The sequence below is a fragment of the Xyrauchen texanus genome, chromosome 2 (genome assembly GCF_025860055.1).
Source record: "Xyrauchen texanus isolate HMW12.3.18 chromosome 2, RBS_HiC_50CHRs, whole genome shotgun sequence".
Lineage (NCBI taxonomy): Eukaryota > Metazoa > Chordata > Actinopteri > Cypriniformes > Catostomidae > Xyrauchen > Xyrauchen texanus.
Window position 1 is genome coordinate 31,905,431 of NC_068277.1, and position 72,089 is coordinate 31,977,519.

The following is a 72,089-nucleotide window of genomic DNA, read 5'->3' on the forward strand; positions in this document are numbered from 1 at the left end:
GGAAATATCTTAATATACAGAATGCAGAAAAATACAAATATACAACAAATAATAATTAGTAGGAAGGTCCTTGAAATGAATGGATCAGATGTGCCAATAAAAAAAAAAAAAGGAAAATGCATTAATTGCGTTCATTGTTTTAACTCATTAAACCATCAAAAATTACACAAATTAAAGCTTACATTTCCTAGCCCTAGTGCACAATAATGTCACAAAAAAAAGCATTGTATTATGTGAAAGTAAAGTGCATTCATCTTGCTGTCAGTTCTTGAAATGAAAACTAATACACATCTGAGAGTATGAATGCCGTGAAAGTGTAGAGTATTTACCAACTAAGTCAAAGACAACAAGGGGGATTACAGCTGATAATGCATGCCACACACATACACACACATATACAAACATCACAATCTGCTCCTGTTTACGCAGATAGGCACAATGTGAGAACATATTGTCGTTGTTCTTTATTTACCTTTGTGAAATGTGTTTTAGTGGGGTCAGCTCAACCATAGTAGAAGATCAGGGATAGAGGCAAAGAATCTGAGCCCTTCACAGCCTCTGCCATCACCTCAAGCGATAGAAAATAAAGAGAGAGGCATTGTTTAAAATCTCTTCAGATTAGAAACAAAAGGCTCATGGTATCAAGAGGTATAAATTACCAGCCCCATCTGTTTTCACTCACTCAATGTCATTTTCATCATCACTCTAATTATTCTCATTATGACTATTTATTTAGAGTTTCTCATGGCAGCATCATTCACAATGTATCACAAGAGCACAACCACTGCAGCCTAGTCAATCCTGATATTAAATCAATTAGTATATACATACAGTACATATACTGTACTACAGCCTGGTTACTGTGTGCAAGAGCAAACTGTAAATGCAAATAATGATAAGAATATGCTCTTCATGAATATAAAACATTCCAGTTTCAAAATTTTTAAGGCAGTTCTGAGGCAGTGAGTTGACAGCCACTCTCAGTGCCACCAGTAACCGCAGGAAATCATTAGCATTAAGAGCTAATTTCACCCCTGCTCCGTTTGATTAAGGAGCTAAAGGAGAACTTCATAATCATGTTAAATTAAAGGTCCTTTAGATTTAATCTCACCCTTTCCAATCTCTTAATTACTTATTTGTCCCAATTATTTGCTTTGCTGAGCCCATTAAAGGCCCTTTTCACCTCAGAATTAGCTAGTAGCAGCTGTAATCATGCCAGTGTGAAGCCCTCTTCATTAGTGCGCACATACTCACTCTTACACATGGATATATCAGGAAAACAAGTCAAAGGAAGCTCACACTCTTCCGATGAAAACCAATATTATAGTCACTCAGTCTCTTCAGGTGGTGTTTTAGAGGCAGAACCCAAATGTGCTGAGATCATATGTAGCTGTCACAACCTCCCACACAACAACCCTCATCACAGAGTATGAATAATCTTCCAATACTCATGTTCCTCTCTTTGTGTGATGTATCACTGCATATATAATGCAATTTATGTGCAAATAAAATATTTTCTCAAATAGTCATCTTACCAGCATGCTGCACATCTTTCATATCTGCTGTGAATCATGCTGAAAATGCCTTCTACGCTCTCTGCCCAAAACAGGATATTGACAATTAAAACAGCACCAATACATCATAATTTCTCAACACCTTAAAATGTTGGTACATTTTTAACATTTATCATTGAAGATATCAACTACATGTGCTGAAATTATGTATCGTTGTTGACACTCATCAATGACAGTTTACGACCTATGGTGTTAAAAAACATAAAAAAGATGATATATGCCATAGAGCAGCAGCTCAAATTAGCTTCAAAAATTAGCAAAGAATAAGGTGAAACTTTCCCAGCTTTATCGGTCCTTCTGTGTGGAACAGCATGCACTTGGCTCCTGTGGATATAACATCTTTTGGTTAGATATGGACAAACAGCATTTTTAAAGACCCGTGAAATCAAAATCAAAGTTTAGTCCATATCTATTACCTTTGAGGTCATATGCTAGTGTACCTTTAAATGTTGACAAAAGTTGTTTTCAGAAGATATAAGCATTTAAAATCTGCAGTCTTGATCTTCCGGCTTCCAGAACATCTACTGTTTGACGTCATATAGAGGTTGAAAAACCTTGTCCAATCAAATGCTTTCAAGAACAAGAACACACCCTACCCCAAAATCTGTCCTGCGTGCCTTGCGGCAATGACCATGCCTTCACAGGGCACTTCAGAGGGAGCGCAATCCATGCTGTAGGATCATTCCAAACAGAATTTCCAATAAGAATCACTTAAAAAGTGAGTTTTGATTAACCGTTACCATCTTTCAGCCATCTGAAGCTCTTCTGAATGGAACGCACCAATGCAGGAGCCGGACGTGAAGAGGTTCCTTGGGACGTACAACTCAAGGATGTGTTCTATACTATTTATACTTCTTGTATTGTGATCCATTATTATTTTTATATATATTAACTTTAGCTGCTTTTCCACAGTACAGAACGTTTACAGTAGCATTTCCACTTTAGCACAATTTGGCACGTCATGATTTTAAACCGTTCTCAGCGTTCCCGGAGTTCTTTGCATGGTTTGCTAACAATACAGATTAAATGGCTTTAGAACGTAGCAACTCCCGATTGTCAATTTGACAATTCAAAGGTCATTTGTAGTGCTTTAATTTGTTTCTTGCTTACCAAGTTTGCTTATATTTGGCTGAAGCTTATAAAAGTTAATAAAAAATTGTGTATGTTTACTGTATCTTCATGATTTTATGATGATGGTTTAACTAGTAGCCTATTCATTTTTTAAGTAGTAAATTCAAGTAAACTACAAGTAAATTCTTAGCTCAATAAAACTTAAAATATATCAATATATTCTCCTCTACTATATTCATATAATACTTAAATAATATTTTGTCAATAAATCTTCATATATATATATATATATATATATATATATATATATATTATTATTATTATTATTATTATTATTATTACTTATTTTTAATTTTTCTGCATGTTCGTGTCTGGTGGTATACACAAGCCCTGAAGGTAAACCTCTTGCCTTTTTCTCTTTGTTGTCCTTTTTGCGACATGGGTGTCTTTTCTGTGTATAACCAGAATAAAACCAGGAAAATCCTTCATAGCGCACTCACTCCAATGTTTACCTCTCATGCCGTCGCCAACAGACGGATCTCACCTCACCACAGTGGAAAAAGAAAGTGTAACTAACCCAACTGGCTCGGAACATACGGTTTTGCGATGAGAACGGTTTGGCCCGATGGTGTAAAAGCGGCTTTATACTTTCTTGTTTCTCATTCATCTGCATTATACTTGCACAATGGCTCCAGACTTGTCGTAAACAAAGACCACAATGTGCTGTGTGAATTTGTGGGCTGGTTATAGATTAATATTGTTAGTTAGGTTACATACGGATTAATCCGGGTACACTTGAAAAAGGCGTATTTGTTACGCTCTCCATCCACACAGCCATTTTCAAGCATTTTGCAAAAGTATCTCATCCACACTGAAACGTATGGAAACTATTATATCCCCTTACTGTGCATATGAAAAATCGCCATTCCATGTACGAACTGAAAAACAATTGTCCTCGTGTTCCGTAGCCGGACAGCAATTCTGAGTAAACTTCCTTTTGCCTTTTAAAGGTTGTACAATGTAACATTTATCTTACACAACGCTATATCAAATTAAATAATAGACACAACAGTTCTACAAAATAGGCCGCCAAATAGATTTTTTTGGGTTGAATGGATCACATGACTGTGTAACGTCAACAAATATGTCATAATTTTCAGATCTCTCAGGTTTCCCTCTGCCAAGATGGCGTTTTCAAATTTATCCACTTGGGAGAGCGTTTTCGCTGTCAAAAAACCATCTCATTGTGGACGGAAGGTTAAAACATAGAGAAAAATATGAAAATATGTTCAAAAAACGCATTAATGTGGAGCCTTAGATCATCGCTCAGTTCTCAAGTCTTTGGAAAAGCAGGCCAGTATTGTGTTTGCTTCTCAAGTTTCCCCAGTTGGCAGCTCTGAAATGAGCAGCATGGTGGAAAGGTTTGTGTGTAGCTGTAAACTAAAGCCTATTGCTTATTTTAAAAAATGGGACGAGTTGTTTGACATGTCCACCCCCACTTCCTGTTTCAGTATGAAATACATCAAAACACCAAATCAAACTAAGCTCATCAAGGCACTTCACGGGGACTTTGGATGGTTTGTTGGCACCAGGGCTGGACTGGTAATCTGGTATACCGGGAATTTTCCCGCACTTTAGGGTCGATCAGGGGCGGAATGGCCAACGGGAGAACCGAGCTGGCCGGTGGTTCTGCCGCGTAACGTGCCGAATGGGCCATGATAAGCAACATTATGCCGCTGCTTTATGCACAAAACAGCGATATGCAGAAAAGGACAGCGAACACCATTTCGCTGCCGATTTTTCTTCCCAGTCCAGCCCTGGTTGGCACTGTTGCTTTAATACCTTAGCAAAAATATTGAGATTCTAATGATCACTGCAGAAAGGTTTCCCTTAATCTTGTCTGCTTGTACAAGATGAGTTATACATTTCCACTCTCAATAGACTTAAAGGGTAACTAAACACCTGCTCAGAGTCTGACTCCACCCACTAGAAATATTTGAAAATGCTGGAAAAGTGGGCAGACCCCGGCGGGGATAGAGGGAACGAACCGAGTGCGGGGGGGAGGGGGGGGGCACCTGAGACTCGTAGTGATGGATTAATTGACAGCTGCTGTCAGACTCTATGTTATTATTATTCCTCAAACGGTCGCAAGACGACATGTACATGAATCTGGCATGGTGAGCTGGAACCTGCTTACGTCAGCTGTCACCGCTTACGTCACGAAGTACCGCAAACAGCCAATAGGAAAATTCAACTGCAGTAGCCACCGTTCAACCTGAAGAGGGCAGCACTCAGACGTTTTTACACCATATATTGTAGAATTAAAACACTTTATACACAAATGTCAAAAAAATTACTTGAATCAATGACCAGTACTAATAAAGCCCCATGCTTACAGATCATTAACTAAAAAAAGTTGGTTTAAAAGTAAACCATTTGTTATTTAATAATGTTTCTCTTAATATACTTTGTGTTCTCTACAGTCAGATATTTATTAAAAACAACAAAATAAACATTTAATTCTAATCACACGTAGTATGGATGCTGTAAAGAAGGCGATGGACCAAGCAAACACCTCTGTCAAAGTCCCTGCCACAGGTGCTAGATTCACAGTTTTAGCACTTACTACATATCTAAATAAATACTTGTAAATGGTACAAATTAAGAATGTAAACAACATACATGTAAGAATATATGGTACATGCAATTTCAATACATCATGTTTATTAATGTAATACATGGACTATATAAAAAAAGCTAAAATGTCACCAAAATTATGAAAAATGAATGGCAAAATACAATTTGTAAAATTGATACTGTATGTCTGTAATTTAACAAGTTAGAAGGTCCCCTGTATAATGAATAACAGCATTAGCTAAGCAGCACATATTTCATACTGTAAGCAAAATTTTAATTATAACTGAAATATACCCAAATTAATTGAAATTAATCAATTCGAATTACAAAATCGAACTGAATCATGATATTGTGATGTATCGCGATATATCGAATTATGATGTGTATCGCAATACATATTGTGTCCTGAGGTGGCTGGTCATATCCAGCCCTAGATGTAAATTTGTTTGGGTGCAGTCAGTCATAAAAACGTTGAAGAAAATACATATACAGTACACAGGTAATTGTGTAATTTATTATAATAAGATGCCATATATATTAACATGTTATGTCACATCTTTTCTCAGTAGAGGGTATATTGGTGACAAATCAGTAAAATGGCAAACCTTACTGAAAGAGAGCTTCACCTGCACTGCTGTGCCATCACGTCCTAACCAGACGCAACTTGACTCTATAAAGCGATAAACGGGTCTCTGGCTAATGTCAGTTTGTACTAACCATCAAGAAGTCGAACCCTACAAGCGATTTCTGGCCATCTGTTGGTTTCCGCAGCATCGCAGCAGGTAGCCCCGCCCACTGTTAAATCCCATTGGTCCAAATTCCATTCCTCACAACCAATCTGATTGGCAGGGATTTTTCCACATTGCACAGCAATATCGTATACAGTGTAGAAAGACAAATTGCTTGATGCTGGAATCGTATTGTGTCTTATCTGGTTAAGGAAACAGTGGGAGGCATTTTCATAATTAATCGCATACTAAATCCTCAAGGACATTCTTCTTAAAATACATGAAAAAATGTCCATGATTAAAAATGGATTTGCATTTGCAACAATGTCATAATTTTTTACTCTTGCCCAAGAGCATGTGTGTATTTAATAAAGTCTGTATAATAGACCTACTAAATCATTTATATAATAAATTATACATTTGTGGAATGGGAATGTATTCTTTTTCAATAATATTAAAGGTATTGCCACTCTTATGACTACAGACCTCTAAACACCAAAGGGTTGTACAAAATCCTTTGTTTAAAAACTGGGACAATAATGGTACTAAATCGGTCTGTGGATATTACAGCTAACAGCTGTGCAGCTAACATTTATGTGTTGTGGTTACAGCTTTTTAATAGATACCATCTGAGATCTATAATTCGGCTAAGTATTACTCAGACCGAGCACAGACACTACACTGTGAACTCGCTCGAGATAAAGCATTTTGATGTGGTGGGAATGTCATTTTTTAACTTTAATAATGGATTAACTTTCATGTTTAGCTTAGCTTCCAGCTGCATGCTGTCAGCAAGAAACTCCAAATGCACATGCATGAACGCTCACATTACACACCGAACCTCTTGGTGCCTAATCACAGGGATGAGTCTAATCTTCTCACACAAACTCCTGTAGATTGTGGATTTCACCTCCAGTTCAGTAGGAGTCCCCTTAAGAGCCGTAGGAAAGATTCCTGAGCATGCTCGTCATGCAGGAGGAGATACAGCAGCAGAGGATGAGTGATGTTACTGTTTCATCTGGCTCAGTAAGCCTGCACTAATTTGAGGCCTGAGTGGAGAGGGCACTTGTGTCCAGGCCTGATGAAAGCTCTTCAGAGGAGAGAAAAGAGTGGAGGATTGTATCAAATTGCTGGTTGCTCATAGAGAAACCCTTCTCTCTCTCTACCTCTTCAACAGTGCCACTCAACAGGATAGCCCTTTAATCTCCACCTATTCAGCTGCTCCCTATTAAGAGTGAAACTAGGAAAAAACAAAAATAAAAAAAAACACCTTGTCTACATACAGCTTTTTCACAACAGAAATGAAAGAGATGAGAGTAAGAGTGAAACAAGAGCATGAAGGAAAATCAGTATGTTGGGATTTTGAGTGCATCTCTCATTCACCCTCAGAAGCACTCTTTCTGTGAAGAACATCAAACGCAGGACTGCCAGCTAAGACAGGTAGAGAGACTACAAGAGGAAACAGAACAAGGAACAAAGGGAGAGAGAAGAAAAGTATGCAGTCACGTCACAAGTGCTAAAAGGCACTCTGTCAGTAGAGTTGAAAGTAGAGTATTCAGCAGAACTGAATTAGCTGTGGTATTGAATATCTAAAATGGGGGTCTAAAGGCCTCTGGATAATGCCGACACCCGATTCAGCACCGAGGCAGACAATAGAAATCTGGTAAGATTAGTCCAAATCAATTACTCTAGTTTCATTTGTCCATTTCCATAGCTGGTACATCAGTACTGCCTGTGTCCAGCAGAGCTGAATCATGAAATCTGCTGTTGATACACTTTAGCCCACAGCAAAACCATGTTCAGTCCAGCTTGGTTTAGTCAGTTAAATCAGCAGTAGGGGCTGTGCCCCTGCCAGAGTGAAAATGAGTTCAAAAGTTGCCTGTAGCACTAAGTGCCAAAATACGTGAGAGATTCAAAAGGAGTAGAAGTACTGACTTCTCTAAATTATTTCACTCATGAAAACATAAATAATCTGTCCCAACTTTTTTTTTTTTTTTTAAATCTACTTCTACTCTTTCCACCCCAAGTCTAGTTGCTATTAGTTTTGCCTTGCCAGACTTTTGACTTTATAAAATCTGGTGCAGTTTCCAGCTTGTGGCCAAAAACCACCCAATTAAGGCTCTGTAACGTTTACCCCTAAATAGTGGATTTTCGCTGGCAAAGAAGGTGGGGCCAGATTTGAAGCGAGTGTAAAACAAAAAAATATATTGTAACCTCTCCACACAGATGCCACCACCAAACCAAGCAACATGCTATTGGTCAATTATACAAATTCCCGTGTCAAAGTTCAACAAAACTGTATCTCACTCTAAATATGCGTAGCAAAACTCCTGATTGCATGGATTTCTAGTGAAATTACTAATTCGCTTGCAAAATTTCACTGTGCAATGGTAAATGTGACTAAAAAGGCATAAAATTTATAAAGGTCTATTGTCTGTGATATTTCAATAACAAACCTGTATGGAAAAACGAATTAAAACAATTGTACAGCAGTGTACGTTCGCAACCATTTGTACAGAAAACACTTAATTCACAGACATACACTCATTAAGCACTTTATTATGAACACCTGTACACCTGCTTATTCATGCGATTATCTAATGCATAAAATCATTGAACTATCATAAAAATGTTATCTGTTATTTAGACCGTGGCATGATTGTTGGTGCCAGGTGGGCTGGTTTGTTTATTTCTGCAATTGCTGATCTCCTGGGATTTTCACACACACACAACAGATTCTAGTTTACGCAGAATGGTTTCAGTGAGCGTCGGTTATGCAGATGGAAACACCTTGTTGATGAGAGAATTTAACAGAGATGGTCAGACTGGTTCGAGCTAACAGAGAGGCTACGGTAACTCGGGAAACCACTCTGTAGTGAGCAGAATAGCATCTCAGAATGCACAAAACATTGAACCTTGAGGTGGATGGGCTACAACAGCAGAATTAATCGGGCACTTTGTTTGGACCATGTGTTCCTAATAAAGTGCTCATTGAGTAAATAGACTTTTTAATCCATTTTTGTACAAAATAAGTACAAATTATTTCACAGACCTAACTCAAAGTAAACTAGATATCTTTGAGCAGAATTGTATATTCATGTTTTCTATCAAGTGGCTCAAACTAAATTCTGAGTATCAAATATATCTAAAATGTGATGCCACTAAACTGAAGAACTAAAAACTTGTTATTCTTCAAAAGTGTTAATTTCTTCAACCTCATACACACAACTTTGTTTCCAGATGGACTGGTCTCCTCAATTCCTGGATGCTGTGAAGGGCAAAGCCAATCAGTTAATAACTGGCAAATTCTGCCAGCACTTGCCATTTTTCCTTGCAATTTGCATCAGACTGTGGGAAGGTTTTTTTTAAGCTTGGACTAGTTTCCTATCAATTCTTCTCACATATACTTGAAGCACACAATGAAAGGGGTGTAGCATAACACATATATATATATATATATATATATATATCCTTTTCTCCCAATTTGGAATGCCCAATTCCCACTACTTCCCTCGGTCCTTGTGGTGGCGTGGTTACTCACCTCAATCCGGGTGGTGGAGAACAAGTCTCAATTGTCTCCACTTCTGAGATTGTCAATCCATGCATTTTATCACATGGCTCGCTGTGCATGACACCGCAAAGACTCACATGTGGAGGCTCATGCTACTCTCCACGATCCACACACAACTTACCATGCACCCCATTGAGAGCGAAAACCCCTAATCGTGACCACAAGGAGGTTACTCCATGTGACCCTACCCTCCCTAGCAACCAGGCCAATTTGGATGCTTGAGAGACCTGGCTGGAGTCACTCAGCACACCCTGGTGACTTGTGACTCCAGGGGTGGTAGTCAGTGTCAGTACTCGCTGAGCTACCCAGGCCCCTCAGGATAACTCTTAAGATCAAAACTAATGATCATGTGAAACATTTACACAAGAGCTATTTGGTTTAAACTAATAGCCATGCCATCTGGAAATGAAAACTTGGGAAGCACAAGTTTAATTTCTCTAGGCTGGAATTAGTTAATCTATTATCATCTTCTAGAAGGGGTGACACAGCAGAACCATGTCTGTCTCTCTTTCACACACATACACACTACATGTCTTTCAGCAGCTTGACACAATGAGGGAACATCTACAAGACAGCTCCACTGTTAATGCTCACTAATCTCCATATTTAAAACACATGGAGTTAACAATGACAGACACACCCAACTGCATTATTGTCTAATTCAAATCCTGCAAACATCAACATAATTTCAAAAAGCATTCACTGACCAATTAAACAAACATTCAAATGACATTTTTCGACAAAAAAAAAAAAAAAAAAAGTTTATTGAGTTATTAACAACTGTACATGATCAGTGCTGACAGTTTGCTACATACTTTGGTGTGAAGTTGAGAAATTGAAAAAGGCAGGCTGTATTGAAGACAGCATTTACCAACATGAGTTCTGCTATGGCCCATGAAGCAGAGATATGCAGGGGCCAGTCCAGTTCACACAGTCCAGATTTACACACCATTAGATAGCCTGGAACGAGTTTAAAAAGCTGCTCTCTTCTTTCCTCGCTCTGAGCACTGTGCTTCCACATTACTAAAGTCAAAGTGCAAGCCATGAAAATATTAATCCGTACACTGGCTCAATTTGCACAGAAACAAACCTCCTTTCGACACTGATCCCTCACAAAAAAAGGTTTACATAAATCTGTGACAAGGCCCGAAAACAAGGCTACAGGCTCATTAAGGTGGGGCGCTCTACAGTAGAGTTAAGCTGTCAATCATCTGGGTGAGTCATATCCCATTTCAGTTGGCAAATTGCTCATTATGGCATACAATCCATGCCGAATCAGCATGTTACAATCACACTTTGTAATCTGAATTCCTCATTCCAACAAGACACCACACAAGGCCAAGGGCACAGACAAGTAGTACAGTTAGTTATTCTCCAAGTTTAATATCGCAGTCAATTTACAAACGAATCCTCACTCTCCTCTGGGATGTTTCTTGCATTTCACGAAAGGAGTTCTGACGTATTCTGACTTCCAGTTTGATCCCATTTCCAAAAAAGCACATATGCTCAAACAAAAATAATTACTAAACATGGAGAATGTCTCCTAAGATTATTCTGAAACAGGAAGGTTTTTTCACACAAGCAATTTCTGACTTTGAGTGAATGGCCGGCCCAGAGAGTGCGCTTACAAAATAAAAATTAAAAAGTGTCCTAATCTACATTCATCAAGCATTAAAGACATGAGGACAAAGAAACCCATCACAAGTATATCAGGACATGGAAATATATAGAATAATATATATTTATAAAATGTCTTCACTCCATATATACACTTTTTAACAAATAGTCCAGGGAGCAGGAGACTAAAATTGAAGCACTGCTTCAAATTACATCACAGATTGTTCACTTTTGTTAGAGGAGGGGGAAAAAAGAACAAAAATACCAGGGAGGAATAGGCACACACAATCCCACGAGCAGACCAAAAGCAAGGCATGACAATATTTACTATATTAGTTCCGGCAGGAAGTCCTTGAGACATTTGTTTAATGTTTCCAGTTGGATCTGTAGAGGACTGCTCGACTGCTGTAAGAGTCCAAGTGTGAGGGGAAAAAAACCCCATCTGGTTCCGATCTGAAGTGGACCAACCAATCCCTAAGCTGGGTTCCTACTATAGAGATCTTTTAGGAAAGTTGGAGGAGTGACCCCTTTAATCCATTTAAAATCAGGCCCAAAGAGAAATTCCATTCACAGGTTTCTCAATCTGGTGAAGCTACAGTTGAAGGTCTGTAAATTTAGTATATCACTTCATACACCGTGGCTTTTTTGTCTCCAGATCCTGTCACAATGTATTTATCATCCGCAGAGATGTCACAGCTCAGGACAGAGGATGACTCCTTTGACTGAGGAGGAAGTAATAGGAAAATTATCAGTTGACAAAGACAGACTCAATGAAACCATAACCTACCCACCAACTTGTCAACATTATTACTTTCTTAATATTAACTCTTAAACATTAAAGTCACTCTGAGAGTGGCAAATGGGTGATTTAGTAAATAAATAGACCATGACTGATGGGTAGTTTTTGTATGACTTATACTGTATTGAATAGGTAAGGGCTTGCTTCATGTAAAACTTACACTAAACGATTAACTTGCAAAGGTTTTCCCATCTATACCACAAAAAGACACTGTGTTCTAATAGCCCATTTTCAGCTCAGCTGCATATCCACAGCTAAATTAAAGCAATTACTCAAAGATCCTATTATGACAGCGCTAAAAGCCCCAATGAAAGCCTGAACAGAGAATCCAGTGTCACACATCCCTACAGTCATTTTGTCTGTGGCTTTTTCGAGTACCTCTCCAGCATGTTCTTAGCAAGGGGGAGGGAATGAGATATTGACCGACATACCTGGAAAATGCTGGCACCATAGGGAGTCCTCCAGGCATTCAAGAGATTGTCCTTCCCAGTGCTCACAAACCATTTACCTTTAGGAAATGGAACAAACACACATGCACTAATGGGTACAGAGTCAAGGTTGATCTAAATGACTTGACTCACAACAACCCAACTTATTTGGAAGTAGAGTGGGCCATAGAGTGGGGGGAGGGGGAGAGGGGGGTACAAAGTGCAACCTGGCCACACAAATGGAAAAACACTCTTGAATACTGAACCAAAAGTACTTTGTATAACTGAGATAAGCAGTTACAGAAACACTCAAACCAGCACGTCTGACACCAACGATCATACAGTCACAGTCAGAATCACTGAGATAAAAAATGTTCTCCCATTCTGATGGTTAATGTGAATATTAATGGTAGCTCCTGAGCCACACAACTGGCCGTTTAGATAATAGCATGATTAAGTAGGTGTTCAGGTATTCTTAAAAGGTGCTCAGTGAGTGTATATTGTACATCAAATTTAAAATCTCTTAATTCTCAGGTATGCACTATACATAGATAAGGTAAGTGTATTACCACAGTAGGCAAATTTGAGGGAGAGGACGCAGCTCTCATGCAGGTGCAGCTGGTACTTGTCAGGCTTGGTGTGATGAAGCACTTCCACATTACTGCTTTCCATTCCGACAGCCAGCCACTCGCCCGTCGGACAGTAGCCTAGAGAGAAGATCTACAGAGCAGAACAAATTCATCTCACAAGCTGATCTAAAGGGGACTTTTTAATAAAAGTCAAGTGCCTGCAGGGCTGGTAAAGAGCAGGCCCAGTGTATACATGTTTGAAGTTTACCTGTGAAGTGAAGTCATGCTGCTGGAGCTGTCGCCCTTCTCTCAGGTCCCAGGACCGTACAGTGTTGTCCAGACCACCAGTCCACAATTTGGTGCCATCATGTGAAATGTCTATACAGCTGGCCCCATCTGTATGTCCCTGAAATTGCCTACAGACACACATACTAATGGCTTTATATCACGCAAGCACACTGTAAACATCTCTTCACAAAGAGACACTATTCCATACAGAATCCCCTGGTCTGCTTGCTACCTGACAAGAGTTTGGTTATGGAGGTCCCAGACCGCAATATTTCCATCACTGCAGCAGGAGAAGCAGACCTTGGCATCAGGGCTGATTGCTAGTGCATAGCAGGCCGGGGCAGAAGAAGTGAGCTCGGCTTTGATACGAGGAGTCTGAGAGGCCAGATCCCATATGGTCAGAGTGCTGGCTTCTCCTCCAACGATCAGAGTACGACCATCCGGAAGAAGCTTACAGGAACGGATGTAGTTATCCCTGTTCTGAAGAGAAATAAAGCTTTTCCAGAAAAACGATTTTTGAAATACACAGAACAAAACATTGCATTTTATTATACAAGAATACTTGAATAACATTTATTTTATTGAAATTATTTATTTACAAGAGTTTACAATTTTACATGCCAGGTTTTCTCTAGCCCTCAACAATCAGACTGAAGAGGTGAACCTATCAAAATGGCAAGATTGAAACAGCCATTCAGCCCCCTGTTATTTGATCTGGCTCTCTTAATCCTGTCTAACCTGTGTTTTTGAAGGTTACACGAGGAGGAGAGGTGGCCGATAAGATGGCACAGAATAGTAAATGAGAGGGAAATGCTTTTAAGGGTTTTCAGTTGCAGCACCATGATGAAGCACATTTTCAAATTAGCAGGAGAATTCTAGATCTGTTCCTGAGGGAGATCAATAACTCCAGGCTTTCAGACAAATTAAATCACTTTATAAATGGACAAATAACAGCTCATCAAATAAACAGACATTTCTGCACTATGACAAAGTAACAGTGCTACACAGCGTGCTATGGGGGGGGCGGGGTAGTAACAGAGAGCCATAATACTTTCCCCCCACAATAACTAGACATACAGATTTACAATTTATTTAGTAAGGGATTCAAGGGAGGTTCAATGATTAAAAATAGAAATGTATAAAAAAAAACAAAAAAACAAGGGAGCTGATTTGTACTTTAGAATGGATCAGTCAAAAAACAATCAGGTAATTTGTGCTGACTGATTAGACAGCACCAATCTTTACCAGGCAGTCCAGCTGTGAGACTGGGCTCTTGCTGCCGGGCTGACTAATATCCCAGATCTTCACGCAGCCCTTGCCACCAGTGTAGACGTGCCGTGTGGGGTTGCTAATGGTTACGGCACACACCACTTCGCCGTGGCTGAGTGTGTTGATCTGACGGGCATGACGAGGTATTCCTGGTCCAATCAGAGCGTCTGGAGGGAAAGGTACTGGCTGCATCTGGCCATCAGCGCTAACGTGGAAGGAGTAGGCCCTATGCATCAGGACATGCAAAAAAATGAAAATATTACATAAAGGCTTTCATTTCATTTTAAGGGTCCTTTAAAAAAAAAAAAAAAAACTTTTGGATCTGGTAGCGGTGCGTCATCATGTTTCACATTTAAATTTACATGGGAAGCGATGGATTAATTTCTCCTATACTAGCTAAATAAAGTTTAATTGCAAAACTCACGGTTTTCCACCAGGTATAGAGGTCAGACTTGCTGGCAGACCCGGAGCACGCATATGGGGATGAGGATCAAAGCCCGCCTATAAAAAAAAATAAAAAATAGGAGTACATTTAAACATAAATCATTTAGCAGTGAAAAAAAACACATCAGCTGCAAACATTTTAAGGGCTTTCTAAACAGAAAACTGATCTGATATAGTCTAATGTGCTCTGTATAAGCTCAATTGTAATAGTCTTTAAAATTCTAGTTGAGAGCTTGTTCACTAGTGCTTTCTCTCCTCTAAAGCTTTTTTTTTTTTTTTTTAAAGAGACCCCCAGCCAACAGTGTTATTTCCCATTCCCAACACAGAGGTGCAGAACAAATGTAGAAAAAGGCAAAAAGTAATATTTAAAGTAATATTTAACCGGAACGCTATCACAACAGAGGATGCCTGCTAAGCTAGCCCCTGAGCTTCAAAGGAGAGCCATTTAGGGCCACACTGGATGATTAGAGGAACAGGGCAGGGGAGGAAGGAACAGAGAAGAGAGAGAACTGGAACAAGAAGAAAAACAAGCTTCTGAAAATGTCCATGTATAATTCTTAATGCAATTATGTGCTGCACCCTTTATGAATGTTTATGTAAACATGGAACATAATGACAAGGGAATAACCATAGGTGAGCGTCCATAGGCAGCAGCAGCAGCGACGCTCATCTGTGGGGAGATGTGTAGGCCGGGGTAAACTCCTGGACTGGTCAATGAGCCATTCATCTCTGGGTGGTGACCCATCATTGCGAATGGAGCCCCGTATTGTGCCGCAATCGACAATGGCGTACGCAGGGCAGGTGCTGCTGGGAAGATGGAGAGAAGATGTTAAAAAGCCACACCTATATGCGCACACACCGATAGTATGAGTAATCCTTTGTGATCTGAATTGGGTGTGAGTAGTAGTACATTTTATTTTATGCCATGTCAGCGATCAAAGCTATTTTCATGGCAAGAATTCAATTACAAAAAACAAATATCATATAAATACAATAAAAACAAAACAAATATAAATAGCAAGTCATATTATACAATATTTTTTTTAAGATTAATATATGATAAGAAATCCAAAACCTTTTCAGGCACAATCTCATTAAATAAGTCGCATTGGGTGTGACCGTGCACGTGTGTGAGCATTCTTACCCAGTGCCTCCATGCCAGGTGGCTTTCCAGGTATGGGCCTGAGCCCAGGGGTGTTGCTGGTTCCTGGGGTGGGAGCGTCATTGCGTGGGGTTGGGGTGTTGGATTTCAAACCTGGGGTTGAGGACTTGTCGTTCTGAAAGATGAAGGAACAGCGATGGAATTAATAGAGCTAAAGCTACATACCACAAATGCTCAAATCCAGAGAGCTCTCTCACAATAATCCAGTCAAACACTGACAGCTCATTATAGCTGAGGAGGATAAAGCTAAACATCAGACCGAACCCTTGCCAGACACCTCATCCTCGCACTGATCTTTAATCACTCCCTCTTTTCTCCTCTTCCCTTCTGAGGCTAGCTAAGCACATTGAGATATTAGCCAAGGCTAGCAGCTCAGCTGCCATTTGTCTGAAAGTAGCTGATGTGTTCATGTTACTCTTCAAACTGACATTTATTCCACAGCTTTTATAGATGAAGGGGCCTGTAAATGTGCAGGACTTTACACCACAAATACCCATCCAACTCAAGCAACACTTATCCTCCATTTCCCTGATACTTACATGTGGGTGGTCCTTCACTTTCGAAGAGGGGGTGCTCCCAGAGGAGGCCACAGAGGCTGGGCTGTTGGGAGCATCTTTCTTCAGTGCTCTAGCCTTATCAAGTCCATTCTCAGGGGGAGAGTGAGACGGGCTGCCCCTTGGGGTGGCTGGATCCTACAATGGCAAAGCGAAAAGTCAGTCACATTCGAAGTAAAAGTTATTCTCCAACCAAAAATGGGAAAATGGACATGTTAGTTTTTACCTCATTAGACACATCTACGACCAGATCATCACTTTTGTCACCATCACTATCCTGTAGCATAGTAATACAGTTGAGTGATTCAACAAAATGTGAGATTTTGAGGGGTGGGTGTTTCTACAGTAGCATAGATATAGCAGTGGAATATGGCAGACAGATGCTTACATATCTGCTCATGTTGTCTTTTTCCTCCACTCTGCGTTTCTTTGGGTCCAGACTGTATTCAGATGAACCTCTGTGTTTTTCACTGGCCCTCAGGCTGTCTGACGGTGATACAGAATTATTCTGCCACAACAGAAAGAAAAAGACAGTTGATCAGTGCACAATCACAGATAAAAAATCTGTGCACCTGCACAATACAATATGACAAAATAATGTTACATTTAAAAAATATGTAAATTTTCCAACTTGCATTTTATCAGTAATTCAGGATTTTCGCCACAAACTAGAAACACAAATAGAGAAAAACCCCAAATGCCATCTGGCATGCGTATAATAGGTTAATTACATTTTAAACAAACACTCCAGGTAAGATATTCTCCCCCGGTATAATGTAATAGTCAACTTTGGGTTCAGCTCATTAGTTGTAGACAATCAGCTATGCTCTGGATAAACAGGGCCTTCAGCAGCACAAACACAAATATCAAAAGGCAACAAGGGGCCACCGGTGGCTTTGATCAAACCCTGTGTGTAAATTCCTCCCTTGTACAAAGGTAAACGGAGTAGTGAGGGGGTTAAGCCCCAAGTCCTGTTAGATCACCCCAAACTCCCTGGCATAGAAGAGAGGGGAAACGCAGGCCTGCCAAACAAGCAAGCCCAGGTCCTGTGAAGCAAAGCAGGCAGGACAGCTGAGCAAACTAACCCTGAAGAGTGATGCCTGACCACACTACACTTCAAACAGTCTGGCCAAACTCCGCAGCCCTGGGCAACCTGCACGGAGCATTACACAACACAAATGCGCCAAACTGGACAGCAGGGTCAGGCGAAAACTGATCCCTGCCTCACGGAAAGGGAGAGAGAATAACACAGTGAAACGCAAACAGTAGACAAGAATAAATGGCCCCCTCGCCCCGAGAGTTAACCAGCCAGACGACAGCATGTTTTCCTACCCTCCCACACATGCCCCCCAACTAAAACACTGCAAACAGCCACCCTTTTCTCTACAACTAGTGGGCCTGAACAGAATCTGTGGAAATCTCAGGGAGAGAGAGTGTGTATGTGCATGTCACCCTTTCTCCTTGGCCCAAAGCAAAGACTGCTCACTGCCTTTATTGTACTTTGTTTTCACCGCAAAAAGAATAGGGAGTAGGGAAGAGGGAAAGGAGGGGTGTGTACTTGGATTGAGAAAGTGTATGTAGGTACAGTGGGAGAAAATCAAAGCAGCACTGAGAGGCACAGAATGATTGCGGAACAGACTAAGGTGTTCAGTCTTTCAGTCCAAATTTGATTTTTGTGCATACTCGATTGAAATCCAATCATATTTAGCAAGTCTGAACAGCAAAATATATAAATAAAAAAAACATTAAATATTATTAAATATTTTTTACAAATCAGTTGTAAGCTACAATCATATATGGTTTGAAATCCTATGCAAATCATATTTCAGGAGATCTGTTTCAGTCGGAACGCTCTGATCAGATCTCAAGTGTCACTTTTTAATGCTACGTAAAGACATGTTATGTGTCACATATTGTTGCAGGAAACATGCAATCAGTGGTGGAAGAAATAAGATGAGGTGGAGGAGTGTAGGCCTAGCAGAGAATATCTTGTGCATTCTGAAGTTCAACAGCCACATTGTTTCGTCAAAAGTGGCTACCACACGAGTCCACCAGTCACTGGTAGTCTGACTGGGCCACACACTGCTTTGAAATATGATACCAGCAGAGATGGCAGCATGAAATAAAGCACAAGTATAACCACCTCCTCCTCGGTCATGGTCTCACATGGAGTAGTCCGGTGCCGCAGCTACACATTGCCATGATATAAGCTAAAAGTTCCATGTTGTTTTGTGCATACTGACGCAACGTCATTGCTATAGCAACCAATGCAGATTTGCCAGAAGAAAAAAAGCCACGGGGAACACAAATCAAATCTAATCAGTTGCGATACCCAGTGCAGACAGTCAATTATGAAGATTGGATACACAAATATGAAATTGGACTGGAAGTCTGAACATTGCTAAAAAGACAGGAAAGGAGAGGAAGGAGTTGCTGCCATGTTCAGAATGGCAGTGGCTGAGTGGCGCTCCATGTTAGCACGGCTGGGAAGGAGGGCAGCAGATCTGGGCCAGAAAGTGTGGCACTGCCAGGGCATGATCTCAGTGCCAAGCCCACACTCTCACTCTGACTGACAAACCTCTATTCATGCAGAGACAGAAAGAGAGATGGATGAAAAAGAGGATGTGGCTTGGCCAAAGGAAATGATCTCCAGGCAGAAGGAACTCAAAAGGAAAGCCAGCAGCTTAAACCCCACTCACAAACACTCAGTGTTGCCTTTGTCAGTGCTAAGCAGTCCACTTCTTTTCAGCCTTATGCTACCAAAAGAAATAAATAGACCTAGACTGCTCTGTCAGTCTGACAGAGGACAAGCAAGTATGTACGTCTCAGCTGCTCTGCAGTGGGTTTAATAGGCTGACCTTTTAAGACAGGCTTAATGTGACTCAATAAGCAAAGTCAGCGCAGTGCTATCAGATGACCCGTGACAACAGGAAGTGCTGGCGGGCAAAGAGCAGGATGGCCGCTGCAACACAAAGCGCTAATCAGCAGCAGAGTCTGATTTCTGCAGGCATGACTGCACCCATTCACAATGCTTCCCTATTCACCACACACACACATTTCTGTATTTCCAGTTTAAGAGGCAAAATAGGGCAATCCAGCATTTGGGAGATAGGGAGACAGAAGCGTTAAATGGTTATATGAAAACCACAACATTATCAAGACAAGAGATATGCACAGAAGGACAGAGAGAGAGAGACAAACAGCCAAAGGAAAGGGTGATAGAGCAGTTAACAAAACAGAAGAAAAAGGCACAAGGAGCAACAGGAGGGGGGAATGAGATAAGGTTGAATGAGTACAGTTTTTCTGGGCCAGGAGCCTCCGACATAGAGTGGGTAAGGACAAATCCTTTAAGACAGAGAGTCAAATTCTTTTTTAATTGTGATGAAATTATAGTGCTGCTAATCCCTGGCCTGCGCCTTTGCACATTTTTTACCTGGATTAAAAGTAGGATTATACGGCAGGCTTCTCTTTTCATTATTTTATTTAAAAGGCTTAGCGTGCACTAATGCTGCTCTCCTCACACTGTTAACGTGCCACAGCGTTCCATCCTCATCAAACGTCAAGACATAAAAGTCAAAGTCAGACAGATTGAAAGAGTGAAAACCTGACAGAACTTACTGTGCTGGACTCCCGCTCTTTAGCCAATGGAGAACAATGAAGTTGATAAAAGAAAAAGAGAGAAAGAAAAACAAAGTCAGCATTTACATTTAGTTTCCTACCAAAGCATGCGCATTCTGTATGCTGTTATGATTACTTTGGTTTCATTGTATAGGCAGAGAATGTGTGTCTTACCTCTGTGTTCCAAGTCATGGTGGTTCTTCTCATCTTTGACTGGCAGGTGTGCCTGGCTGCCCAGAGCTCCAAGAGCCAGAAGGCCTGACCCTGCACCTGTGACTGGAGGGATGCCAGGGGGCTGAAGCCCTGAGGGGTGAGGTGGCAATTGGACTGGGGGTCCATGGGCAGCATGGGAAAGGTGCTGAGCCTGGAGCTGCTGCTGCTGTCAACACAAAATGTATATCAAGTGGGTTGGAGGGAAAAGGCATACAGACAGCAAATGCTGAATGACAACGACTGGTTAAGCCCCTCTCCAACAGGTTGCACAAAGAGGAAGGAACATTAGCACCTTAACACCGCCATTAGTGGCTGGATCAAAGCAGGACGCTCTTTGCAAGACACGTCTTCCCTGAGCTTAGCAGGAACAGCTCACTCTGACACATACTACACTCTTCTAAGCATATGCACTTCTCTTTAGAAACCACATAAGTATGGGTATTGATAAAGATTTTCCAATTTTATTCCAATTCAAAAGCTCTAGATCCTAAATAAATTTATATATTTCAGTTTTATTTTGCTTGCATAAAAAAATAATTATCATTTAATGCTGTTAATTACACCGGGGACCTTTTAACTAGGTACATTATGAAAACAATAATTTGAAAAATTATATTTTATCATTATTTATTTTATTTTTTAATTATAATTTACAAATCCATGTATTCCATTAACAAATTATATTTTAAATTATTGTATTTTCTTGAACTGTATATCCTCAAAACAGCCCATCTGGCACCAACAATCGTGCCAAGGTCCAAATCCCTGAGATTGCATTTTTTCCCCATTCTGATGGTTGATGTGAACATTAACTGAGGCTCCTGACCTGTATCTGCTTGATTTTATGCACTGCAGCCACACGATTGGCTGATTAGATAAAATCGCATTGATGATTGTTGGTGGGCTGGTTTGAGTATTTCTGTAACTGCTGATGTCCTGGCATTTTTATGCACAACAGTCTCAAGAATTTACTTTGAATGATGCCAAAAACAACAACATACAGTGATGGGCAGTTCTGCGGATCGAAATGCCTTGTTGATAAGAGAGGTCAACAGAATTGCCAGTCTGGTTTTGAACTGTCAAAGTCTAACTCTTATAACTGCTCTGTACAACTTTGGTGAGAAGAATAACATCTCATAATGCTATTCTGAGATGCGGGTTGGTGCCGTTTTGGCAGCACCAGGGGGACCTACACAACATTAGGCAGGTGGTTTTAATTTTGTGGCTGATCGGTGTGTGTGTGTAAACAGCGCCTGTTTATCTACGGCGAAAACGCAAACGCCGGTCTGTCTGGTCCACAAATCCATTCAACTTCTCGGAGTCAGCACGGTGAGTACCACTGGCTGGTGCAGGAGCTGCAGGCAGTACTTCAGGCTTGACAGGACCCAGTTTGATGAGCTGCTGCAGAGGCGGAGTCCCCTGATCTTTCCATTACAGCAGGAGCTGAGAGAGAGGGAAGGATCACGTGAGCTCTACCATCTTCTCTCCTATTGGCTGTCGCTCCCCTAAGTCGCTCTTCATTTGAATAAAGTTAAACTTTCAACTTTGTTGCGTCACTGGACACGCCCACATCTGGTTTCCAACGGCCAAGACAGCTCGTGTCGCCGGAAGTTGCTGTGCTCTCATTGAAAATGAATGGGATGGTGTCGCAATGCCGCTGGCAGTGTGTACACAGCTTAAGCGCTTAACATGCTTTGTGAATGCAACCTCTGCAGGTTCACTTTATAGCCTATATATGTGTATAGATGTTCACCTTGACCCTAAAATGTATTTACAGTGAGGAAAATAAGTATTTGAACACCCTGCTATTTTGCAAGTTCTCCCACTTGGAAATCATGGAGGGGTCTGAAATTGTCATCGTAGGTTCATGTCCACTGTGAGAGACATAATCTAAAAAAAAAAATCCAGAAATCACAATGTATGATTTTTTTAACTATTTATTTGTATGATACAGCTAGAATTCTGACCCTCAAAGACCTGTTAGTCTGCCTTTAAAATGTCCACCTCCACTCCATTTATTATCCTAAATTAGATGCACCTGTTTGAGGTCGTTAGCTGCATAAAGACACCTGTCCACCCCATACAATCAGTAAGAATCCAACTACTAACATGGCCAAGACCAAAGAGCTGTCCAAAGACACTAGAGACAAAATTGTACACCTCCACAAGGCTGGAAAGGGCTACGGGGAAATTGCCAAGCAGCTTGGTGAAAAAAGGTCCACTGTTGGAGTAATCATTAGAAAATGGAAGAAGCTAAACATGACCGTCAATCTCCCTCGGACTGGGGCTCCATGCAAGATCTCACCTCGTGGGGTCTCAATGATCCTAAGAAAGGTGAGAAATCAGCCCAGAACTACACGGGAGGAGCTGGTCAATGACCTGAAAAGAGCTGTGACCACCGTTTCCAAGGTTACTGTTGGTAATACACTAAGACGTCATGGTTTGAAATCATGCATGGCACGGAAGGTTCCCCTGCTTAAACCAGCACATGTCAAGGCCCGTCTTAAGTTTGCCAATGACCATTTGGATGATCCAGAGGAGTCATGGGAGAAAGTCATGTGGTCAGATGAGACCAAAATAGAACTTTTTGGTCATAATTCCACTAACCGTGTTTGGAGGAAGAAGAATGATGAGTACCATCCCAAGAACACCATCCCTACTGTGAAGCATGGGGGTGGTAGCATCATGCTTTAGGGGTGTTTTTCTGCACATGGGACAGGGCGACTGCACTGTATTAAGGAGAGGATGACCGGGGCCATGTATTGCGAGATTTTGGGGAACAACCTCCTTCCCTCAGTTACAGCATTGAAGATGGGTCGAGGCTGGGTCTTCCAACATGACAATGACCCGAAGCACACAGCCAGGATAACCAAGGAGTGGCTCTGTAAGAAGAATATCAAGGTTCTGGCGTGGCCTAGCCAGTCTCCAGACCTAAACCCAATAGAGAATCTTTGGAGGGAGCTCAAACTCCGTGTTTCTCAGCGACAGCCCAGAAACCTGACTGATCTAGAGAAGATCTGTGTGGAGGAGTGGGCCAAAATCCCTCCTGCAGTGTGTGCAAACCTGGTGAAAAACTACAGGAAACGTTTGACCTCTGTAATTGCAAACAAAGGCTACTGTACCAAATATTAACATTGATTTTCTCAGGTGTTCAAATACTTATTTGCAGCTGTATCATACAAATAAATAGTTAAAAAATCATACATTGTGATTTCTGGATTTTCTTTTTTAGATTATGTCTCTCACAGTGGACATGCACCTACGATGACAATTTCAGACCCCTCCATGATTTCTAAGTGGGAGAACTTGCAAAATAGCAGGGTGTTCAAATACTTATTTTATTCACTGTATATTTAAATTATTTTTATTATCATCATTATTATGTTTACATTTGTAATTGTCTTTATATCTTAAATTGTATTAGTAATTTTTTCACCTGTTGTAGACAGATACCAGCCTGACAGCAAATGTAAAGGTGGTTAATTTTTTTACCAACTCGTTGTTTTAATTGCTTTTTTGTTTCACTTGAAGTGCAATTTGAATTTAGAAATATCTCTGGTTAAAGTTTGTTTGAATAAATGAATTACATTTATAAAGCAAAATCAATGAAGCAAGAATATTCACAGATTCCTCAGCCGCGGGGTTGACGATGTAATCGGATATCGCAATATTTGTAAAAATATAAAGTGAACATATTTCTTGCATATTGCCCAGCCCTACTGGATAGTGAAATCTGAAAGTTTACCAGACAATGGCAAACATTTTTAGTTGCATATGCAAGTCAATTACTCACATTAAAGAGACTTGCAGAATTGAGTAAAAGATAGATCTTGGTATTTAAGAATCGATATAGAAATCGTTGAAAAAGTTTGCAATTAATTGGAAAACCAATATTTTTACCCAGACCTACTACTAGCTAACATGCATCTTTTCGCAATAAATCAGGAAATACAAAAAACCTTTATCATGTGAGTTTCAAACAAACTTGAGTCTCCAACCCATCTTGCAACTTAAACAAGAGGCAACAAACATGAAGGTGCATGACTTTCAGATATTATATTAATTCACCAAGTCAGTATATACACAGATTTATCTACAAACATTACAGAGGCAAGTTTGGTAGAATGCAGGTTAATACTAATGAATGACATTCACTAGCCACCTCATAGCTTAAAATACTTCTGAGTTTCCACACAGGTCTATGGTTTCCATCTCCATGACTATCCCACTCCTCTGATTGCCTCTTAACAACAGTCAATCATATGATCTCATCCATGTTCTCATTAATTTAATGGTCAGTAACGCATGGTGTCAAAGCAGTGGCCGTTTAAGACTGGAAGAAAAATTTGTGATGGAAGGAGAGATTAGGGAGGGTAATGAAGAGAGAAAGAGAAGGGTAAAAGGGCTGGGACGATGCGTCGACGCAATCGATGATCAAAATCAAAATATGCGCGTCGATTCGTCAGACCAAAACAAAGATGGCGGCGCCGGAGAGTAGAAGCAAAACGAATGGCTCCTCAGACTACCAGAAGTGCAAGGCGGCACGCACTCGTTCATCTAAAGTGTGGGAATTCTTTAATTTAAAAGGAAAAAATTATGTGATATGTCGTCTTTGCAAAATGGAGATGGCTTTCCATTCTAGCACCACGGCAATGCACCAGCACTAGGGCTGGGATGACGTTGACGCAAAAAATATGTCGACGCAATATATGCGCGTCGAATTGTCAGACCCAAAACAAAGATGGCGGCGCCGACGCCAACACGAGTGGCTCCTCAGACTATCAGAAGTGCAAGGCGGCATGCACTCGTTCCTCTAAAGTATGGGAATTATTTAATTTAAAAGGAAACAATTCCGTGATATGTCGTCTTTGCAAAATGGAGATGGCCTTCCATTCTAGCGCCACCCGGGAGCAGCCGCAGATGACAGAGCACCGTAAGTTTTTTTTCAACTCCCCACTTTGCACTCGATGTTGGAGTAGGCTATAATACGTTGTCGACACCTAAAGTTTTCGCTTATAGCTATTAATAATGCGCTTATAGCTATGAATGTCGTGAAAAATACATAGAGGACACTGACAACGCGCTGACAGACAGGACCAAGCAGGTAACATTTAATAAAGTCTCAACTTTCAAATTTGGACATTCAAAGAAAATTAAACCATAAATAGGCCTACTATTTTGTGGCTCTTTAATGTGTCGTGACAGATTGCCTCAGTTAAAGCTGCTCGTGAACCGATCATCTTTTCCTTGGTTAATTTATAGAATCAAATAGGCTAAACATGAATGTAGCCTACATCAGAAGGACTGTTGTTTTAACTGCGGAAAGATGTCAGTACAGTAGCCTACAATCCATTATTCAAATTCAAATCCACCGACGTTAATCTTCTCTCTCCTGACTACTTTGTCGGACAAAAATGGCGTATTATGATTGATTGATCAGATCGCCAGTCAATCAAACTCCCAGCAAATGTTTTTTTTTTTTTTTTTTACATTTTATACACCCCCACCCCCGATGAAACCGGTATTACCGGTGTTGTCACAAGTCGATTAATCGGAATCGAATCGGACTGAAAAAATGAATCGTTAGATTAATCGATGCATCGAAAAAAATAATCGCTAGATTAATCGTTTAAAAAATAATCGTTTATCCCAGCCCTAATCAGCACCTGAAAAGACAGACAGCTGAAAAAACTCCCCTTCCTGCCTCTTTGGCTCAATAGAGAGTATTATTTAAATGTATTAAATTCAACTTATGTACATATTGGGGCTTTGATCAGGTACAAAAAATTAAATAATCAAGAGTTCACGCAATCTCACCAAGACAAATTCCTTGTATGTGTAGCATACTTGGCAATAAAGCTCATTCTGATTCTTATATTGGTAGTTAATATGATTGATCTTAAATGTTGAGGCTAAAAATGGTCCCTATATATATGCAATGCTTTCTATATCAGTTCATTTACTTTCTCCCTTGGAACACAAAAAGAGATGTTAGACAAAGTGTTGGCTTTCATTGTATGGAAAATACATCTTGTGTTCCATGGCCAAAAGACAGCCTCATGTATTTTCAAACCTAAATAGTGAATGACAAAGGAATTTTCATTATTGAGTGAACCTTTAAGAACTAGATTTATATCCCTTATTACCACCAAACTTTAAAAAAAACACATTTCAAATCAGGAAAATTACTCAACTGCATTCAATTTAACAGTAAATATTCAATTGCGCTAACTTGTCAATTTTGGCAGTCCTACTAAATAAACACAGTGTTCTTCTCCCAATAAACAGCCATAGCTTTGACACCACCAAATGACTTAAGCACACTGGAGCATGCACACACTGCATAACATTGCGGTTATGGTCTAAAAAGCGTTAAGGGTCTCAGGCTTACTTCAAAAACCCAAACATACATCACACTCACACACAGAGAGAGAGAGAGAGACTGTCTTTAGCACTGACCATCAGAACAGGGTAGACAGCATGAGGCTGCTGCTGATGGGAGAAAAGAGAGGAGCACGTCATTACATGCTCACGTTCTCACACCATTCGCATCCACACTCACTCATGAAAACCAAAATCACTACCTCACAAATCTACCCAGGCACATGAATGGTTCTTTTGTATTTGGATGTGTTTCTAACCTTAGCACTGTGTTGGACACCTTAACCTTCCTAGAACGACACAATGATTGCCATTACTATTCAGCTAATATTTGGAAGTGGCGAATAACTGGCTTAACATGGTCATCTTTTATTATGAGCAATGTTGAGTCAGACAAGGCCAATTATGCTGCTGGTGTGAAATCTGACATACAAGTGAACAAACAGTATGTAAAGTGAACCTGGTGTATTAAAAAAAAAAAACAGCAGCAAACCTTTGCCACTAAAGTTTCACACTATAAAATATGATAATAGTTATCTCAGATAAAAACTAAAATAGATGACTCAATTTAAGAATTTTTTTTACTATTCTTACTAGTTTGAATAGTAAATATTACTTTCTAAACCCTAAAGTTTTCATTAATAAAAACATTTAAGTGGTCCTTATTCAACAGTAATTGAAATGTCACCTTTTGGAATCAACTCATAAATACATTCATATATTAAATAATAAATGCATTCTTTAAACTGGTTTTGAGTACTACTAAATCAAAATTATCAATAACAAAATTGCAGCGGAGTGGAACACCCATAAAACCTGGTATGCCTGGTAAACATGGTGCCAATAAAATTTAAGCCATTCTTCTCTACTCAATTGAACTTATATAAAAAAAAAAAAAAAAAAAAAAAAAAAGAGCAGATTTATATGCATTAAGAAGTACTGAGGAGAGTCTGATGTGCCTTATGGCTAACCTCAGATCCAGTCATAATTTCCCTTATACTGTATAAGACATGCTACAACTCTTTCAATAATTAAATAACAAATGATAGTTAAAATCACAGATAAGTTCATTTTATTTGTAACTAGTTAACTGTACATAAATAATTACACTTACTTAAGCTAAATAAGTATGTTTACTTTGAATTTAAGGCAATCGGGTTGAATGCTTTTTCTAAAGGTCAAATAATTTGATTTTAAGGTGTAGAAAAGCTTGGTATTTTATGACAATAGTTAATAAAAGTACCATTTACAAAAGTACCATTTACATACATTTATTATGGCTTTTCATAACCATGATGTGTATGCATCTACTCTGGGCTTCCATGTCTGTATGTATGCCAGTTACTAAGCTGTGTATTTTTATTTTGCCACAGCTACAGCATTGTTAACAAAAGAACTGAACTAAAATAACTAACTACCAAAGCCACAGACATGCACAGCATTACCACTGACAGGTCAGTGGTACAGCACACCAAAAGCTTTCACAGGCGTCTCGCTCCTCTCTCCCACTTATTTACCTCTGCCCCTCACATTGCCTCCCTCTCCTTTCATTATCTATCTTCTTCTCTATCCTGCTTTCTTTCCCTCACTCTCTCTGTGCCAAACACTGCTGGCTCCTGATTAACAGTGAATCTTTAATGACCCCACTCACCCATCCCTCCCTCCACCAGGGCACACAGATTGATCTCCTGCCATCTCACCAGCCAACAAATAAAAGCTTGTTTTTTTCAGCCTGTGAGTATGTGTGTGCGCGTGTTAATGCCTGCAACAGTGCCGCAAGTGTCTGCCTGACTTAATCCATTCATCAACCATTATGACGACCATGGGACACTACAAAGTGTGAGTACGTGTGAGCAGAAGCAGCAACCACTGCCCCCCTCCCTCCTCCTCTCTTGCCAAGCTTCTCTGCAGAATGGCTGGCTGTATAATGATGGAGCCCCATAGACAGTTGCATTCAGTCAGATTTGAAGCAGCAATTACCTTGAAAACAGGGGTCAGAGTCTTGGCTCATTTGCCTTAATTGAATCCCAATATCTGTCTCCAAGCTGCCTTGACCCAGCTCAGGACCTTCTACCCGCTAGCAAAGCACGGCCTAGCCCAAGCTAATCAAAGTTGGGTCAGCAATATTCGCCACCTCCCACAAAAGGCACACTGTCCTGTTCCTAGACTGCTAAACAAATGCGTCATTTATGTAAATATTATGTTACATTATCTCTGAATTATAATCCAGCTTATTGCCCACTGAAATAAAACCATGTTTACTCTTCCTGAAACTTGAGGCTGTAATGAAAGTGATTGTTTGGGTTGCCTAAATCAATGGGAAGCTCCTCAACGCTTCTTAACACAAGCTCTTGAAAGCATTTAACATGGCTAATCACAGACAACCCTGACAGATTTAGACTTTGTGTGTTAAAAACAAGAGCTTAATTTTACAAGCCTAAACATGTTTCTCTTCAAAAACCTGTGACAAACAGACACAAACAGAGTTAAGAACTACACGCATAAGTGAACTTAAATGATCCAAGCGGCATATACTAAGACAAACAAATGGCATAAAAATGCAAACATAATGGTGTAAACACATCAAATTTAAAATCAAAACAACATAAAATCAGACCATGAAGGGCAGGGGCAAATCTGCAGCAAGAGACATTGGAAAAAGGCACACCAACAATTCTGATGTCCTCCCAAATCAGAAGTACAAACAGCTCTAGCCATCAGAAATTCGCTCGAGCGGTTTAAGAGCTGTTGAGTTGATACATGCTGGAATAAATGAGTGTCAGAGGAAGACTTAAAGCTAAATTACAAGAGTAATTTTATATTTCATAATTACACCCTGTAGATCAAATTATTATTTAGGAGCAAGGCATAAACACATTAGTACACTGGGGTGTATGTGTGCAGGTTTACCCCTGGACCTGGTCAAATGAAGAAAAAAGAAGGGTATACACACGGTGAGAGGCAGATTGGGAAGTCCACGTACCCCGATGATGGCATTCAACTCTGTCATTGTCACTTGCTTAGCACGTTCAACAGCCTGTGCGACCTGCTGTTGGTGCTGGAGGAAAAAGAGACAGATCAATACATACCAAATTAGCAATGGCTAGCTAGTGAGGTTTTGGCAAAAATGGGTATAATTTAAAAGTTAAAAGTAAAAAAAAAAGAAGCTAGAAGCAGAGCAACGAATAGAACACTGAAGCTATATTTAACGTGAAAAGGCATCTAAACAAATTGAGGGAAAAAAACAACAACAGCGCGACACTACAACAGTCATAGACGTCCGCCTAGCGCAGACGGACAGAGAAACACTGTGTAAACGGCCCATTTAGATGATATTTCTTATTTAAAAAAATTTATAGATAGAAAAAGCACATATTTACCTCTTGTGACAGAAAAGGCATGATTTGAGCAAGAATTGCATTTAGACGTTTGGCAATCTCAGTCTGAAAACAAAAACAGAGACATACACATAGTTATTCAATCAGACTGCTAAATATTGTCACCACCTCTCCAATCACTCATACGCATTTAATTCATAACAGCATGAGCCTGAACACCCTCACGTTACTTTCACATTGATGAACTTTCTAAACAAGCCTCTGAGCATCCCAACGAGGCATGATTGGATACCTCCAGCTCGCTTGATTAATGAAGTAAAAACTTCAGAAACGTCAGTTTTCTCTGATGTTGCCATGTGTCTGAATTGGTGCATAATGAACACGAGGCTCTTTGAGCACTGATATGGCATACTGCTCATAAAGCCAAACCCTGCTTCAGCACACTACTGAAATGGATCTGGCCAAATGCACAGCTCTTCCAGGCCAAGATGGGCAAAAAGCCTGTGGTGCCCATCTGGCCAAGAGATGGAGAGGGGAAAGCAGAGGGGGGGCCTCAACAACCCCCCACCCCCTCATTACCCAGAAAGATTATTTCATTAAGATGCTGAAATATGCTAATGCTGATTTGGTGCTGGGAGATTAACGATGGAAATACTGAGCAATTACCATTTTTCCCCATGCTCCTACTCCAGCAGCACAGGAGGAGAGGAACCAGAGCCCTACAGCAATATTCAAAATGACTTTTATTGATATAGAGAGACAGACAGGATAATCAGCCAACATGGCTCTGGCTCTCCAGTATTACTCATGGCTACCTGAAGCCCCAAGAGCTATATTTCATCATGAGCTTTGCTAATGGCTCTGGATAAAATGGGGAAGAGAGAGAGAATAAACCAAATCATAAAAAAGCAAAAATTCATATTTGGACCATTGGGAAAACAAAGAAAGAATCAAAGCAATTGGAATGTTATTGGGCCCTAAACAGAAAGTATAATCTAGCAGAATATCTCTACACTGTTAGAGATACAAAAGCAGTGATGGCTCCTCACCAAATCTGTGATCACAGTCTGGCCATAGAAAAAGGCAGACACAGAAAAACATGTCTTCCAAAGGAAGAATGAGTCTGTGCTCACTGTGACACGGGTGAGGCTCTGGACAGAAACACTTTCTCCTTTACTCTGAGAAATTCACAGAGGTGAGAGAGAAATATTTTGACAAACCTCATGACACAGTTTTTCAGTTTGGAAGAAATGGATCAAATGCAGGTGTTACTGGGGGAGGACAATCACGCATCGGTTGTAACAAAATACATTTGAACTGCACACACTCAGAAACCAATCAATGCCTTGATCGACATAATCAAGGAGTATTAATGTACATCTGTTACCGTATTTATAATAATGTTTATTATGTCTTGATAAATATTTTATTTTAAATTGCATAGTGTATATTGTTATTATAGTTTTTATTTTATTCATTAAATGGCACCTTATATGAATTATAATTTTATTGTCATTTGTTACTTTTTTATTATTATCATCATCCTTTTAATTTTTTTGTCATTATCTGTTTTGTGTATTAATGCTTTGGCAATATTGTATGAAAAAAAATCATGCCAATAAAGTACTTTAAAACTGAAACCGAGAGAGAGAGGTGCAGGGAGGAGGGGAGAGAATAAAAGAGAATAAGAGAGGGAGAGGAAGTATGGGGCGGTGAACAAATTGATTATAGGTTGGAGCAGATGGCCCAGCAGGTGAGGGAGGAGAGAAATTTCTCTTTCACTGCGAGCCACATTCCGTAAATTTTTTGGCAGCGTGACCTTAGTGCCTGTGGGAGGGTGCTGACCCAGGCACTCTGATGGATTTGGTCTCTCTTTAGAGGGGGGCGAGAGTGGATATGTTCTGACCGGTGATGAACTGTCTCTAGGGATGTGAACAAAGGATCTAAGCACTCTCCACACCCCTCCAGTCATTGAGCTATTAATGCTTTTTTAGCCAGGCCTCGCGCCTCCCACACACACACACACACACACACACCAAGTCTGCCTTTATCGAAACAAACGGCAAATATACTCTAACAAACAAGCATAAAAACACTGGCCTCATACACAAAACCATACAATGAGATTGTCTCTCTCACACTCCAATCACTTCAGCCCCGCCTCCCTCCCCTGTGCTTTCATTCCCGTATGCCACTTCGAGGTTGCCACAGCAACCGGCCCGCCCAATCTCTCCCCTTAGATCATTATGTAAATTGGAGATCTGCTTGACCATAACAGGCAGTAAAATCATATTATGTGCACAGGGGCAGGTCATTAAATTGAATTTTCAGCCTGTCGATCAGATCAACTTAGCAAATAATGCAGGATGAAAGGGGGCAGCCAGGGGAGGGGAGTAACGGCTCCTTTTTCATGGGTAGGGTGAAGTGTGTGTGTGTATGTATTAAGAGAGGGGAGATTGGGAAACACTACAGTTCCTCTATGCCAAATAACATTGGTAATTTTCCAAATGAGGAGATATTCCACAGTGATTATCAGGCTATTCAGTTTGACCGTCTACTGATAAAGGGCACACATACACTGCTTGCTACAATAGTACACAACACACTGTGTACCACCATCTCCAAATCCTGGAGGGCAGTAAACACCTACTTACAGGGGCGGAGCTAGGGGAGGGGACACAGGGGCAATGGCCCCAGCTGAAAACTGACTGGTCCCTTCAGTGCCCATGTCTGAAAATCTTTTTATTTGCTCATTTGCATACTTGTCACTAGCACAACACCTAAATGTCAAAGCAACATTTCTGCAGGTACAGCATACTGTTTTGACAGAAACATTTGTGTGATTAACAGTAGATCTCACACAAGGAGAGCTACATTAAAGGAAGTACAACTTTTACATCTCAAAATCCATCTTGAAACCCATGTACTGCCTTTTTCTCACTGCAAGCAAAAGCATCAACATGCCGTTACATAGAAGAGAAGTGCTGCACCAACATGCTGAGTTTGTGCTTGGATAAAATATCAACTGTATCTGGGAGACACCTGTTTTCGTCATGCTTTCTCTGTGCACTTTATTATGGTTTATTATAATGCAGTAACACACTGGAGTAGCGATTGATGTATGTCCTCTTGAAAACATCTGTCGAAATCCAAACACAAGTGGTCACAGAAGACGCAACCAGGTTTCACAGACATGTCAAACACAGCATAGTGAGATGTCTACGTGGGGCTGCCTGTGTCTGAAGAACAACACGCTGAACACAAAAGGTTTTGAAATGCACTCGAAACCTACTTAACCCATTTATCAACACAACTGTTTGCAAAATAGGTGTTAATAAAGCAAATCAAAGAAGTTAAGATGTCTTTTGGGTATTTGGAAATTCCACATGCAGTCATATGTTTCCAAGTTGGCAATTTAATTTGTGAAAAATGTTATTATTGCACACAGTTTTTGGAACACTAGTGTGCGTTCCTCCTTTTGCCATGTGGATATAGTAGATCTTTTTCAAAAGTGTCATTTAACTTGTTCTTCTACACAGTTCAAGTTTGTGATCAACTTATTTTATCTGCAAACTCTACGCAGACCAGAGCAACATTTCAGATGCAATGACTTGGTCCGATGGTTAGTCCAGTTATGATTTAATTATTTAGTCATTGTGACTTTTTTGATGTGCATCTTGTATTCCTATTTAAATAATAAGAGTTAATTTGGTAAATGTGTTTCACAGTTTAATGTACATTTCTTCACCTGAAGTGTGCGTAAAAGCTTTTGATGTGCATTTTGGAGATTTTATTCGCATCTTTGTGTTTCCATAACCATTTTAATGCAATATCCCAAAATGCGCATAAAAATAAGTTGATGGAAACCCAGCTGACAGACATACAAACACTATTTCTGTTCAGTAAATCTGACTGAATCCAGAGGATATAAAAAGTTTATATTTGCAAATTGTGGTTTGTGTTCTGTTCTATGTTAATTATGCCTTTTGAATGTAAATGTTGTATTCCTCATGCAAAGTATTTACTGACAGTTAAGTATGAAATAGTCCACAAAGCCATATTATAATGTATGGCCGTTATCAAAAGGAAACACTCAATGAAGTTTCTTTTACAGTACAGAACCGCAGCTCTGTTATGCTGTCAGTCCAAAAATCACATCAAGGCAATAGTAATCCATATGACTACCGTTGTTAAATCCATATCTTTAGAAGCAATATGATAGGTGTGGGTGAGAAACAGATACAAATGCAAGTCTTTTTTACTATAAATATCCACTTTCGCTGTTAAATCTGAAAGGCACATTTGCTGCCTATTTAGTTTCACTTTCACATCTGAAAGTGAAAGTGGAGATTTAGACAAAATAATTCTTAAATATTGTTGTTTCTCCCCCGCACCCATCATCTCAAAAACATGGATTTACTACTGGAATCTTATGGATCGCTTTTATGCTGCTTTTATTATATTTGGTGATACAAAGTTCTGATCACCATTCACTTAATTTGTATGGACCTATAGGAGTAGAGAATTTCTTCTAAAATCTTTGTGTTCAGCAGAAGTCAGTCAGTCATAGTCATCTGAGATGGCATGTGGGTGAGTAAATGATGAGAGAGTAGGGCTGGGCAGTTTCTCAAATTAATTCGAATTTGCATTGACCATTTCATTTTATTTATATTTCAAAAAATGGAGACTTTGCATAAAAACATTGCAAATGGTATAGTTACATGTACATTGCAAAACCACCAAATGCTGAATAAGGAAGAGAAAAATGATTAATCACACTTGTCTTAATGCAGCTGCACATGTGGCACTCCAAATAAACATGACAGGTTAACAAAACAGAGACTGCTATAAAGACAGGGGTAATATTCCCAGATGTACACAATGTGATTGTAGCTCAGCTTCATCCATCATGCAAGTATACACCGGCTTAAGACCATAACTGGCCTCGGCGTGAGCACGTTGATGAACAGTCTCCTTTCATTTCTTTTCACCCATAAAAAAAGTGTTGGTTACGTGACCGTTATTGCACTTCATTTCAAATCATGGAGAGGGTATATATGGGAGAGTCAAACATCCGCCGCTCCTTTTGCAACGATGATTCAGATAGATCGTTAATTATTGCTTTGTTCTGTGATGTGTACTGCATCAATAACCAACATATGGCAAGCGATTTTGCATTTTGAATTGTATTGATAAATTATTTCATTTTGCTGCGCTGCTCAGTGTGAACTGCTAGAGGGTGTGTCTCTATCTGCAGGGGTTTATGAATATACATAACTGTTTGATATACAATGAGTACTTTCTAGATAAACTAATTTATAGATATTGATTTCTAGACAGACTGGGTTTACATAAAATGAAAACCTACACTGGCTAAATATTTAGCATTTTTTTTATATTATTATATTGTTTCTGAAAATCTGAACAGTTTTTAATTTATTTTACATTAACACTATGTTGACAACTTCCCCCTTTGGTGCGTTTGTAAATGTTTCTTGCACACCTTTGTTGGCTATAATGAAAAGAATTTGGATTTCTCAGGTTGCCTTTCATTCTAATAAAGAACAAACAATTTGAATCATGTTGGACTGCAATTAAATATTGAAAAAATTATTTGCCACATCAACAAGCCCTATGAGAGAATTTGAATTGTTTTGGTGAAAGATCCCTTTAAGTCTAATGCACGCATTTAACCATACGTCACGCTTCTACTCAGTAAATCTGATGGAATCCATGCAGACAATTTATATTTAATTTATGTTAGATTTGTTTCTATAGATTGATATTTTGCAATTTGAGGTTTGGGTTCTTCATCCATCCATCCATCCATCCATCCATCCATCTTCAACCGCTTATCCGAAGTCGGGTCGCGGGGGCAGCTACTCCAGCAGGGGGCCCCAAACTTCCCTATCCCGAGCCACATTAACCAGCTCTGACTGGGCGACCCCGAGGCGTTCCCAGGCCAGTGTGGAGATGTAATCTCTCCACCTAGTCCTGGGTCTTCCCCGAGGCCTCCTACCAGCTGGACGTGCCTGAAACACCTCCCTAGGGAGGCGGCCAGGGGGCATCCTTACCAGATGCCCAAACCACCTCAACTGACTCCTTTCAACGCAAAGGAGCAGTGGCTCTACTCCGAGCTCCTCACGGATTACTGAGCTCCTCACCCTATCTCTAAGGGAGAAGCCCTCCACCCTTCTGAGGAAGCCCATTTCGGCCGCTTGTACTCGCGACCTAGTTCTTTCAGTCATGACCCAACCTTCATGACCATAGGTGAGGGTAGGAACAAAAATTGACCGGTAGATCGAGAGCTTTGCCTTTCGGCTCAGCTCCCTTTTCGTGACAACGGTGCGATAGAGCGAGTGCAATATCACCCCCGCTGCCCCGACTCTCCGGCCAACCTCCCGCTCCATTGTCCCCTCACTCGTGAACAAGACCCCGAGGTACTTGAACTCCTTCACTTGGGGCAAAACCTCATTCCCTACCTGGAGTACGCAGGTTTGGGTTCTGTTCCTTGTAAATGTATTATCATTTGGAAGTAAATGTGATCCTCCTCCTGTAAGTTACATTTCATGATAACTACATTTTCAATTATAAATGAACCGCTCCTGAATTCTGTAAAATTTATAAATTCTGTAGAATTTATGGTTTTTAAAAGAGTTAATCAATGTATGTAAAATATATAACAAAATTATGCAAGTTTTTTTTAATAAGTTTGTTTTTACATTCCTTGTGTATTAAGGTCATGTGTTCAGATTTCAAGAACATCGACTCATTTTGACACATTATTAACTTGGCCCCTCTCTGCACACTGTGGCCCCTCCTTTATACATTTCTAGATCTGCCCCTGCCTGCTTAAGCTAACAGCTTCCTGTTGTGATGTCACATCTAGATTTAAGCATTTTTTGTTTTGAGTTTAATCTTGTTACTTTCGGAAGTTTTGACATCCAATATACAATTTTCACGCCATTCTTAGCGGCATCCATGCACAACTCGCCACGCACCCCACTGAGCTCGAGAACCACATTAAAGCGACCATGAGGAGGTTACCCCATGTGACTCTACCCTCAGTAGCAACCGGGGTTGCTACTTTGGTTGCTTAGCAGACCTGGCTGGAGTCACTCAGCACAGAACTTGCAACTCCAGGGGTGGTAGTCAAAGCATCAATACTCACTGTGGTACCCAGACCCCGACCTGTACATGTTTTAGTAAGATTCAACCCTGATACACTCCATACACCAAGCCACAAGATGCCTTTTATTGGCTTCACTTCACACAAACTAAACAGAAAAATACACACACCTCTATGGGTAAAAATGTAACCACATATTTCCACATATCAATTCTCAAATCCAAAGATCGATCTTTTATTCTATGCGCAGTGCTCTACAATGAGAGGAAATCGCTCGCATTTACAACCAAATTTCAAGCTATAGGACTAAAAATTTATATATTTGGCAACTGGCTGGGAATATTTAGATTTCCGCACCAGTGATTGTATAATATAGTGGTAGATTATTCAGCAGTGAGACCCTTTCAATAAAATATTCAAAATGTATTGAATACTTTATCTTTTAATACTCTGTTCTCAAAGTCAGTTGTTGATCAAAAACAACACAAATATTAGTTCTAATCATAGCATGGATGAGGTAAATACATTATAGAGTCTCTCGTTCACATGTGCCCATTACAGATGCTCTTTACAGAAATACCGGTTTCCTTAAAGAGTACCAGTTTTTAGCATATGTTAAATAAATCAATGTAGATACATGTAAATAGTATACATTTTGCAATTAAGCAATAAAAATAATAAAACGTATCCATAATATCATACTTATTGATTAAAAATATGGATTTGTTCATTTTTAAATAGCTAAAAATATAACTAGTAAAACATAAGTTTACTATTTTCTTAATGTACCTAGTTAGAAAGTTTATTTCTAAAGAACATTATTAGCTGGGAGAGAATTTCTTTCATATGCAACCAAAAGGGACACTATAACCGAAATATACCTATATGAACCAATACTGAACCAATACTGAATCGAAATGGAATCGAGAGCTTGTGAATCGGAATTAAATTGGGAAAGCTGCATCAATACCCAGTGCTACTAACCTCAGCCTAAACCGATGTACCATGTGTTCTCAGGAAGAGAACAGGAAGTATGGTACTGCTGAGTGCTAGAGGTGTGCCGTAAACCACTAGAACAGCTCCCACACAGACTGATATAAAATAGGGCACAAGAAGTGAAAACAAGGCCCTTGAGCAGAGAGAGAGGGGGATTCACAATCCCAGGTGCTCAGTGCTGTCAAGCAGCATGTGAAGAGCTCTCACACACAGCTCTGTCAATGGCATGCCAGAAGCCATTTACCTGTTGCTGTGGGTACAAGCAGAGTGCAAAGAGACACTGATGAGGATTAAATATGCTGCAAACAACTAGACACTAAAGAAGAGCCACTCACTACCAAATTAACACATACAGACCGCCACACTCTCTCTGTGACTCAAAAACAATAACTGACAAGATATTAGTGTAAGGGACGGAACAGAGTGAGTTTGTATAGTTAAATATACATTTATATGCTCAATCAAATATAAGTAGTGTTTGTTGAAAATGTAAAGCCATTCATATCCAATCTATAATCAGAAAAACAAATAGATGAAAGCACTCCATTTCTGTCTGCCTGACACGGTCTACTCAAACCCTCTGGCTAAAAGGCTGCATTGAGCAACAGTAATCTGTACAGGGTGTCTCTGTCTTCCCCTTGCTGGATATGCAGAGCAAATCCTGTTGGAACTGTTTAGTGATGTTTGTGTCTCTCTGTGCATTCATCTGCTGGAGACGAACACATAGGGCACAGACACGACCACCTGGTTCATTGAACAGAGCTCAGAGACAGATCCAAACTCACTTAAAAACACACTACTGTAACTAACACTGATCTATACAGTAGTGCACTAAAACTTTAGAACATCCTCATATTTCTGTAGGTTTGTATTTGACTGCATGTTGCACCATGTGCAATTCTGTTTTATTTTTACTTTTGAATTTAGCATAAAAAGAAAATAACACTCAATGTAAGGACGTTTCTTTAACTTAAAGCAATTTCATGTCCCAGGGATTGACTTCTCTTTTTCTTCTATGAAGTTTACGTAAAACGGAATTGGAAAACTTCATTTATTTTTGCTACTTTTCAAATCAGTCAAAAGTTTTGAAGAAAAAAAAAAACTCAAATTATTCAATATATAATGATTATACATAATTATATCAATATATAATTATACATAGTTATCTTTAAATATTAAAAAATGATATTATATTATATATATATATATATAAAAATAAAAAATATTCAGATAATTAAAATGCATTACATTCTTGTAGCAGAAGAGTTAATCATTGATAAGATAATTCAAAAAGTGGCTTTAGAATACAATGTATTGTTTACTACCATATTATTGATCATAAGTCAATCATTGGCACACAGTTCACAGCAATCCATTTCACAAGTGAATTTGTCAATCAGATCGAGATTTATTATGAGGGCTTGTTTAAGGACCCGTCAATGTACACCTGCGTCAGACATGCTTGTATAGCGTCTCGGGTGCGTTGCGTCATAAAAGTAAAATATTTAGGTCACTGTGTCAAGATAAATATAGTTTAATACTCAATCTTTAAACACATCTTGAGATCCCCAAGTTCGGATTTGCGCTCCATCAAGTGTTTTGAACGCAAGAACGTAACGCATGTCTGTGTTGTGTGTACTACAAGCTTGCATTTCTCAGGAATCTTCCTTATTACGGTCTGGGGGCATGAGATTAATGGCACAAATTTTTTTAACGCATTAATTTTGTCAAATTAAAATAACACTAAATTAACACATTAAATCGACAGCCCTAATTAATAATTATATATATATATATATATATATATATATATATATACATATACACACACACACACGTGTATGTATGTATGTGTGTGTGTGTATACACAAGTAAATGTGTGTATAATTCACCAGATAAGGTTTATTTATGAGGTTTCAAAATAAATGTCCGCTTATATTTTTGGCATAGAGGTAGACAAATTAATCGGTCTACCTTTATTAAGGTAGAAGAAAAAACACTGAATTGACAAAAAATTGTCAAGTAAACTGGACTGTTCCAAATTGGCTTCACACAAAGGAAAGAACACACTATAATACAACCCCAGCTATATTTAGGGCTGCAACTATCGATTATTATGATTAGAGTTTCATATGATCTCATGTTACGTTAAATGAGATCAAATTAGTAGACAACGAAAATGTTTGTAGACAATTTGTTTCATTGTTGAAATTGTCGATAACTTCGACTAATCGTTTTAGCCCTAGCCGCTTTCATCTAAAATGTTTCATGATTGTCATTTAGGAATTCACCAGGCAGGAATGTTAATGTGGGCACATTTTGTCACCAATAGATGTCTCGCTCGCATGCACACATTCCTTTCTGAAGAGAGACTGCAGTGTGTTCAGAGTCAGTTTGCTTTGGCTCGGAATTAAATTGACCGTCATCACCTTGGCAAACAATTCCTGGAATCCTGAATAAATTATTTATCTGAACAAGTTGCCTCCCCACTGCCTGTCTCTCCCTCCTCCATCTATCTAAGGCCACAGACTGAGATTCACTTAGTGAATCTGGCTTAGTGTGTGTGTGCACAAAGAACTGACCAAATACAGCCACACTGATGACAACACACACACACACACACACACACACACACACACACACACACACACAACACACTAGTTCTGCATTAATTCAGCAGCAAGTACATGAATAAAATTAAGACAGTATAAGACACATAGTGACAGCAGATCAGGAGTACTCTGAGACGCAGTAATTAATGGGAAATATTGACAAGCACAGCCATCCACTTCCTGTCTTTGCATAGCCAACCCTCCCCCTGCTGACCATTCATTCACCATCCTGCCCTTGGGGTCAAACGTACCACAGGATTAGTGCCGATTAGTGCTCCTTCTGTCAAGATCACACCGTTACAAACTCAAGCGTGTTTATACAAAACAGTTATTTAATAGTATTCTAAATCATGTGGATCCTCAAAGCTGATGAATGCCAAATCTGGCACTCAAATCCATTTTCCTCTCTTACTTTTCTAGCCAAAAGCACTACATGAAGGGCAGAGAGTTTGTGGGTGTGTGTTATCAGACTCCTGTCATCACTAACACCAGAGAGAGCAGGGAGTCCATGCTCCAATGAATAATTCATGCGTTCGAGTCCGCTCAGTCAGAGCTCTATTGATAAACAAAAAAGAGGCTCTGCAAAAAAAAAAAAAGCCAGTCGATTAACCTGTTTGCACAAGGCCCCCTGCACCTACCCTTCCCTCCCTTTTCATTTTCTCTCGAAGCTGGAGATAAGTGCCTTACAAACCTTTCAGAAAATGCAGTGCCTATGAGAGAGAGAGAGAGACATGTGGCCCAGACACACACTCGGAGTGGCTGATGGATCTTGCATGCTGTTCCAATTCACCACCCTCACACTGATACCATTAAACTTGTGAGGCCTCAGGGTGAGAAACATTAAGGGCCTCTTCAAACCGAGTCCTGCTCATATGACTATACATCATATCACTACTAATGACAGAGCGAGTGAGAGAAATAAAAGAGTGAAAAATGGGGGTGGAGGTGTTCACTGATTTCTCTTTTGAACAGAAGTAGTTCCTAAAATTCACATTAATACAAAACTAATCAATCAGTTGCAGTGCAAACATGTTGTGCAGGCTGAAAACAATTAGGAGAGCTTATGCTGCACACCATTCACACCAATTACTGAATAAAATTTTCTGCTAGAAGCAACTGACATAATGAGCTTTATCTGGCCTCCATCTCTCCCTTGCTTTACCTTTCATATTCAGTTATGTTACTTCCAGACACTGCATTAAATTTTTTTGGTCTTTTCACCACTTTTATTTGTAGGCAGAGAATAGAGATGACAGGAAATTAAGGGGAAAGGAGGGTGGAACGGCAAGCCAGATTCTAACTCGCTTGTCAGCATGTGCCCTAACTGGTAGGCTGCTTCTCTGGCAACTGCATTGAATTTAATCACACTTATTGTCACTACTCAAAATCTACACTTGCTTGTCTGTGAATGAATGTCCTCCCGCTCTTTGAGAGATGGAACACTAGTGAGGTGTTTCAATCCCATTTGTGACTTTAAAGAGTCAAAGGGAATGGATACTGCTCTGCAGCACACTTCCCAAAAGCTACCAATGGTCTGATAATGTCTTCAAAATTCCCTCAGACATCACGTACAATATAATTAAACACTAAAACTCAAGTGCATCCAGCACAGAATGCATAAAGAAATGTATATGGTGTCTGTGCACATATAGATCACATACCTGCTTATGCATTTCAATGTTCAGCCCATAGGACATCTCATAGTACTGCAAGAGAAAATAAAAGATGTATTTAGGACACAAATAGTAGTGTAATGTTACTGGCTGATGTAGACCACCACATGCCTCAATACATCATGCACCTAATTTATTTCCTCATTGAACTTCCCAGAATTTATCAGACCACCGAAAGAAAAAAAGTACAAAAAGCTAGCACTCAGAAAATGGCCTGATTATAGGGCAGCACAATGTATATGAATCTCTCTGGCAACATTTACTCAGCCTATTACCATTCATGAAAGCACAGTAATTTTCTATACCCAAAGTAGCCAAATAGACTATGTCCAGCCCAACAACTACTGCAAACATCAATGAGACAATATTTTTTCTCAGAGCCTGTCTGTATTTCGTTTAGTTTATCTGTCTTTACTATTCGGCATTCCTCAGAAAAATAATATTTAACAAAGGTACCAGCACGTCGAGTAACTACCTACTGCATGTTCAAATAAGATAAGAGTGGAGCGCTGTGTTAACCCTTGTGTGACATTCAGGACATTTTTGCCTTTTTCATTTTTTTTTATCATTTTGGCTGTGTTAATGCCAACGGCATAAATTTTGCCAAAGGAGTGTAATTTTTGAGGAATTTTGACATTTCAACCTCAGTTCCTATAACACATATATGATACACTGTGTACACAAAATAGTTACACTCAGGACCTTAAGTTGTCCCCACTGAAACTGCAATATTTGATCCCAGAGCCATTAAAGCATATTACGCGGGTAGCATATTATTGTGTGGGTGTGTTGGTATTGATAGTGTGTTTATTGAATGTGTGTATTGAGAAACGTGCATGTGTGTAAAAAAAAAAAAAACAACATTTAAAAAAAGTGGCATTATGTAAACAAAATGCCATTTAATTGGTTAAAAACCTTGGTAATTAATAACTACCAAAAATTTGGTAGTTATGATCAGGACTGATGTTGTTTAAAAAATAAAAGTCAGTGAAAGCGGAAAATAAAAATTTATGGCAGTTTTTAGACTAGGACATTTTTCCTCTAAGGTCCAGTGTGTGAGGTTTTCTTTTTTTATCTGACACTGCACAAAAAATAATGCATCAAAATCAATAATGTTGCTAATGTTTGACAAATCCCAGACTGTGATAATCTCCCCCCCCCCCCAAAAAAAACCTTAATTTTCCTTTTTCTCATTAAAAACAACAGCGGCATTATATAAACCACCTGGAATTTAAAGGTTTAAAATCCTGAAAATGAATAAATATTTGGTAGTTATGATCAGGACTGCTGTTGGTTAAAAAACTAATTGAAAGTGCTAAATATTATTAGTATATAATATTATTATGGCAGTTTTTTGACACTGACATTGTTGTCCTCCAAGGACACTGTTCAACTTGTGCACTATTACATCATATCCTGATGGAATTCAGTTTCCACTCACTGGACTTCTAATAACTACCGTTCTGCCACACTAATATTAGAGAAATGCATGAATTGCACACAAGAGTCAATATTGAGTGAGACTGCAATCAGCCTGAAGGTTGATAATGTTTCATCTGTGTCAGACCCAATGTACGTAATCCAAGACAAAAACTGAGGGGGCTTTCACACTGGCAGTTTCGAAATAGAGCAGTGTTCACATAAAAAAAATTGGTAATATGAAAGCTGTTTTGCATACTGTTGCACCAAACCAGAGACTACCAGTAGAAGGTGGTCTGAGCTTGATTGCAAAAGAACTGTTTCTCGCATGAGTGATAAAGCAACCTGTACTCGGGACCACACTTGTTCAGGAAGTAAAATAGAACTTGCGCATATAACTTTTGCCATTTTAAGTATGACAACATCATCAGTTGCACAAAATCGACACATGTGCACCATGTGTGGCAGGGACCATTTGCAAGCATCAGATATAGTCACCTTCTCCTGAACATTTACAGTGGGTACGGAAAGTATTCAGACCCCCTTAAATTTTTCACTCTGTTATATTGCAGCCATTTGCTAAAATCATTTAAGTTCGTTTTTTTTCCTCATTATTGTACACACATCACCCCATATTGACAGAAAAACACTGAATTGTTGACATTTTTGCACATTTATTAAAAAAGAAAAACTGAAATATCACATGGTCCTAAGTATTCAGACCCTTTGTTCAGTATTTAGTAGAAGCACCCTTTTGATCTAATACAGCCATGAGTCTTTTTGGGAAAGATGCAACAAGTTTTTCACATCTGGATTTGGGTATCCTCTCCAGTTTTGTCAGGTTGGATGGTAAACATTGGTGGACAGCCATTTTCAGGTCTCTCCAGAGATGCTCAATTGGGTTTAAGTCTGGGCTCTGGCTGGGCCATTCAAGAACAGTCACAGAGTTGTTGTGAAGCCACTCCTTCGTTATTTTAGCGGTGTGCTTAGGGTCATTGTCTTGTTGGAAGGTGAACCTTCGGCCCAGTCTGAGGTCCAGAGCACTCTGGAGAAGGTTTTCGTCCAGGATATCCCTGTACGTAGCCGCATTCATCTTTTCCTCGATTGCAACCAGTCGTCCTGTCCCTGCAGCTGAAAAACACCCCCACAGCATGATGCTGCCACCACCATGCTTCACTGTTGAGACTGTATTGGACAGGTGATGAGCAGTGCCTGGTTTTCTCCACACATACCGCTTAGAATTAAGGCCAAAAAGTTCTATCTTTGATTCATCAGACCAGAGAATCTTATTTATCACCATCTTGAGTCCTTCGGGTGTTTTTTAGCAAACTCCATGCAGGCTTTCATGTGTCTTGCACTGAGGAGAGGCTTCCGTCGGGCCACTCTGCCATAAAGCCCCGACTGGTGGATGGCTGCAGTGATGGTTGACTTACTACAACTTTCTCCCATCTCCCAACTGCATCTCTGGAGCTCAGCCACAGTGATCTTTGGGTTCTTCTTCACCTCTCTCACCAAGGCTCTTCTCCCCCGATAGCTCAGTTTGGCCAGACGGCCAGCTCTAGGAAGGGTTCTGGTCATCCCAAACGTCTTCCATTTAAGGATTATGGAGGCCACTGTGCTCTTATGAACCTTAAGGGCAGCAGAAATGTTTTTGTAACCTTGGCCAGATCTGTGCCTTGCCACAATTCTGTCTCTGAGCTCTTCAGGCAGTTCCTTTGACCTCATGATTCTCATTTGCTCTAACATGCACTGTAAGGTCTTATATAGACAGGTGTGTGGCTTTCCTAATCAAGTCCAATCAGTATAATCAAACACAGCTGGACTCAATTGAAGGTGTAGAACCATCTCAAGGATGATCAGAAGAAATGGACAGCACCTGAGTTAAATATATGAGTGTCACAGCAAAGGGTCTGAATACTTAGGACCATGTGATATTTCAGTTTTTCTTTTTTAATAAATGTGCAAAAATGTCAACAATTCTGTGTTTTTCTGTCAATATGGGGTGCTGTGTGTACAACAATGAGGAAAAAAAATGAACTTAAATGATTTTAGCAAATGGCTGCAATATAACAAAGAGTGAAAAATTTAAGGGGGTCTGAATACTTTCCGTACCCACTGTATATTTGCTGAATTATGGCATGCAACGTAGAGAGGCTCAAGTGTCGTTCCCTCTATTAGGGCTGAAACGATTAGTCAATGTTGTCGACAATAAAGAATTGACGAATTTTTTTTGTTGTCGAACAGTTGTTTGGTGTCATTTAACGTAACACGAGAACACACTAAACTATAATGATGACACTCGTGAGCAACACTACAGTTCGTGCCTGACTGAAGAGATGAAGAATTACATCGATCACAGTCCAGATGCACTCTAAACTTCGCAAACATCTCAGGTGATGTAGATCACAAATTATGAGGGAATTATAATGCAAAAATACCAAATAAGTAAATACAGAAGCACTCTCATTGTGGAATAATTGAAGCTGGAGCTGCCGCTCCGCTGAAGCAAAACTTGCCTGTCGAGCATCTTTAAAGGAAACACCCCAATGTTACATCTTAAATGCATTTATATTTATTCCGTTATAGCTTTATTAAATAAAAAGGAAGCAGATAATGTAAATAACTACAAACTCTGAAACTGGCATTTTTCCGTGCGGTCAGCGGCTCTTCTATGAGTTGCGCGAATGTCCCGATCTGAGGAGGAGAGACTGAAACTGCATCCGGCTGAAACACACTCTGTCGTGGGGATGCTCGTCCCTCTCATGGGCGCACGCTTAATGCAGCTAGATTATAATGTGTTGGCTCGCGACTTATTGAATAATAAAATATGTCACTGTGCATTTCTTATGAAGTAAATTGGCAACATGCAGCTTTATTAATACGAGTTTTTTTGTGAGTTAACGATGTATTGAAGTGAACAGAAAGGTGAGAGAGGAAGTCTTTGCCCCATTATACACTGCAGCAAAATATGCTTTTGTTTTGGCTTATTTTCCAATATAAATATCTAAAATGCCTTTAAAACAATTAATGTAAATGAAGTTTAGCAGCTGTAAAAACAACTTATGTTACAAATATTTTTAAATGTCTAAAAATCCTTTAAAAGAAGCATTCACCTGAGAAGCAGCATATAAGATATTTAGACTTGCTTTTAGAGAATAGATCTTGAATATAAGTATATTTTGTCTTTACTGCACTCACAGAATTATGAACAAGTGAAAAATACACTTGTATACAAAATGCACTTAGTGTATATTTAAGAAACATTCTCTTAAAGCAAGTCTAAATATCTTATATGTTGCTTCAAGTAAATGTATCTTGTTTTAAGTATTTTGACAATTTTAAATGGAAAAGACAAAAACACTTGATAACAATAGGATTTTTTGCAGTGAATTTCTTTACTAAATTACACTTAATAAAAAGTATTCTTTCCCCCTTTAATTAAGTGAATGTCATTTAGAGGTATTTTTAAAAGATTATTTTGTCCTCTTTATTGTTAGTAAGCACGTTTAATACAACCTTTTAAGTCAGGCACAAGTTGAATAATCGGTTAAGAGCTAATGATTAATCGTTGCAATAATCGTAGAATAGTCGTTCTAATAATAGTTAGATTAATCGATTATCAAAAGAAACACTTGCAGCCCTACCCTCTAGTGTACATAATGACACCAAATTAATAAAAAAAAAAAACATACAAATATAGTGAGTGCACATTTGTGATGATGGAAAAGCACTGGGGATAAGGGCAGGTCTTTGATGGGACTCATTATAGACCTGCAACTTTAAACCGAGGTTAAACTCTGTCAGGGCATGCAGGACTGTCATTCTCTCACTTAAATCAAGAGACATTCAGCACCTCGGGTCAGTGAGTATTATTAACAACCAGTAACACCCTGCCCAAAAAAACCCTCAAGGCATTTCACAACAAATAAAAACACCTACACACTTCAAACCTCGACAACGATCCTTCGGTACAATCAATGAAAACACCATCAAGAAATAAACAGGGTGAGTGGACACAAAACATTAGCTCCAATAACTGGCTGGTGACCAAATCAATGTTTTCAGAGAACATAAAAGCACAACAGATAGGAGATCTCTGATTTAATAAAAAAAAACATTTTACTCCTCTTACCATGACATAGTGTCGCTGCATCTCAGTCTTCTCATTGGCCAGTTTGTCATACTCCACTTTGAGACTGAAAGGGGATAGGGAAAGTGTCAGATCCAGAATGCTTTCTCAGCCATCTCAGGTGAAAAATTGCAATACATAAAAAGCTTGTTTGGTTGTTAAGTAAAAATAATTTCAATATAACTGGCATGCAACACAACCAGGGTTTGAAATTAACAGCCATTAACCCGCCAAATGTGGGTATTTCATGCAGTGGCAAAAACTAGGTATGCACCGATTTATGGGTTGCTTGTAGGCCAATTATTGACCAAATTAAAACCATCGGCATATCAATTATAAGCATGAAAACGCTGATATGAAAAACTGATTTAATTACTTCGTAAAACAATTTGTAAAAACTGAACTTAAATGCACATTCCAGAATTAATAAGACACAATATGTAGAAGGTTTGGCACTCCTAAGAACATGAAATATTACATTTTTATCCTGTTTTGTTCTCACGTTTATGCGGGATAAACGCCATAAACGGACGTGACAGTTGTGAAAGCACCACTTACCTACAGGGTAACTAACGTACATGAGGGAAACCAACCAATATGCATTAACACAAGCAGACTTTGACTTCATGACAGTGTGTCCTGTCATTTGATCAACAGAACCAATTCATGTTCAATGGAAATAATTTCTTGTTAGAACAGTGAAAGCTTTTGTACCTCTTTGTACATTTTTAAAGGATAATTCTGAAGTATATAGTGATCTGATGACAAAATATTATAAGTGGCAAAATATCAGTATGGGCCAAACCTTTTAATATCGGTGAATCCCTAGTGAATACTTATATGTACTGTGTGTGTGTGTGTGTGTGTGTGTATATATTTTACATTATATCAAAGAGGCTGGCAAAATTGGGCATTCACAAGCCATTGTGTCTGGTGGGCAAAAAAGTTAATTTCATACCCTGAACACAACCCACGGTGACCAATTCCTTTCATATGTTAAACAGGTGTTTAATGCATGATTCACACACATCAATATGGGTAAATAACAACCGTATTTACCTGTGGTACTGAGCTTGAAGGAATTGAAATTCATCTTTGATCCGGTCACAAGATTCTGCTACGGTGAATTTGAAGCCTGGCTGACCAGGCTGGTGAGGTGCCTGAAAAAAAGAATATCAAGTCACTTATGTTAACTACAGTCGAGCCAAATAATGAAGCTCACATTACATTTTTATCCAATATACTACTACAGCAAACGGTGTCATTTGTTTAAATCTGTCGATGTACATGTGCCTTTCAACCAGAATTGCAAAAACAGCCTCCAACCTTCCCTATATTACAACAGTCTAGCATCTTTTACAACAGTCTATGGGTCTCAGGTTTTACTCTCACTATGTTTTTAAAAAGTCATGGGTATAACCGCTGCTGTCAATAACACTTTTCATGCTTCCTAAATTTCAGGGAAATTATATTTCATCAGGGTTCAGTTGTGGTTTGACAGAAGTGCCCAGGCGTTCCCTCGAGCTCTGCCTGTCGGTGGTTTTGGTAGTCTAGTGGGAACAGCCTCCATCACTCAGCAGCGGTCGGCGTGACCCAGACGGGTCACTGCGTCTATAACAGCCCCGGAGAAAAACTGGAAGCTTATCCAACCACCCCACCCCCTTTATCTGCCCTCTCAAACGATCAATGCGCTCCTGTTATACGTGTGTGTTTTTACATACAAAACAAATGGAGCTTTAGTTCTGGCAGTGAAACATGTATAAAGGACACTGCGCGGAAGGAACATCACACTACACAATAGTGCACACGAGTACAGATCACGAGCTCAACAGTCGACCAGGTAATGAGCCCACGAGGAGTTGGATACGGTGTTATTTGGACTATGTTACTCACCGGATGCCGGCCCTGCGGATACATCCTGAATGTATCCCTTCTAAGGTGATGATCCAGGAGACGTAGTGCACTTCAGTAATCAGAGTAGAAGAGCGAGAGCCCGTCCGTCCACGCCGATTCAACCCCCTTTATACTTCACAGCACCGAGTAGCAAGACAAATACACTGCGCGTTGGCTCATTATCTCCAATAAGAATCAGGCTTTTATCTGCGCGTGTGTCGTAAACACGGAATAGTTGTGTAGAGTCAGTCAAACACACATTTGCTTCTTTTCGCAGCGACTAACAAGCTTCTCGTGAGTCTTCTCGCATTAACACGATTACCTGACTGCAGTTCATTTGAATTTAACCCGACAAGATTACAGAACCATGTAGGAAAATATCAATTTAGTGTATTTTCCTAATACATTGATCAACGATAATGTACTTATTCCGTTTGAACCATATATCCACTAGATTCTCGAAGAAAACACGGTGAGCGCAATCTTCTCAGATATAAAACAGGAACAGAGAAGACGCACAGAGTGCTCAATAGCTAAATAAAACAGTCCTGATTACAAAGTTATCTTCAGCGTTACCCTTTGTCTCCATAAACCCCCTTTCCGCGAATGTAAATACAGCGAAAAATCCTCGCACGGAAGAATCGTCTAAGTCCTCCACTCGTGACCTTACACAGGCGCTGGTTGGGATCGGTGTCTGTCTGGGCTGCGTACAATCCCAACCGTTGAAAAGCAGCGCCTACAATCACTCCGAGAATGTTTTTCCCATTTAATAGCCAAAGTCCCGTTTGTTGGTTAAATCTCCCAATTCCTTTTCGTTTGTTTAAAAAAAAAATTGGGCTCGTACGTGCCAGCAGCTCAGTCGCTTTTGCCCAGTTTCTCCAACACTCGCACTGTACCACACACAGACTGCCCACTGACACGCGGGCTCAACTACCGCGAGAACGATCAAACGCAGCCAATCAAATCTCGACAGGGAGTTTACTTCAACGGACCAATCAAACCTGTGATCCCACGTGGGGCTCGTCTTTTGCAGCGCGCGCTGATTGGACAATAAAAAAATCTGATATCATGTTCGCCATTTTGACTCTAAATAGGTTTCTTTCCCCAAGAGTCTAGACAAACTACATGAGCGACGAATGTTCGAAGTCAAGCCACCAACTGAAATCTCAAGATATATGTCATATCTTAAGATGTTGTATCTTATTAATATATATACATATTACAGGCAAACCAATTCATTGATTTGACGTGGTAAGAACATGTCAGATTGAAAACGGCCAATGTTATTACTTTTAAAAAGTTATTTAATATCAAGAGAACATTGTTTCACTGTCGTTTTTCTTTAGAAATTCGCCTCTGGTTTAGAAATGAGGAAAAGAACATAACTGATTTGAGCCTACACAATATATCCCTAAAGATATTCAGTTGTGTCCCCTCCAAGGAAGCCCAACGTGGCACAAAAGAGAGCACCCTCACTGCCGACGTATAGTTATGCTACCGATTTTGAATGTAACTCAAATTAACAGCATAATCTGTGAAATCAGCCCTCATTATTTGATTCACGCTGTCTGCTCAGCAACACCCTCCATGCCCACGTCTACTGCGCCCGAAAGAAAAAGAAAAAAACAACCTATCATGTGTTGCTCAGACCCACGTGGGGTACAGCGCTCCTCTCTAGGCCCTCTGACCAATCAGAGCACTGGCGTCCTTCTGGTTGGTTTAGAACAACACGGGTTGTCAATTCTAGACCTAAACTGTCAATCAAGCCCACGAGGGGCAGAGCGCTGACAAACGCCTGTGCCTCTCAGCCTCCCGCCTGCGAATAGTGCTTGGAATGGCTGCTTAATTAGCTTCGAATGGCTTTTCCTTCCAGCTCAAACAATCTGTCACTACCATGTGGTAAAAAGAGCCCTGCGTAAAACAAAAGAGGGAAAAGCTAGTAGGGGCTAAATATCAGTTTGATTTTTTTTCTGCGTATGCAAGTCGCATTACCACAAAACAAAAAGGCTGGTTCATCGTAGCCAACTGTTTCTGGCTTTATTTGTTTTCACCAAATAGCACTGTAATCTGATATACTTAATTCTTTTATGTGCTTATGTTTTATGGTTTCCAAAAAATTCTCAAAAAGTTTCAATTGGAAGAGGGGCACCTGACCATGTACATGACCTGATAAATTGGAGCAGTCACTATACCTTTGACTAATTGGACAGTTTTCAGATGTTTGTGCTCCAAAGGACTTCAGGGTCATTTCACTACAAAGATCTGGGGAAAAGCCAACCATTGTTCGATTGCATTATAACTTTCAACCATCCCATTCGGGATGGGTTATTGGCTAGAACAAAGGTCTGGCGTGGATCCAAGGATGCGGTGTAGACCAGTCACACAGCAGTCATAATGAGACCCATTTAAGTGAAATACATCATCATTTTGGTAGTGCCTAAATGTAACATAAAAGGGACAGTTCACCCCAAAGTCAAAATTCTCTCATCATTTACTCTCATGCCATCATGCCATAGCCATCCCAGATGTGTATGACTTTCTTCTTCAGAACACAAACTGAGATTATTATAAGAACATTTCAGCTCTTTAGGTCCATACAAGTGAATGGTGACCAAAACTTTGAAGCTCCAAAAAATACATAAAGGCAGCATAAAAGTAATTCATACAACTCCAGTGGTTTAATCCATAAAGTGCTATGATAATGTGGGTGAGAACAGATCAAAATGTGAGTCCTTTTTTTTGTATAAACCTCTACTTTCACTTACATTCTTTCACCATTTGTAAGTAAAAGTGGAGATCTAAGGGTTGAAATAATTATCTGTTTCTCACCCAAAATGATTGGATCAATTCTGAAGTTGTATCAAACTACTGGTGTCTTATTGATTTTTATTTTTGTATTTTTTTAATCATTTTTGTGGCCTTTATGTGATTTTTGGAGCTTGAAAGTTCTGATCACCATTAACTTGCAGTGTATGGACCTACAGAGCTGAAATATTCTTCTAAAAATCTTTGGGTTCTGCAGAAGAAACACATTTTTGGGTGAACTATACCTACAAAAACAAAAGCTAATTTGGGTTAATGCAGACACTGGCCTATGAATACTAAGATGTGTGCAAGCTACCTGTGTACTGTTGGTATGTGCAAACTCAGAGATAAATAAAGATAAGTGATTTCCTGCTTTCTCAGTGACCCATCATGCTCTTTACAAAACATGTTGTTTGATACCACAAAAAGAAAACAGTACTGTGTGTACAGGTATGTGTGAGTCAATGAGTTCTCAACCTACAGACACAGGCTAACACAGTCCTGTCAAGTCTATTTTGACGAACATAGTAACAGCTGAAGGTGACAGACTGCACCCCACCCCAATTTTGAATTATTGCCTGAGCTATAAAACCACAAGTATCTGCAACAGGCTTTTTTTCAGTACAAATTTATTTGTTGATACATAACCATTGCTAGAGGATCTAAGCAATTTTGGAGAGGAAATGTACAGTCATTTCATATCCAAGTGCCTGTTTATTCACACCTCTGTTCTGACAAACACGCTTGCTGTAAATTTACATGTTAATGTGGCTCCAAATGATAGCTGGCAGGATTATCTTCACATGTGAGAAATGCTCCTTTCACAGTCTCTGCCTATTTTATTCCTCTAAGCATCCCTCTCCCCATCTCTCTTCTTTGCTTGATTTCCCCGGTAGTGGAGCAGAAAACTAGGTCCGACTCTGCATGGCATGCCTGCATTGTGGGGTGCCTCTGTCTCAGGATTATTGACATACTTTCATACGTGGGCTTGAGGCTTGAAAAGAGAGACATTCCTGCTTACAAAAGCTTCAGCGTGCGGTGCTAGGCTGAATGAGCCGTAGTGTATCGGAGCGATTTGTCAGGCTTTAATCAATGCAAACAGGAAGAAAGGCCTTATCAAAAGAGACAAATGCAGACATGAGCACTGTCGCCAAATGAAAACAAGAGTAAGAAAGATGGAGGCTTTGGCAGTTGGCCCTGGACTGTTGTATGTGGAGTGTCTGTGAGAGAGTGAGATAGAGAGAAATTGAGCCAATGAGTACTTCTAATCCTCTTATAGTAACAAGCCAAATTTTCAGAACAGGAGCCATGGCATGACATCACTAACTCACTCAGAGATAGCATATATTAGATGCTGTTGTGCAAATAAATGGACTCTGTGCGTTTGGATCTGTGACCGTAATCCAGCACTGTGATTTGGAAGCCGCCAGAGATGATGGGAAAATAAAAAGCCTCTCTTTAGGGATTCTCCTTCCAATCCAATCTGCATCTGTACTGATGGATTCACTATAATCTCAGCATAAAGAATAAAATAATTCCACACAGAAACCTGTGATACAAAGCCTGTTGAAAACTCAGCTGGCTGTCACAGCGTGTATGTGCGTGTGTGTTTATAAGCCTGTTCTGTGCACAGCTACCTATCATACTGTGTTCGTGTGGAGGGGGTGTTAGTTGTTCATAAACCTGTTTGGAACACAGCTACCTATCAAAGATATTTGATAAGCTCCGGTGGTAAGCAACAGGGAAAATGGATATACACTCAGAAAAACTTGTTTTAATTGTGGACAGTGGTTCCACATGTGTGAAATAAGTTCTCTTAACTTAAAATTGATATGTAATCCAGTAGTGTATTCAAGGCATACTAAAAATGTATTGTTGTTGTTTTTTTGTTTTTTTGCAGGTATATATGAACTGTATCCAGCGCTGTTTGCTCTCTCTGTTCTTAAATATCATGATGCTGCTGAATGAGTGAGAAACCGCTCCAAATTATCCCATTAGAGAGCAGTCCGAATGAACTAAATGGATGAATCACAAATCGATTCAGAAAGTTTTGCAACCCTGTTTAGCCAAGTCACTGAAAAGAATCGACTCAAAATAATTATTCATTGCAAATCGGGCATCGCTGGTTCTTTAAACAGACAACATCAGTACGGGACACGCATAATTTCTGCTTAAATATTCTCAGAAAGAAATGTTTAGGTCAGTCAGAGCTCTCAAGGTGTGCACTGTGCGTAGGGCCGTACAGCAGCAGGCGCCACTTATCTAGGGGACAGGCTATGCAGGGATACGCCGTATGCCCATCTTTCAAAGGATTTTAAGTATGCCCACCTAAAATTAGTTATGATAGCCTACGTATGGCCACCAAAACAGTGAGGAGGCTTTTGAACCATAACTTTCAATTACAATGAGGTGATGCCGCAGCACCGTTGAGTAAATTGTGATTATTATTATTTTGTACAGATATTCTCTTCACAGAGCAACTGGAGGTGCAACTGCAACTGAAGGCACAGGCGAAATAAGAAAGCTAGATTTTGCTGAGCTACCAATAATTTCTTGCATCTACAGTAGAGGTCTGCAACCGAACTGGGCCTAACGGGACCTGAGAACCTGACGGGTTTCGGGCCGGGTTCAGGTCCATTTTTGAAGTAGGACTTCAGGTTCAGGTTTGTATGAATTAAAAAATAAACAGGCTTACTGAACTTATTTTGCACTCTCATTCACCGACACCCGCGAACGGACAAGTTAGGGGCCGTTCACACTGAACGTGTTTTTGCACGCATCTGTTTTCCCATTGTTTTCTATGTAAACACATGCTGGATGAATAGTATGTATTTCACATTTGCACTGCGTCTCGCTTTTTCTTCACTGTCTCGTGCAGGACAGGCATGTTTTAAACACCATGTCAAATTAAAAAGAACTTCAAATCGTCAAAAATGCATGTTGCGACACCTGTGCTCTTATTCATTGTCACCATAATTATTTTGCACTGTAAATTTACATTGCAGTTAAAAATGAAAATATGAATAAAAACATATGCTATTCACCTTTGGGAAAATACTTAGTGTCACTACACCTGTGCTAGGTTTTTATGCTATTCGCAGAAGACGAGTTGTCCCATAAATGTACCAAATGTCTTTTACTGCTGTCAGTGGTGCATTTTTTCCCCTCGAGACATCAAATCATCTTAATTTATATTTCCTAATATGAAAGCTATTTCACTATACACCGAAAATAAAAATGTTGGACACAAATAAAACAAATTGCCTGATCATTAACTCTTTTGACTACTGTATTCATCTATATCCTTGATAAAATCACAGTATGCCCACCTCTTCAGTCACTACACCACTGATGTTTGTGTTTAAAGAACCTAGTTAAATTGGGCAAACCCAATAACATTAGACATGTCAGTGTAACAGAAGTATGGTAAATGCATGGTAAATTACATGCTTGTTTGGAGCACTATCGAGTGTAGTTTATTAACTACAATATGATTAGCACTCAATTGAGTGATCAATCACTCACTCAATTAAGTAAGCTATCAATTTCATGTTCGACATTTACCTATCCTCATCATTAGCTCAATCTCCATTCTTCACCAGAATGATAACCCCCAAAACTCCAACATAAAAACTCTTCTAAATCTCAACATAGCAAAACATTAAACTCTAACATCTATTCCCCTTTATGTTCATCTTGCGCAAAAACACAGAAAATAACACTTAATTTGAACTTTTACTCTCCCAATCGAGTCTCATGTAAATGCCAGGAAATGGAAATCCCCTGTGCAGTTTCATCAATACTACATTAACACCACAAAATGTATTCATGTTGTCCCAACTCAAATGGATTAAGTAAACTTCCATTTAAAACTTTAAATGTATAGAACGCAGTGGAATCAAGTTGTGACAAAATGTTTTAGAATTGTGTTGCTTTAGTTATTTTAATGAAGTATATTGAACAAGCAGCAAAAATCCTTTGTGTGTGTATGTGTGGTCTTAAAATTTGGCAACAAGACTTTACTGAGATTGTTCCTGGGTTGTCTAAGAAATCAATAGTGAAGTCCACTCTCAAGTTCAGAGACAGGTTAAGAACACATTTAAAGAGAATCTGGATTTTTTTTGTCAAGGCCTAAAACATTTATGGGGCCTCCTTGTGTATGTTAGACTCTCAATAAAACGAGTCACTGAGAAAGAAAGCATGTTATGATCCAAGAGAGTTTAAAGTTTTATTGATGATAGGAGGAGTAATACTGTTTCTGAAAGTGCATAAGAATTGGACATAATCTTTGATGTGCTCTGTGTTGTAACAGCCACTATAAATTGCTAACAATTAATACCATTTTCTCATGTGTCTTCACTTTGAGAGAGACAGTTATGGGAGGCACAAAAAAAGCGAAAGAGACCAAAGCTCTTTGGGATGAGGTGGGGAATGTGGGTTGCTGTTATTTTTGGTGATTAGGACACAAGTGGATGGGGCTTTAAAAGCCGGTCAACAAAGTGGCCAGGTGCAGCAGGCGGGTGTGAAAGCTTGGGGGACAAAAAGTCAAGCACCTCCTCAATACCGCCAGTGTCTACACTGTCAACCAAGATAGCATCTGACAGAGAGAACAGTGGATGAGAGGAAATACAGCTGACTCCGCACCTACACACCCACCTACACATACCTACACACACACACCTACCACACACACACACACATACACACACCCACACACGCGTGCGTGCGCGCACACACACACAAACTCACCCTAATGCCCACAGATATACTTATACTCACTTGCTGTGGAGTGGGTCTAGTGCACATTTGCTCCCACAGTACTGGAAAAAAAAAAAACTTTTAGGAATGCAAGTAAATCCATAAGTGACGAGAAATGCTTTTGGATGATGGAAATGTCTTTAAATGTTTTCTGTCCTTTGTTCTCATCTACATTCAGATTTTTTTGTCCATGAACAATTCTACAAATGTCCCTGGGGGACATATATTTGTTCTCTGAGAAATATTTAATGTAACTATTCCCCCATCCTGTGTGACACATAAACACCTGTCTATGCACTATTGTGGAAAGCCCAGCTTGAGACAAAGGTTAACACCTTCGGATCAGGTCTTATGGGAGAAACACAGTGAAGAACAGTAGTCCAGCCCAGCCCAGTCCCGAGGGTCTCATTAGCATGACACATCTGTGATCATGTTAGCACACCCAATCTGGCTATGCTATCAGTCCCATTGCGCAACATCATAAGAGGAAATGAGCCTTAATCTGAAATTCTCATTAATGATTTTAATGTTTTCCATTTTAAATTAATATTCCAGGTTCAATACAAAGTCAATATACAGCATTTTTGGCATAATGTTTATTACCACATAAAATTATTTTGACTTATCCATCCTTTTCTTTAAAAAATAAAAAGCAAAAATCAAGGTTACAGTAAGGCACTTAAAAAGGGAGTGAATGGAGCCAATTTTTTGGTGGTTTTAAAGGCAGACATTTGAATCTTATTATTTTATGAAAGCACTTGCATTACTACCCCGTTCACATCCATTGTAAGTGTCTCACAGCAACCCCAATTCTTTCTTTCTTTTTCTTTAAAGGATGGACAAGTCAAAATTACTTTTTGTGGTAAATCGACATTATGCCACAAATGCTTTCGATTGAGCTTTAATTGTATTGAAGCCGGAATATTCCTTTTAAACATTGTAATACAAGCAAAAACTTGATCAATTATTATGGCTGTCTCATTTTGAATGACTAGGTATGAGAAAGTACAGATTTTTTTTTTGTAACTTTCTGTAACATCTATTTCCTCCTAATGTGCAAACACAAGCAGATTTTTCTTGATGCTGTTATGTACTCAAACTGAAACTTCTGTGGACCTGCTTTTAACATCTATTCCCCCCACTCTTTTACTTTCTATTTTAATTTTTTTATTGATTCTATTTTTAAACAATGAAAAGCAAAACATATACAAATATCTGGCAATAATAATGCTAGTTAGGACCCAGTTTTTGATGTGCTTATTCTCAATATTAATGACCGCCCCATCACCTAAAATACGGAGTCTGGAGCAAAATACAATTTGAGAGCCCAGTACATCACATATAAAACTCTGAATCCTCAATGAAAATTCTTGGATCTTAACACATCCTATATTCTGATTGACATCAGGTGTGTCTTTAAAACCAAGCCTATACAATCTAGAGGGGATCCAATAGAATGTAAAACCACGAATTGCATAAGGGGCACCCTTGCATCTCTAGATTTTTTAGAATGCTAGACCACACTCCCTCCTCCAATACCAAGTTTAAATCTTTCTCCCAAAATCTCTTAAGAGAAGTTGAAGTTCTGCCCCCCAGACTCCGAATTCACAGGGAGTAATACACTGAAGCCTCATGAATTTGAACAAAAGCAGTAATCACCATTCCAAGAGTATCTGCCGCCTTAGGGGGGTGTATCCTACTCCCAGAAATAGTACAGAGCAGGTGGCACAGCTGTAAATAACTAAAGAACTGAGAATCCTAAAATGTTGAACCATTTTTCCAAAGGACCTCATCACTCCACTAATGGTAAAAAAAAAAGACCCTCTCTGCTTTATATATCTAGTCAAAAGCTTCTCTGTGTTGTCCCCTGACTCAAAGTATGACTGGCTTGCCCTAAATAGCCAAAACTCCACTTTCTGTGACAAAATAGTATAATATCTGTATTTCAATTGGGTCAATTCTCTAAGGCCATCAGATGACATTCAATGCTTCAGCTCTGACTCAGCACTTTTAATATACTTTGGACTTTTTGACGAATGAGGCATACTGTATAATCTGACCCCTAAGAACCGCCTTAAGTGCCTCCCAAGCCATGCCCACTGAGGATACTGAGGACCAGTTGTCTCCATATAAACACTCATTTCCGCCTTTAAGATCTGTTGGAACTCAAGATTTTGCAAAAGTGATACATTAAAGCTCCAACTATATGATTTCATTTTCTCAGTATGTGGCAACACCTCTAATCTCACCAGGCGTGATCTGAGACTAAGATGTTTCCAGTTGAGCAATTAACAACAGATGAAATGAGGGATTTAAATATTTAAAAAAAAATCTATTCTAGAATAAATCTTATGGACTGAAGAAAATAATATATAGTCCCAACCAGATGGGTTCAAAAGTCTCCAAATATCTGTAAGACCAAGATTTTTACAAATCCTGTGAAGTGTCTAGGGGGCTTACAAACTTTTGCCTCACTATGGTCAAGAACTGAGTCCATCAATAGATTAAAGTCTCCTCCCAATATTTTATCATGAGGTTTGGTGTCAGCGGTTTGCAACATCTCTTCAAGATCTATAAAAAAGCCCTGATCATCAGCATCAGATGCGTAAATATTACGCCAAAATCAGCCTTTGCCCCTGAATTTCAATGAAAACAATAATAACTCTACCTAATTTATCTTTAATCTGTTTGAGAGATTGGAATTGTAGGTGTTTATTTATCAGTGAAATGACCCCCCTGCTCTTACTTGAGCCAGCCTAAAGAAAACATGGCCACCTCATATCTTCCCAACTTTTTCAGCATCCTTCTATTCATGGGGTGTCCCAACCCATTCACATTCCATATGGAGAGAGACAATCCACTCATATTAACATTTGACATTTTGACATTTTACAAAAAATAGATTGTGTGTCAAAAACAAGATTATAAAGACCACATTCCAGCATTATTGCAACAATTATACCCCGAACTACCCCAAATTAAATTAATAGAAAAAAGTAAATGTGCGCATTAACCCCACGCACGACAGCGCCAACCGCCGTCCATCCCTCTAAACTCAAAAAGTCCATGTATGCCTACGAGTGCCCCCGTGACAACTTTGCTGTCGGATTGCTCAAGTCTTCTATACAAATTTTGTAAGACAGCATTACATACATCTATTAAACAAACTCCAGCCAATAGACAGAATTAACACAAAGAACATGTAGATTCATCCACTTACTGTCCCGAAGGTTCCTCCTCAAAACAAGCTCCAGCCTCAAGCGGAACCAACACACACACACACAAAATAATAACAATAATAATAATAATAAAAATAATAATAAATAAATAAATAAATATATATCTATATCTATATATATATATATATATATATATATATATATATATATATATATATATATATATATAAATATAAAAAATAAGAAATCTTTCAGTTTCCTCAAAGTCAAACAAATGTTCAGTGAGCTGGCTGTTTAGTAAGTGCAGCAGATGACCTAATCTTTCCAATGTCTTGCAAAAAAATATTCCACAAAACAAACTCCATCCAATAGGAGGCATAAGTACAAAGAACGAGCAGATTCATCCACAATTGTTCCGAAGGAGTGTTATTCCATAAAACAAACTTCACGTTCATCAAATGGCTTACTCACTTCATTTACTTAGAAAGACATAATTTGTTGTGGGCATGTAAATACTTTGCGGCCATCCTTAGTATCTATTCTCAATTTGGCCAGAAACATCAGTGCAAAAGCAATCTTCCGTTGATGTAAGCATTTCTAGCATTCCTTGAATTGATCAAGTTTCTCTCTTGTCGAATTCGCAAAGTCTGGGAACAAGAAAATGCAGTGGTTCTTCAAAGAAAGCTTTTATTTACTCTTCGCCTCATGTAACACGAGATCTTTCTCAGATGATCTATGAAATTTGGCCAGAATTGATTGGGTCTGTATCCCTCCGTGGATCTCCGAACCGGAACTCTGTGAGCTTGCTCGATTTCCATCTTATGGCCTGTTATGGCAACCAGAATCGGGAAGAGCTTATCTAGGAATTTCACCAAATCTCGGCCTTCCTCGTTCTCAGGAATTCCAACAATGCGGATGTTGTTTCACTGATTACGATTCTCAAGGTCTTCCAACTTTTCCCAGACGTACTGCAAATCTGCCTGGGTCACTAGCGGATTAGCAGCTAATTCCATTTCTGATGACTCAAGATAATAGATCCGTTTCTCGACGTCCCCAATTCTTATAACCAACTCAGAAAATTTCACCTCCATCATCACCGCAATCGATCGACGATACACAAAAAGAATTAAAAACTAGCAAAGTGTGCTGAGCTTGCCGTTCACATGTCTGAACTCTCCCTCACTTTCTATCTGTTGACTTCACAAGGTCCATCTAACAAGATATTCTGCTACTGCAACTCTTTCTCTCTCTCTCTTTCTCTCTCTCTTTATCTATCTCTCAGATAGTAACACATTTCAGAGACTCTTGGACAAACTCCATCACCATCTAGCCAATCATATTGTGAAGCTCAGATAAGGTTAAGCAACTCTTTGATGATATTATAGAGTGGGTTTGACACTTGTGTAGAAGGAGAGAGCTCATTGTCACTGCCAACAACCACTTGTTTAAATTTTTGCAGGCATTTCTCATACTGATATTCGCAGCCTCAGAGGAACTCAATGAGTAGGTTTATGAGGGAGATACACTCACCTAAAGGATTATTAGGAACACCTGTTCAATTTCTCATTAATGCAATTATCTAATCAACCAATCACATGGCAGTTGCTTCAACGCATTTAGGGGTGTGGTCCTGGTCAAGACAATCTCCTGAACTCCAAACTGAATTTCAGAATTGGAAAGAAAGGTGATTTAAGCAATTTTGAGCGTGGCATGGTTGTTGGTGCCAGACGGGCCGGTCTGAGTATTTCACAATCTGCTCAGTTACTGGGATTTTCACACGCAACCATTTCTAGGGTTTACAAAGAATGGTGTGAAAAGGGAAAAACATCCAGTATGTGGCATTCCTGTGGGCGAAAATGCCTTGTTGATGCTAGAGGTCAGAGGAGAATGGGCCAACTGATTCAAGCTGATAGAAGAGCAACTTTGCCTGAAATAACCACTCGTTACAACCAAGGTATGCAGCAAAGCATTTGTGAAGCCACAACACGCACAACCTTGAGGCGGATGGGCTACAACAGCAGAAGACCCCACCGGGTACCACTCATCTCCACTACAAATAGGAAAAAGAGGCTACAATTTGCAAGAGCTCACCAAAATTGGACAGTTGAAGACTGGAAAAATGTTGCCTGGTCTGATGAGTCTTGATTTCTGTTGAGACATTCAGATGGTAGAGTCAGAATTTGGCGTAAACAGAATGAGAACATGGATCCATCATGCCTTGTTACCACTGTGCAGACTGGTGGTGGTGGTGTAATGGTGTGGGGGATGTTTTCTTGGCGCACTTTAGACCCCTTAGTGCCAATTGGGCATCGTTTAAATGCCACGGCCTACCTGAGCATTGTTTCTGATCATGTCCATCCCTTTATGGCCACCATGTACCCATCCTCTGATGGCTACTTCCAGCAGGATAATGCACCATGTCACAAAGCTCGAATCATTTCAAATTGGTTTCTTGAACATGACAATGAGTTCACTGTACTAAAATGGCCCCCACAGTCACCAGATCTCAACCCAATAGAGCATCTTTGGGATGTGGTGGAATGGGAGCTTCGTGCCCTGGTTGTGCATCCCACAAATCTCCATCAACTGCAAGATGCTATCCTATCAATATGGGCCAACATTTCTAAAGAATGCTTTCAGCACCTTGTTGAATCAATGCCACGTAGAATTAAGGCAGTTATGAAGGCGAAAGGGGGTCAAACACAGTATTAGTATGGTGTTCCTAATAATCCTTTAGGTGAGTGTATAGGTTAATGTTTTTTTTGTTGTTATTTTGTTTATGTAAAATCAAGGTAGAATGTTTCATAAGCCTTTTAGTATATTGCACTCTATAATGCTGGCTTAAATGCTGGTGTTAAAATCCAAAGAGGTATTCAACTCATGATTTAGTGAATATATCTGATTCATCCTATTCCACCAACAAATAAAAAACTTAGTTTAAGCACAAGACTTATCTTGAGCTCTAAATTCCCCTTTGTACTAGTTAAATAAATAATAATAAAATAAAAATCCATTTATTTTATAAATAAATATAAATTATATAGAAATTTTACATTAGTCAATACATTTTAAAACTGTATTAACTATACTATATAAATAAAATTAATTTATTTAAATAATTAATAAACATAGCCTGAGAAATATGTAATGGAATAAAAACTGTGACAACTAACCCTGTCTACCCTGTAAAGTTTAATGTTGGACATCCGGATGTTATTTTATAACCGCTTGAGTCCTGTTGTGTCCTCTGCTATTTTAACAATAATAAGACAACTTTTCTCAGAGACAAAGGAAGTTCTACCATATCCTATTGTAATTATACAGCAGAAAATAATCATGACCTCTTTTTTTGGTGAGAAACATGATTACTGTAAAATTTAAAACAAAGTTATGAGATTGAAGGAAAATGGATTAATTAATATTTTTACTCCCCAAAGTACCTTTAAAATCTACAGTTACTTAAGCCATGGATGTAATCTTTTTCCTGACCTATAACTGCCTGTTTGAAAAATTACCTTGAACTCTAGCCTACCGCCCTGAACTAATAATGAACACGGCTGGAATAAAACCAGGAATGCTGTATTTGATGCTCAGGCTATTAAGAGGTTTTGCCCCTTCTATTAGGTGATGGTGTGTCTGGGAATACAAAATGCAGTCTCTGTACATCCCTGTCAATGCTACTACTTTATTCAAGCTCACATTTCCCTCTCGCTTTCCTTCTCTCACAGAAGAAAGCTTTTAAGACTGTATACAGTCTGTAGATGGCACTAAAAAGTGATGAGCATGCCAAAGCCTGTTGCATTTAGTGATTACCTTCCATGTGCATTATTATACAGTAAAATCCTTTCAAATGCTTTTTAAAACATTATGTTAACAAGAGGAAAGATTCACGGCAGCCACTGTCCTCTACCTCAATATAGAACTGATCTGAGCAGGATGGGCTGCTTTTAACCTTCATTTTTAAAGGCTCCTTTAATGCACTCACAGAGAAAAGTGGCACTCCCCTCGTGTACTAGTGTTAATGGCACTGTGACAGAGGCCTGGATGGACAGTCTGGAATTTGTGTCACCGACAGCCTAGAACCTACATGGTGAGAAATCTCTCTATCTTGCTCTCTCAAACCCGCATGCACAAACAAACTGACTACACACAGTCACACACCCACAAACACAAATATCTAAACAGCATCAGATGGAATGACCGGTTGCCATCACAAGCAGAGAGAATATGCAACGGTTTCAAAGGTTAATTCAGGGCACAAGATCCCACAATGAGTCAAAACAAGTATAGGTTAACAACGCAGGCATTGTATGTAAATCATACTTGCTGGATTAGCTTCCATGAATGGCACACTTGATGTTCTCATAAAAAAGGAGGATAAAAATCACAAGGATGTTGCAAGGTTCATCAATCAACACATATTTACTAAATACAGCAACAATTAATAGAGGATGTAAGAACAAAGAGATGAGGACTACAAGCATAAAATTAGATTATTCACATTTACGCATGATCTGCTGTATCCATGCAAATCGACGTATAAAGAAAATGTTAATATACTGTAGTTTTGAGCAATGTCAGTGCATGCGGATGTACTCTATGGATCTAAAATTGATATAATTAAGCAAAAATCCACGAGAGGCCATGCATTACAGTGATTTTATGAAATGAAGCCTAAAACCCCCTTACCAGAGGTAAAACTCCCTGTGACACACAGTCTCGAGTGTCTTATTGCCTTTTTAAAATGCTGGCAACAGCAATGTGATGAAAGACACCAATGCTAATAAAGGAATTAACAACTCTTCTGCCAATAATGTAGTTCATTATCCTATCTGAAGGAATTTGTGGTTGCCAAGCAGCATAGACACTTGGTGCATTATTATATTCGCTCACAGGTGTGGGTTTACAGACATTTTATAATAGCTTTTTTAATTTTCTCACCTTTTTCCCCCAATTTGGTATGCCCAATTCCCAATGCACTCTAAGTCCTCATGGTGGCATAGTGGCTCACCTTTTTCAATCCATGGTGGAGGATGAATCTCAGTTTGAGGCCATCAATCCACACATCTTATCACGTGACTTGTTGCGCACTCTAACGCGGAGACATAGCACATGTGGAGGCTTCACGCTATTCTCCGCGGCATATACACACAACTCACCACAACCCACCGAGAGCAAACCACATTATAGCAACCATGAGGGGTTACCCCATGTGACTCTTCCCTCCCTAGCAACCGGGCCAATTTGGTTGCTTAGGAGACCTGGCTGGAGTCACTGAGCACACCCTGGATTTGAACTTGCGACTCCAGGGGTGGTAGTCAAGTCAAGTCAAGTCAAGTCAATTTTATTTGTATAGCGCCTTTCACAACACACATCGTTTCAAAGCAGCTTTACAGAATATCAGCATTAACAGACGATAAAACTGTAATGTCTATAAAGTCGATTAATCATCATTGTGTAATTTAGATAAAATACGATTTTTAATAGTGTTTAAAAATAATTAAATGATAATTGTATTAATAACCCCAGTGAGCAAGCTGTAGGCGACTGTGGCAAGGAACACAAAACTCCATAAGATGTTGATTAATGGAGAAAAATAACCTTGGGAGAAACCAGACTCACTGTGGGGGCCAGTTCCCCTCTGGCTAACATTATGAATGTAATGTAAATATTAATTATGTATAGGTAAAATCATAGTTTAAAATTATAAAACTAAGTGTTAAGGGTCAGTGATTAAACATCGATTGTGTTTGAACTGTAAGATTAATGACCAAAGTCTTTGAAGTCCATCTTGATTAATTGCAGAAGTTCACATAGATGCAATTGTCCTTGTTAATTGGCTGATTAAGGCTTTTGTTGGCAATAGTTAGTCTAAGCATTTCATTTCAAGATCGTAGTCCATAAATAGACCGAGGTGATGCAGGTTGGAGTTGGCATCATTTCATCCTCTGAAGTCCGTCATAATAGATTGAAGTGATGTTTGGCTGGCACCGGCTGCATTTAGTCATCATCATTCTGCGACATGTAGCAGTGGAGTCCAACACAAAGCAGAAATGGTGCTGGATCCAGCCAGTTCTGGTGACCTCAGGATAGGAGTCCTGAGGTTGAGACAGGGAAACAAATAAAAAGATGTAAGTGTAGATGCCATTCAATTCATTGCAGAGTTAGAGATCATGCTCAATGTTTCTGGATTCTGGTTCCGGCAGACCCAACTAAAGCAGCCTAATTGTGGGTTGGAGGATAAATTAGGTGTATGCCTGGCTAAATAGATGAGTATTTAGTCTAGACTTAAACTGAGAGAGTGTGTCTGCATCTCAAACAGTGTTTGGGAGACTATTCCATAGTTTAGGTGCCAAATATGAAAAGGATCTTCCTCCTTTAGTGGATTTTGATATTCTAGGAACTATTAATAGGCCAGAATTTTGCGATCTTAATGAACGTGTTGGAATATAGCGGGGTAGAAGATCACTTAAGTACTGCAGAGCTAGACCATTCAAAGCTTTGTATGTAGTTAACAGAATTTTAAAATTAATACAGAATTTAACAGGTAGCCAATGTAACGATGATAAAATGGGGCTAATATGATCATATTTCTTGGTTCTCGTCAGCACTCTGGCTGTTGCATTTTGAACCAATTGAAGTTTATTTATTGATCTTGCTGGACATCCTCCCAGTAATGCATTACAATAATCTAGTCTTGAGGTCATGAACGCATTAATTAGTTTTTCGGCATCAGCAACCGAGAGCATGTGCCGTAATTTAGCAATATTTCTTAGGTGGAAGAATGCTGTTCTACAAAGATTTGTAATTTGATTTTCAAAGGACAGATTGGTATCAAATATAACACCTAAGTTCTTCGCTGTTGAAGATGATGTAACAGTACATCCATCTAGAGTCAAATTATATTTTAGTGGCTTATTTTTAGAGTTTTTGGTCCAATAATTAGTACCTCTGTTTTGTCAGAATTGAGTAGATGGAAATTTCTGGCCATTCAATCTTTTATTTCATTAATACACTCTGCTAATTTTAGTCAGCGTCTTTACTTGCTGAGCTACCCAGGCCCCCAGACATTTTATAATGCCTTTGAATGTCCCAAGATAAATCAGAACTCAGAGTCTGAACTATCCATTTTATAACTTTGAATGGCAATATCCACAAAATGTAACATCATATATGAATTAAAAAGAAAGAAATATATATTTCCATTACAAGTGTTCTTCATTCAAGGCAAAAGGTGTTCTGCTTACGAAGAGAGGTGCAAAGCAATCACTGAGACTGTGTCTGCGAATGTGAAAACTAGCGTATCCACAGGGATGGATGAAGACAATTAAAAAGCATCTGCCAGAGTCAAGCACCCCCTCTCAGCCTTTTTGCCCATTAATTGGGAGGCCGAGGGCGAGCAAGTTCGAGAAGCTCCATGTGAATGACAGACCCACTCAGGGGCCTCTTCAGAAACCATCCAGAGCAGATGAGTTTCTGACAAAACGTGATCAACAGCGTACGTTAACAGCTGAGGAGTGCCACCCTTCCCCTGTGCAGGTTTCTCATTCATCGTTAAATTAATCTGACATCAGTCTTTGTTTGTAGAGTGATGAGAATGAAAATATTTTATATAGTTTGAGAATGTAATGAATGTAAATTTGATTGTGAATATATGTATGTAAATATAGATCAGAAGACTTAACACATTTCTATGAGACTCTATAAGACTTTCTATGTAAGTGTCAATTTTGTCTCTAAAATTTCTTTAGGAGGCACAGAAATTGTTGAGATACAGTAAAAATCTAGAGTTTTAAGAACAGTGCCAACATTTACATGCACTTTATTTCAGGGCTTTTGCAGAAAGCGGCATTTTGAAATGTCACATATACATGGGTTTCTCCAGGAGAATGCAGTTTATGTGGCCCTGTAAACACATAAGCAACGTTCCAACATGTTTTTAAGGAGAGCGCATGAGCGTGGAACAGACCGAATAACAAACGTCATAGGATGGTGCCCAACAACAACTCAACAAAACATTTCTGGGAGTACAGTGGGAAAAGCACATACACTATAAACCATATAAACTGTACCCATTTATACACACCAATGTAATATAACAACTGTTCCTCACGTTCGAGTATGTGCCCTAGTACACTGGGGGAATCCTTGAGTTTTATGTAAGAGGGGAAACCCCACTATTGCAGTGCAATTCCACTGCAGTTCGGGTCATAAAGTTAAGAATGCAAACAAGGCAACAACTCTGGAACATCTAGAAATAATGAGAAGCAACAGAGAATAAAATAGGGAAGTCTTCTTCTGATACAGTGTTTGTTATTCACACAAGCGTTGCGGGGAAATTAAGTTGGAGAAAGCTGCTTATTGACCGAGCCACATTTATACTTGAGTAAAGAATACGCCACTTATACGGTACATCGCATGCAAACTGGAATGATGCTTTCTCACAATACGCTGCTTTCTCGCACTGAGATTAGAGTGCTTTTCTCAAGAGACAAATCTGAGAAACAGAAGACAAAGTCTCCATTAGCTGTCTATTTAATGTCTTTTCTCTTTTAGAACACTTTACTATGAGGTTAACATGAATACTTTTACAGCATTCTTTAATTTTGTTTATGTTAATTTCAACATATAGTAATATTTTTTTTAAATGTCATAGTTAACATTAGTCAATGCACTTTGAATTAACATGAACTAACAATGAACAATTACATTTTTATCTACAATTAGCAAAGATTAATACATGTTGTAAACAATTTACTGTTAGTCCATGATACCTAATGCATTAACTAATGTTAATGAATGGAACCCTATTTTAAAGTATAACCAAGGAAACTTTAATATATTATTTTCCTACAAACCACATGTGTGCAATTAGACATTTTTAAAGTCATTTAAAAGGATTTGAATATAAGCCTTTTCTACTGCTCTTTCATGTGGAGAAAGCAAAACAAACACTTGAGTTTCTTTGACAAACTGCAACCCAGCTATGGATAATAAGAAGAAAAGAGGGTGAGAAAGGAAGTTAAGAGCACTTGTTAAGAGGCCAGGAGTGTCAGCAGTGGGCATGTGACTTATTAGTTCAGTGCTAAATGAGTTCAGTTTCTCTGGACCTTGAACCAAATTAGGTTAAAAAAAGCAAATTCAGTGCAGAAAAGTACACGAAGTCTGCAGATTCTGTCTGGGCCTGGATACCATGAACTAACGATGAACAATTTATATACACTACCGGTCAAAAGATTCGAAACACTTACTCATTCTTTATTATAATCGTTTTCTTTTCACATTTTAGAATAATAGTAAAGTCATCAAAACTCTGGAATAACATAAATGGAACTATGGGAATTATGTTGTGACTAAACAAAATCCAAAATAAATCAAAATGATGTTATATTTTAGCATCTTCAAAGTAGTCCCCCTTTGCCTAGAAGATACCAGACATGAACTCTTGACATTTTCTCAACCAACTTCTTGAGGTATCACCCTGGGATGCTTTTTAAACAGTATTGAAGGAGTTCCCATCTATGCTGGGCACTTATTGGCTGCTTTTCTTTATTATTTGGTCCAAGTCATCCATTTCAAAAACTTTTTTTAATTACATTTTAGTTTTATAATTAAATAAATTAATATGTTGGCACAATTATATTTTTGTCTACAAAACGAATTTCAAATATTTAATCATATGCCTTCAGATCAAAAGGTTTTTAAGATCATGAGAAACATTTCAGGTAGTAGTCAAGTCAAGTCAATTTTATTTGTATAGCGCCTTTCACAACACACATCATTTCAAAGCAGCTTTACAGAAGATCAAGCATTAACAGAAGACAATACTGTAATTTCTATAATGTCGATGAGTCATCATTGTGTAATTAGATAAAATACGATAAATAATTAAATAATTAAATAATAATTGTATATATAACTCCAGTGACCAAGCCGAAGGCGACTGTGGCAAGGAACACAATAACCTTGGGACAACTGTGGGGGCCAGTTCCCCTCTGGCTAACATCATGAATATAATGGCAATATTACTTATGTATAGTGCAAGTCATGGTTTAAATTATTAAACTAAGTAAGTGTTAAGGGTCAGAGTTTAAAAATAGATTTTGTTTGAACTATAAGATTAATGACCAATGTCTTTGAAGTCCATCCTGGATTAACTGCAGAAGTTCACATAGATGCAATTGTCTTTTTAAATTGGCTGAGGAAGCCTTTTGTTGCCAATTTATAGTCTATGTATTCCATTTCAATAGTGTAGTCCATCAATAGACCGAGGTGATGCAGGCAGAGATCAGTGATGTGCATCACAGTTAAATCTCGCCTGTAATTTCGGTGAGGTTTGGTGTGGTCTGTCCAAGGTTCAAACAATGGCTTATTAATTATCCTATGTCTTATGGTTGGAGTTTGCATCAGTTCATCATAATAGACTGAAGTGATGTTTGGCTGGCAGCGGCTGCATATAGTCATCATCACTCAGAGACAAGTAGCAGTCCAACACGAAGCAGGAATCGTGCTGGATCCAGCTGGTTCTGGTGACCTCAGAATAGGAGTCCCGAGGTTGAGACAGGGAAACAAATAAAAGATGTAAGCATAGATGCCATTCAATTTATTGCAGAGTTATAAATCATGATCAATGTTTCTGGTTTCTGGTTCCGGCAGACCAAACTAAAGCCTAATTGTGGGTTGAAGGATAAATTAGGTGTATGCCTGGCTAAATAGATGAGTCTTTAGTCTAGACTTAAACTGAGTGACTGTGACTGCATCTCGAACAGTATTAGGGAGACTATTCCATAGTTTAGGAGCCAAATATGAAAAGAATCTTCCTCCTTTTGTGGATTTTGATATTCTAGGAACTATTAACAGGCCAGAATTTTGCGATCATAATGAACGTGATGGAATATAGCATGGTAGAAGGTTATTTAAGTTCTGTGGAGCTAGACCATTTAAAGCTTTGTATGTAGTTAACAGAATTTAAAAATTGATTTAACAGGTTGTCAATGTAACGATGATAAAATGGGGCTAATATGATCATATTTCTTGGTTCTCGTTAGCACTCTGGCTGTTGCATTTTGAACCAATTGAAGTTTATTTATTGATCTTGCTGGACATCCTCCCAGTAATGCATTACAATAATCTAGTCTTGAGGTCATGAACGCATTAATTAGTTTTTCGGCATCAGCAACAGAGAGCATGTGCCGTAATTTAGCAATATTTCTTAGGTGGAAGAATGCTGTTCTA

General features: G+C 39.2%; 1 protein-coding gene across 6 annotated transcripts; it reads right to left on the reverse strand.

Moving 5' to 3' along the window:
- Positions 1–10,351: 10,351 nt before the first annotated feature.
- Positions 10,352–51,121, reverse strand: tle3b (TLE family member 3, transcriptional corepressor b). Of its 6 annotated transcripts, XM_052138982.1 has the most exons (21): positions 50,113–51,121; positions 49,279–49,379; positions 48,223–48,286; positions 42,660–42,704; positions 30,304–30,366; positions 29,877–29,981; positions 27,002–27,034; positions 20,504–20,708; positions 20,330–20,346; positions 17,100–17,219; positions 16,938–16,988; positions 16,697–16,849; positions 16,140–16,272; positions 15,624–15,802; positions 14,976–15,052; positions 14,528–14,777; positions 13,515–13,762; positions 13,263–13,410; positions 12,995–13,145; positions 12,429–12,505; positions 10,352–11,920 (listed from the first exon to the last, which is right to left on the reverse strand). In XM_052138982.1, exons 1-21 carry the CDS (start codon positions 50,134–50,136, stop codon positions 11,813–11,815), a joined length of 2,352 nt encoding a protein of 783 aa, XP_051994942.1. In that variant the 5' UTR covers positions 50,137–51,121; the 3' UTR covers positions 10,352–11,812. The 6 variants fall into 6 exon arrangements, with proteins under 6 accessions (XP_051994942.1, XP_051994974.1, XP_051994966.1 ...); XM_052139014.1 differs by lacking the exon at positions 27,002–27,034 and having other exon boundaries at positions 20,504–20,705; positions 29,907–29,981; positions 50,113–51,120; XM_052139006.1 differs by lacking the exon at positions 27,002–27,034 and having other exon boundaries at positions 20,504–20,705; positions 50,113–51,120.
- Between the last annotated feature and the right edge of the window lie 20,968 nt (positions 51,122–72,089).

Bases quoted from the DNA above. Each gene is read 5' to 3' on its own strand.
- tle3b (XM_052138982.1), bottom strand. From the start codon at position 50,136: ATGTATCCGCAGGGCCGGCATCCG. The intron at 49,380-50,112 runs GTGAGTAACATA...TCTTTTTTTCAG, and splicing joins ATCCGCAGGGCCGGCATCCG to GCACCTCACCAGCCTGGTCA. The intron at 14,778-14,975 runs GTGAGTTTTGCA...CCTGATGCATAG, and splicing joins TCTATACCTGGTGGAAAACC to GGCCTACTCCTTCCACGTTA.